This window comes from Caenorhabditis remanei, chromosome IV, assembly GCF_010183535.1.
Source record: "Caenorhabditis remanei strain PX506 chromosome IV, whole genome shotgun sequence".
NCBI lineage: Eukaryota > Metazoa > Nematoda > Chromadorea > Rhabditida > Rhabditidae > Caenorhabditis > Caenorhabditis remanei.
Genome location: NC_071331.1, coordinates 3,636,272 through 3,708,360, shown reverse-complemented (window position 1 = coordinate 3,708,360; position 72,089 = coordinate 3,636,272). Strand labels below are relative to the sequence as shown.

Genomic DNA, 72,089 nt, shown 5'->3' with positions numbered 1-72,089 from the left:
TTAAATTTCTTTATTTTTATAGTGAAACATTTAAAAGTTACAGTTTTGAATAGATTATTTATAGTTCTCAGAATAAAAATTTATGTTGTATCATTTTGAGTTTGGAAACTTATTATTTTTGCTCCAATTGCTCCGATCGTTAATTTCAAGTAACAATTTACTTTGTTGAGAATGCTTTTCAAATAGTTTCACAGAATATTTTCAGATTTTTCCAAAAATTCTGATCCATCGAAATGTTGACCTTCTCCATTTTTTGTCTAACAATAAATTTACAACACGCGAAATTTGTTTCTTGGATATCCCGACGGCGAAATGGCGATTGAAATTTGGATAGCAGGTGTCAGATGCAACGAAACTGGCTATTGGCAGCGGATTTGTTGGCCAAACTATAATTATCTGGATTTTGAGAAGAATGAAAAAAGGATTTTTCGAATTTTTGTGTCAGACTTTTGAAAAGTTGCTCTAGTTTCTGATTGTTAGCAAAATCGGTTACGTAATGTGAAACCCCGATGTACGCTGTATTTATAGAATAAGTAAAACTGCAACAAAAATAAATGGAAAAGAAAGAAAAATAAAACCAGACAATGAAAACATTATCAATAAAAAAGAAACTCCTGTCGCTGTTCAAAGAATGTTGAAAAATTAATCTCACATTATTTTCTTGATTGCCACATAATCTATTACTCTAAACACCTCTTTGCAATTCATTTGCCCAACAACACAGCAATTTCTGACTAGGGAATGGTCAGGACTGACTTTGGAGTTCAGCAACGAGACCTAGCAGAATCGATAGAGAAGCGAACTGAAAACTGAGTGAGAAAAACTAAAGATTTTCAAAAAATAATGCATGTATTATCGATTTAAGCACCAGAAAAAACCTAGTCAACCAAATCTTCAAACATCAACCTCTACTATTACGACAGTACCACCCAAAAACCACTTTTTAAGCCCCAAAAAATGGGTGAACCTTGGAAAAACATCAGTACCTGGTTGGTTGTCCAAAATTTTTGATTAGCTGGAAAAAATGATTAGTAATACTGGCAGTGAGATTTTAAAAGTATTATGACGCACTCTCAGAGTCGATCGAGCATCGATCAACAGACCATGTTCACACGAAAAAAGTTGACCATCTCCGATTTGGCGATCCTTTCGATTAGAGATAGTATCAAGTGTCCTCAGCAAATTGGGGTGCTTTTTGGCCGCGTCCGTCACCTGGGTACCTAGGAATATCAAAAAATCGATATTTTTCGAAAATTTTTCCTGAAGTAGTTAGGTATGAAATCTCAACGGGAAATTGTTGTAGACACTATTTTAAGCATTTTTTGTATTCAGAAGAAAATTCCAGCTCAACAGCTTCATTGTGAAATTTTTCAAAATGTATGAAATTTTCTAGTTTTTTTCATGAAATCGTTTTTATCTCGGCAGTGACCCGACAAGACGGGCTTTTTTATTTAAAAATCGAAATCTACATAAAATTTGGTATTGGATGCATGCTGTCGCTACTTGTATCTCTAGGACCCAAGAACGGTTTTTATGGGAAGTATGGGAAAAAATGCGATTTTAATTTGCGAGCCCTCCAGGTAAATAATTTTTAGGGTTCCGAAACAATGGTTTTTCAAATTTTTCTATTGAATCTTATCATTTTACCTCAGTCCCAACATAGCTTTCGATCATACTACAAAAAAAAATATTTGAGAAAATTGAGTTTTTGAGTTTTTGAAATTTTTCCCTGAATTGAACCATTCGAGCTGAAATATTGAGGATAGCATTATAAAATTAGAAGAATATGATTGGAACACAAGTTCGATTTATGAAACAACTGCTTTCCATTATTTGGCTATCTGCAATTTACGTTTTCAAGATGAAATTAACCGAAATGTTCAAGTAGGAAAGTTGGAGCAACGGTACGTCATACTTGCATCTTCATTTGACAGAGGACTGTGTTGAATATGACAAAAAACGTTAAAAAAACTACAAAAATTAAGTAATATAGCAAGATTTTCAAGAAAAAAGACAAAATTTTTTTTTCTGACTTCCAAAAAAAGGTCAGACCATTGAACATGCATTAGTCTTATTTTTTGTTTTTTTTTCTTGAAAATCTTGCTATATTACTTAATTTTTGTAGTTTTTTAACGTTTTTTGTCATATTCAACACAGTCCTCTGTCAAATAAAGATGCAAGTATGACGTACCGTTGCTCCAACTTTCCTACTTGAACATTTCGGTTAATTTCATCTTGAAAACGTAAATTGCAGATAGCCAAATAATGGAAAGCAGTTGTTTCATAAATCTAACTTGTGTTCCAATCATATTCTTCTAATTTTATAATGCTATCCTCAATATTTCAGCTCGAATGGTTCAATTCAGGGAAAAATTTCAAAAACTCAAAAACTCAATTTTCTCAAATATTTTTTTTTGTAGTATGATCGAAAGCTATGTTGGGACTGAGGTAAAATGATAAGATTCAATAGAAAAATTTGAAAAACCATTGTTTCGGAACCCTAAAAATTATTTACCTGGAGGGCTCGCAAATTAAAATCGCATTTTTTCCCATACTTCCCATAAAAACCGTTCTTGGGTCCTAGAGATACAAGTAGCGACAGCATGCATCCAATACCAAATTTTATGTAGATTTCGATTTTTAAATAAAAAAGCCCGTCTTGTCGGGTCACTGCCGAGATAAAAACGATTTCATGAAAAAAACTAGAAAATTTCATACATTTTGAAAAATTTCACAATGAAGCTGTTGAGCTGGAATTTTCTTCTGAATACAAAAAATGCTTAAAATAGTGTCTACAACAATTTCCCGTTGAGATTTCATACCTAACTACTTCAGGAAAAATTTTCGAAAAATATCGATTTTTTGATATTCCTAGGTACCCAGGTGACGGACGCGGCCAAAAAGCACCCCAATTTGCTGAGGACACTTGATACTATCTCTAATCGAAAGGATCGCCAAATCGGAGATGGTCAACTTTTTTCGTGTGAACATGGGTGATCGAACGAGTCAGAGAGTACGTCTTATACGTTTGGTGAATGTTATCCCACTTGTTCAGAATATTATGTCACGACTGAAAAACAGAAAAAAACTGATAACTCTGACTATAAACTGACCGAAAAATAATTCTCCAAACATTTCTCATTGGATTTAGGCCCGGGTTAAAAGCCAGGTCAATCCACTATCTTAATGTTTTAACCGAACTGCCGCCTTTAAGTTTGCGACGTGTAAGATGCACTCGGGGACATTGAACGGAATAAAATTTAAATTTATAAACAGAATAATTGGACACTTTGAAACAGTAAACATTTTAAATTTGTAAATTCACATTTTGAACATCAAAATTTGCCAGATTTTCATGAAACAAAGCAGCATAGTTGTATAACTTGACATTCACTATAATTTGACACAAATTACTCTAATTACGATTTCAGAATTGGCATTTCTGAATGTTTGCAAAGAAATCAAATTTCTTGTTTCAAACTACTGTTATAAAAACTATTGCCCAAATCATACTTGTCAACGGGCCGAAACGGGCCGACACGGGCCGGCTCGTAACTCGCTTCAAACTGAGTTTTATGAGCTGAAAAATATACCAAAATGTAGATCTCAACGAGTTCTATGTCCGTGACCTACTACGGGCCGGATGACTATTCGTTAATATGCCGCGGGCCGGGCTAGAATGGCTTTTTTGGCCATTTTCGCGTTTTTTGGCACTTTTTCCCGGCCCGCGGCACATTAACAAATAGCCATCCGGCCCGTAGTAGGTCACGGACATAGAACTCGTCGAGATCTACATTTTGGTATATTTTTCAGCTCATAATATTTATTTTGACGCGAGTTACGAGCCGGCCCGTGTCGGCCCGTTTCGGCCCGTTGACAATTATGGCCCAAATGAACCATTATTCACCTTTTTGATAATAATTCATAAATTTTCAAAAAATACGTCACCAGTCCCCCTATGACGTCAATCCTGAAAACATTTCAGAAAATAAAATCAATGTCTATTTTCTAATACTGGTGAATTTCTTACCACAAAATAAAAAACTGGTGGTGTAAAAGAAAGGCGATAAGACACTTAGAAATCTGAAAAACTTTTGAACACCCACTGTTTCGTGTTTAAATTATTACTTGCAACAATTTAAATAGATGATACACTGAATTCTTTCGGTTTTTATATTTTGTTGGTTTCCGTGAAATTCGCATAAATTCCGTTTGTCCACAGTTTTTGAAAATAAATGAACACCAACTAAACATGATGTTTCATGAGATCGTAAAGAATAACATGAGATCTTAGAGAAACAGTAAAAAAATGTTGAATTTGCAATTCACAAACACAAATCCAACACGAAAACTTGGATTAAATGATAAAATCATATTTTTCAAAAATAACTCGTAATTTTTCTTTTTGTGGGTTAAAACTTACTGTGTGCCGCCATGATACTGGGTATACCATATACTGAAATTCAGAAATCTAGTTGCGACTAAAATGATCATTTTTACGGATTCCCATAATCAATAAAGTGGGCTGCTAAAACGAATGGGATTAGGCACAACGATTCAGTCCAACAACAAAGCACTAGTTAATTAAATGTTTTGCAGTAACCGTAAAAACACGATACTTAGAAAATCAGACAGCTTTAAACTTTGGATTATTCTGTTTCTTAAACTAGATAAAACTAGAAGTTCTCGCATTTATTTAATTCGAAAAGGAAAGTTTTCAAAACAAATTCCGTTTCAGAATTTTTAGATACTGTCTGTAGATACCTCCGACATATTTTGATCGTTTCATTGTTTTTGATTTAACTGCTTGCTGTTCCAAATAAATAATAAACTTTTTTGTTTTTTTTTTTTAAATAAACATTGCGTAGTACGCATTTCTTCCAGTAAATATTTAGGTCACAGTTTAGAGTTATATGTGACAGCAATAGCCAGCAACTTTCATATTTTCTTCATATTTTTGGAAATTTTTTGTCATAATACATTTTTATTCGTTTTCCATGCCAAACAGATTGCAATAATTTCGAAATGGCTCGTAATTAACTGTCAAAATATAGTACGGCTCGTTATCAAAGTTTCAACAATTCACTCATGTTTCAAAAACGACAAACAAATTGTTGATTGGTGTTTAATCACATAAAAATCATTGATGTGAAACGGGAGAAAAATAATCTGATCCATAAAATTCAAATAATTTGAAGCAAGTTTTTACTCATCGGTTACAAGTCTGATTGCTTAGAAATTGATCATTCCTTCAGGGCGAGTCAACCAAAAAATTAAGTCGAATTTTCAAGCAACATCTCGAAAAATGGCTTCATATTTTTACGGGTTCGAACACCACATAAGAGAAAACTAAAATTATAGAAAACAATGTTCCGCAACTAAATAGAACTGGTTAATCTCCTACCAAGTTTAAGGAAAACTTCAACATATCTTCGTGACACTTTTATTCACAGCTTCCCAGTTAAAATCTCTTCCAAAATTCTGAAGTAGTTGACGGTACTAACTAATTTTAATAATAAGTAACTGTCTTTCAAACTCGACATCTAGTACTACAAGGAATTTCCAAACAAGATATTAATGTCTTAAAACAGAGAAAAGAAGTTAAAAGTAGCGGGTAGTAGTTATGATAAATAACAACCGCAAAATACTAGAAACATCAACTTGAGAAGAAAAAAACTGCCTGCAACAGTTGAAAATTTTGAAAATATGCACAACCTACATTTTCAGTTTCTGCATGAGCATTTCTTCTACAAGTTCATTCTTCTTGATTGCATTGGAAATCGACGTTTTCTACTAATCTTATTTCGTTCAAAAACCCAAATGCAATGGAAATGAGGAATGCAACTATTTCTAGTTAGAAAATGAATGTGCTATTTTGACTTCATACTTTTCCGAAGAAGATACATATTTTTTACAGACTTGAGTTTCACCGGATTTTGGGGGTTAAACAATTATATCAGAAGTAAAGTTGTGATTATTTCTCCATGAAACTGAACTTTTATTTCTGTCAGTTGCAAATAATTTTGAAATGAGAGCTCACAAGAATAACTTTTTTTTCGACTATGGTAGATTATTGTTCGCACCTTATTTGATTCGTTTTGTTTAACCTACATATGTTCACTAGTTAGTTCCAAAATATTGACTGTTCCAAAGAAAGCATTAGGTTGGTTTTAATTTTTAAAAGAAAACCTACAGAAACTGAAAAAAAAACATATTCAGAGAAAAAGAATGTTCAAGAAGACCCACCAAAATCCGTCGACTTTGTTAATTAATCAGAAATTAAGTTTTTAGAAATAATTAGCTGCTGAAACAGTTCAAAAGTTCGATATCAGAGTTTTTTCGGCTATTTCTTCTGTTTCGACATGAGCTTTTTTTCTATTAATACATTTTTTCTTTAATTGTTTCTTTGATTCGGATGAATTATTATAAGAAAGTTTATTTAATATTAGCACGACACGCTTCTCACAACCACTCTACCGAAACCGAAGAAATTTGTGTTCAAAATTGAGAGACTCAGAGAAAAAGTGATATTTTTCAAGAAGATTTCGGTGGAGCGTAGTTGTAAGAGCTGTGCCGAGCTAATATAAGAACTTACTAAGATCTCGATCTTGTTAGAAACTAATATTCTCAAATGTGAGTCCTATCACGTTGAAATTATTATTTTTCCTCAATTTTTTTAAAAACATTTTCAACTCATTACTCCATTTTTGTATAATTGATTTTTCCTGTTGCAAGAACTTTAGTTCATAAAACTCAATCCAAATCACCAATGAGTTTTTCACTGCAGAGAATTGCACGAATAACACTAACATGTTTAATGTTTCAGTAAAATATATTTCCGCCTTCGTCATAGAATTCAGCCCCTCGATATATTTTTCAGATATTTTAACGTTTTGTAATACTGTCAGATTGCTTTTCTCGGCTACAGTTTCACACGTGTTACCTTAGTTCAAAATTAAACATCTACCCACTCAATCAAAATTATTCTTATTTATTTTAATATCATATGGAATAATAAATTCAAAAGAGAACCAATTAAATGTTCAGTTTTTTACTACACAAAAGTGAAAATCTCGGTCGCGTCAAAGACACGCCAGACAGCTTTAACAGCAAACTTATCTGTTTGTCACGATGTTCACCAAAACCCACCGGTTGCATTACATACTACATTCCAGGTGTCAAAAAACACCAGGCTTTTGCAAAAACATATCTTCAAAAATTCCATTTTCAAAAATATATCAAGACTCAAAGAAAAATCACTGTCCACTTTACATCCGAAACAATAATAATTCAGAATAAATCCCTCTCACACACCACGCTCCCTAAAGGAATACACACCAAACAAACATCACTCTGCCCCCCCTGTCTGTGTATCCTGATGTCCCCCCCTTTCTGGCCGCGCGTCCAAGGCGCACCAGCACCTTAGATTGACACCCCTCCCCCCGCTCTAAAAATAAATAAACTAGTTGTTTGGTCAGTGACGAAATGTTGCACCCTTGTGTTATTCTGTTCCCCCCTTGCAACCTCGCATGCAAAATTTCGCAATATTTCATATGTGTTATCGTGTAGGGAAAACATATTTATTGAGAGAAATTTTTTGATGATAGGAGTAGTTTTTTTACTGTCTCAGAAAAATTGTTTAGTTTTTAATTGTCCCACCGACCTATTTCCCGTGTGTAGCTGAAAATAGAAAGCTGCAAGAGAAGGGAACATGGTGAGTGTCTAATTATGCCATTGGAGACGTAATGGGCATTGCAAACATTTTTTTGAAGATAACCCTTGTTTCAAACAGTAAATTTATAATTTTTCTGGGTTTTCGTTTTTTGAGAATCTTGACATAACTCTTCGTATAATTTAAATTATATTACGACAACAAGAATAAAGCAATAGTTTTTTTTCTAGTTGACATTTTTCTGTTTTCAGCCTAAACAATGAGTTATAGGAAATAAGAGTGTAACAGCTTGCAAATTCAAAAGTTTTCTGCAAAAGTGATATTTAATATACATACCAACCCTACTAAAAATAACAGCGTGAGGAAATTAGTAAAATCGCGACAGGCTTTCAAAACTAGCAAACTTCCCTAAAACTTTTCAAACTTTTTTCAGGTTTCACATTTTCTACTTATGGGTAAAAGCTCGTTTTGTACGGTAGACTTTGATTTTCCTATATTCTGCATTCTTATTAATTTTGGACCGGTGGATAGGAAATTCTATGATGCTCGTCTACACTTTTTGTCGCAAAAGTTTTTAGCCACTAGGATTGAAAAACGTGGTGTTCGAGCAATTTGATGTTTTTTTTTCAAATTTCCTAAATAGGATAACAGTTTGACGGGAAAATTTTCCAGTTTCAAATAATTTTTAAACTCGGGAGCAATTACCTTCTTTCGCTATGTCCCACGGTGTAACAAAAAAAAATTGAAAAAATTAACGAATTTAGAAAAAAAAAATTTTTTAATGTAGATACAGAAACATAATGTTTCTCAGCTTTTCAATAGCACTGCCGCAAAAAATGGGCGAGGTTTTCGGCAATTTCCAAAAAAAAGAATATGGTCTACTTTTCCGTTTTTTGAAAAATCATAATCGTCAATATGCTACAACACTTTGTGCAAAATATTTTTTATGATAACCACCGTTAAAAACGGAAAAAAATGATTGAAGAAAAAAAAATCCAGTAGTTTTCTCACTTTCATTTATTCCATTTATAGACGCGCTTACCTAGCATATTACTTCCGCAGTATTAATGGAACACAATTTTTTGGATCACATATTAGCACGAGACACGTCTTACAATCGCGCTCTATCGAAGCGAGCTAATATCTACCCCATCTTTTCATTTCCCATTCCCAGGTCAACTTCACCGCCGATGAGATACGCTCCCTGATGGACCGGAGACGGAATATCCGTAACATGTCCGTCATCGCACATGTGGATCATGGCAAGTCTACTTTGACGGATTCCCTGGTGTCCAAGGCGGGTATTATTGCGCAGTCGAAAGCTGGCGAAGCAAGATTTACGGATACAAGGAAAGATGAGCAGGAGAGGTGTATTACGATCAAGTCGACGTGAGTTGGGGCATTCAGTTTAAAGAATACAGTAATTATTTTGTTAATTTCAATGCAAATTTATACTGTAGCACAATTATTATATAAGATTACGTGATGGAACTTTCAATAATAACTTGTGCGTTTTGGTTCACCCATATTCTTATATTTCCATAAACTTCCAGCGCCATCTCCCTATTCTTCGAGCTTGACAAGAAGGACCTAGACTTTGTCCAAGGGGAAAACCAATGTGAAACCATTGAAGTTAACGGAAAACCCGAGAAATTCAACGGCTTCCTGATCAACCTTATCGACTCTCCAGGTCACGTCGACTTCTCATCTGAAGTCACAGCGGCGCTTCGAGTCACCGACGGAGCTATGGTAGTTGTGGACTGTGTATCCGGAGTTTGTGTTCAGACGGAGACGGTTCTACGGCAGGCGATTGCAGAGAGGATTAAGCCGATACTGTTCATGAACAAGATGGATCGAGCGCTTTTGGAATTGCAGCTGGGAGCCGAGGAGATGTATCAAACGTTCCGACGGATTGTGGAGAATGTCAATGTGATCATCGCCACGTATCTGGATGATGATGGTCCGATGGGCCCAGTTATGGTAGATCCATCGATTGGAAATGTTGGGTTTGGATCCGGCCTCCATGGATGGGCGTTCACGTTGAAGCAGTTCTCGGAGATGTACGCTGACAAGTTTGGAGTTCAGGTAGGGTTCTGGGATGAGTGGAATTTCGCCTTTCGCCTTCCGCAATTTAGATTCAACTCTGGTATCAGTGATGCCCAAAATGCGCCAAAATCTAACCGACATACTTTTAGCTGTAAAAGACTCGAAAAATGTGGTGCTCCTTCGACGCGTTTTCTACACTGTGATCTAAACGCGCTAAATTAGCGCCAGATTTCAATTTTTCAAATTTTCGCAGTTTTCTATCAATTTGAAAAGGTCTAATTCATAATCCTATATAAAATGCTGATTTTCAGTAAAACGCGCCCAAGGTGCGCCAGCCAAGAAAGATTAGATTTTTTTTTGGCTAAATATTGACAGATTTTCTCGAATTTTAAAATAATATGTTCAAAATTGATGAAAACATCATAAATTCTTCAATTTTGCGACAGAAATGTGAAAATTTTGACTCAAATCCCAAAACAAAATCTATGGTAAAGTCAAAACCAAATCGTCTGGCGCGCCTTTGACGCGTTTTTTCAAAAACTCGGATTTTAGCTGTAAGACAGTCGGACGTTGTTAAAAACTTGCCAGAAAATTCCAATCAAAAAACTAAATTTTCAGGTCGACAAACTGATGAAAAACCTGTGGGGAGACCGATTCTTCAACCCTACCACGAAAAAGTGGAGCTCTACCAAAACCGATGATAGCAAACGAGGATTCAATCAATTTGTGCTTGAACCAATACTCATGGTTTTTGATGCAATCATGAATGTAAAGAAAGAAAAGATCCAGGAGCTCGTGAAAAAACTTTGCATCAAGCTGGACTACGATGAAGAGGATCTGGAAGGCAAACCACTATTGAAAGCCTTCATGCGACGGTGGCTACCAGCAGGTGACACTATGCTCCAGATGATAGCGTTCCATCTTCCATCGCCCGTCGCCGCGCAAAAGTACCGAATGGAAATGTTATATGAAGGACCACACGATGACGATGCAGCCTTGGCAATCAAGAACTGCGACCCTAATGGTCCCCTTATGATGTACATCTCAAAAATGGTGCCGACTTCTGACAAGGGAAGATTCTATGCGTTTGGAAGAGTGTTCTCTGGAAAAGTGGCGACTGGAATGAAGGCAAGGATACAGGGACCAAACTACGTGCCAGGGAAGAAAGACGACTTGTATGAAAAGACTATCCAACGAACGATTATCATGATGGGAAAGTATGTGGAGTGTATTGAGGATATCCCGTGTGGAAATATTGCTGGATTAGTTGGAGTTGATCAGTACCTTGTGAAAGGTGGTACCATCACAACATTCAAGGACGCTCATAACTTACGAGTCATGAAATTCTCAGTGTCTCCGGTGGTCCGTGTCGCTGTGGAGGCGAAGAACCCCGCTGATCTACCAAAACTTGTGGAGGGACTTAAGCGGCTGGCCAAGTCGGATCCAATGGTTCAATGCACCTTCGAATCTTCCGGTGAACACATTATCGCTGGAGCCGGGGAGCTCCATTTGGAGATATGTTTGAAAGACTTGGAGGATGACCATGCTTGCATCCCATTGAAGATTTCGGATCCAGTGGTTTCGTATCGGGAAACAGTTCAAGCGGAATCTAGTCAGATTTGTCTTGCGAAGTCTGCAAATAAGCTGAATCGACTTCATTGCTCCGCCCAACCAATGCCAGATGGGCTCGCAGATGATATCGAGGGAGGAGTCATCAACGCACGGGATGAATTCAAATCTCGCGCCAAAATTCTATCCGAGAAGTACAACTATGACGTCACGGAAGCCCGGAGGATATGGTGCTTCGGTCCAGATGGCACTGGCCCCAATCTTCTGTTTGATGTGACCAAAGGAGTACAATATTTGAATGATATCAAGGATCCAATGATGGCAGGATTCAGTTGGGCGACTAGAGAAGGTGTCCTTTGTGAGGAGACTTTGAGAGGTGTGAGGTTCAACATCCATGACGTCACGGTTCACTCGGATTCTATGCATCGCGGAGGGGCTCAGATTATCCCGGCGGCAAGGAGAGTGTTCTATGCATCACAGTTGACTGCAGAGCCACGTATCCTTGAGCCGGTGTACCTGGTGGAGATTCAGTGTCCCGAGCCGGTGATAGGAGGTATTTCTTTATGGTAACTCTAGAAAAATTATTTTGTATGATTTCTTTTCAGGAATCTACGGCGTAATCAACAAGCGTCGTGGCCTTGTCATCGAAGAATCTCAGGTTATCGGGACTCCGATGTTCATTGTCAAAGCATATCTACCTGTCAACGAATCCTTCGGATTCACAGCAGATCTCCGGTCCAACACCGGTGGACAAGCATTCCCGCAATGTGTGTTCGATCATTGGCAGGTGCTACCCGGTGACCCTTTGGAAATTGGTAGCAAGCCATATCAAATTGTGACGGATATAAGAAAACGAAAAGGTCTCAAAGAGGGAATTCCAGCCCTTGATAATTATCTTGATAAAATGTAATTTGTAGATTTAGAATCGGTTTTTTTGAAAAATGAAACTTTTTTCCGATTAATATTTTTTAATTGCTTTAAGACAGCCATTTACCAATTATTGTGACTGGAGTGAATGTGCACAGAAATTTAACTACTGAAACATATAATGTTATTTTTTGCAATTTTATGAGTCGGTCTCCCATTTTTAACTCTGCTTCGGAGTACCGCCCAAATTTGAGCAGCTGAAACCTTGTGTTTAAGATTATTTTCTGTTTTTTCAGTTATTTATAACAGGATCTTGAATCTCTGTTTTCAATTCCATTTTTGATTAATGAGTTTTTCTTTTAATTCGGGTTATTATGGATATATCTGAAAATATTTGCAAACGCTTTTTTGAGGATATTCCACTGGTCACAGCGAAAAAATCAAGATGTTTTTTTTTATGAATTGAATCTGAAACGTGTATATTTTTTCTTAATGTTGCTCTTTCATGAATTGAGATTCTTGTTAATACACTAGGAAATATTAGAACACTGTATGAATTTGGTCATGAAAATGAAAAGCCAGTTCTTACTAATTATTCTGACAAAATATAATTATTAGAAGGTTTAGAAACGGAGGTTTTTTTTGAACACTTAGTTTTCCAGTTTAACACTCTTCAGTGATATCAAGAATTTAATACTTTTTTAAAGCAAAACTGCCATAAAACGTGCACACAATGAAAATGAAGTTCACTCGCTGTAAGATGTTTTTTGCCCTGTTTCTGAGAACATGTACATAAAAACACTTACATGGGAATGACCCAGGGTGTAACGCTGGGATTTCTTAGATATTTTGGGAAATGATAGCTCTTACCCCAACTAGAACAAAACAAAAATATTACGTGCCCCTTTTAAGTTTCCAAAGAATGACAGACACAATTCCATTTTTTCAACTTTTTTGAGTTGAACCACTTCGAGACATCGTAACTCGGTCAATTCAAGAGCAATCTTCTCAAACTAAAACGTAATCGCAAGATATAGACCAAGACTACATAAAAGCTAACAGACTCATATTTCCAGCTGTGACTCCCGAATTACTATAAATGAAAATGTGAAAATTTGCACTTCTCATGAAATCAGAAAGTGGCCATTTTCGAAAAAACGTATTTGGGAGACTATGTCTATCCGATTGCCAGTGACAAATAAGGTATATATACGTATTCAAATATATGGCTCGCCTTTCATTCCAGAGACTTATTTTCATTTTTTCAGTTTTTCAGTTCAACTTCATGAATAGGGATACGTGTGATTTTTCAACTGTTGAGTTGATCAATTGTTTTGAGCAAAAGGTATACTGACATTTAAGCGTAATATAGTTTTTAAAACATTGTGATTGCCATCTAACTAAAAAAAGGAGTATTCACTGAAAAACGCGGAAGTTATTTTTAACGAATTGATACATGAAGTTGAACTGAAAAACTGAAAAAATGAAAATAAGTCTCTGGAATGAAAGGTGAGCCATATATTTGAATACGTATATATACCTTATTTGTCACTGGCAATCGGATAGACATAGTCTCCCAAATACGTTTTTTCGAAAATGGCCACTTTCTGATTTCATGAGAAGTGCAAATTTTCACATTTTCATTTATAGTAATTCGGGAGTCACAGCTGGAAATATGAGTCTGTTAGCTTTTATGTAGTCTTGGTCTATATCTTGCGGTTACACTTTAGTTTGAGAAGATTGCTCTTGAATTGACCGAGTTACGATGGCTCAAAGTGGTTCAACTCGAAAAATTAAAAAAAATGGAATTGTCTCTGCCATTCTCTGGAAACTCAAAAGGGGCACGTAATATTTTTGTTTTGTTTTAGTTGGGGGAAGAGCTATCATTTCCCAAAATATCTAAGAAATCCCAGCGTTACACCCTGGGTCATTCCCATGTTAATTTAGAAATTAGTGTTTGCAATAGATGATCATTTTCGTTTTCACTGTATTCAACAACCAATGTATAGTTCTACCACTTTAATTGAAAATCTGTCAGTTCAACAATATATGTAACTTGACCAGACATAAATTTGTTTTTTTTACGATTTCATCAACAGCAAAAAAGAATGACAGATATTGTGCTAACTGTATGTAAATTGAGAGATCATTTATATGAAAACACTTACTTACTCACAGAGTAGGTGAAACCAGTTTTTTTGACATTCAGTTTTTATTGATGATTTTGCGATTTTTTCATTACCATCCTTTCAATAAGAAGTTCAATAAAGGTGAAATTTATTTTTTTAAAACTTCGAAAATGTTTATTGAAATTCAAAAAATACTGTTTCTCTATTCTGTTAATTCGCTCTCTTCGATTGAAATAATCATTCATTGGATGTGTGCTTGTCATACTTGCAAAATATCGGCCCGGCCCGGGCCGGTAGAGAAAGTTGCCGGCCCGGAGTCAAAAAATGAGCACAATTTTTTCACAAAATTTTTCGAAATTTTTAAAAATTTTCATGAAAAATAGTCAAAAATCCTATGTACACTTGAGTTTTATCGATATGTAAAAACATAGTCAAAAATTCGACTTTTTTGCGAAAAATCAAAAAAAAATTCAAAAAATTCAAATTTTCAAATTTTTGTACTGTGACCCGGGCCGACCGGGCCGGGCCGGGCCGAGCCGGTGAAAATTCTCAAATCGGCCCGGCCCGGACCGGCCCGTTGCAAGTATGGTGCTTGTTGTTTTGCGCTCCCTAGCAAGCTACGTATCGACAAAGTAATTTCTCCTTCAAATCGACCAGTTTGAGTACAAATTAGTAAAATTTAGCTATCGTTTTAAAATGACTATAACTTGCTAGGGAACGTCCGTACAAAGAAGTTGTCAACTACAAAACTGAAGCTCTACGTTCTGTATAATTCATTAAAAATTTACTTGATGGAGCAATCAGAATTACCATGACACACTCTCAAAGTTGGACAATTTCAACTGAAAATTGGAGAGATGGTGAGAAGCCGAAAAGAAAAATAATTTTAATTGAAAAACGAATATGACGGTTCAATAGAGATCTACTGATACACACATATGTATATGATACATTGAAGAAACCGAGTTTTTATTCATAATTAAAATGGTTTACTTCAATGTTTCAACTAGTATATTTTTGTTTAGGAAAATAGTAATAAATAATCATCCAGTTCACTTTTCATTTTAACAATTTAACTTTGAAACTGATGTGAAAAAATATCCGTTTTCAGGTTCTGAGTTTAATAGATTCACATCCAGTAAAACTAATGAAAAAGAGGGAAGCTAAGATCTCAACTGGTGATACAAAATATTTCTGTCCCAAAAGTTTCAGATATCTTTTAGTCTTCCAGATAGTTCTATTTTGCTATTCCGGAAACGTTTTTCTGCTCAAATTTAATAATTGCTAATGTTGCACAAGGATGAAGTATACTGTCCACGTTATAAAAAATCAGGTATTCTTTTACTTGGGAAGTTAGGTATACATACTGTTATGACTTGTGAGATACAATAAATGAATATAACTTGTAAAATCAGTCTCTGACGTTCCTAGTGAAACACAAAGAAATTAATTGAAACAGGCATGGGACCGAAAAGTTGTTAAGAATAGAGCACTGTAAGCATTTCACACTGAAAATCGAAGAACGGTATGGTTGACTATAACATAACCTAAGAAAAGTTTTTGAAACTGCATCATTGTTCCAGTTGTATAAAGCTAGCTTCAAATCAGTTCCGCTACTATTGTTTTCTTTTTTTCCGACGAAAATAAGTTATTGTCTCTACTAATTCTAACAGAAGGAATAGTTTATTTGAAAAATTGAAAAATTTGATTCACTTTCAGGATTTTCGGACTAATTTACCTCAAAATAAATAAACGATGGCAATGAAACTGAAACTGTAATGATAAACCATACTTGTCAAAAATCGGGCCGGCCCGGGCCTAAATTTCTCTTGGCCCGGCCCGGCCCGGCGGCCCGGATTCAAAAATGGGTACCCATTTTTACCAATTTTTTTTTGAAATTTTTCGAAAAAAAACAGTAAAAATGCTTAAATTATCATACATATTCACATTTTGATTCAATTTTAAATGTTTATTCGAAAACTATACTTTTTTCAAAAAATATCAAAAAATTTCCAAAAATTTCAAAAAATTTCAAAAAATTTCCAAAAATTTCCAAAAAAATTCAAAAACTCAAATTGTTTTGGAAAAATGTTTCAAAACGGGCCGGGCCGAGATTTTTCCTGATTTCGGCCCGGCCCGGCCCGGCCCGTGACAAGTATGTGATAAACAACAAAACTTTGGTAAGCGTGTGTAGAAGATTGGTTAAATGTAAAACTTGCTCACAAAATATTGAATTTGAAACAGAAAAAAATCCGCCGAAGCTCGAAAATTTGAATCCCTGCTAACAATTTGAAATATAAGAAAGGCAAAATTTGGAAATTTTTATTTTCGTTTTAACTTCTTTGAAGTTTTGTAATTTTTATGTTGAAGCCCAGAAAATTCCTCAAAATGAAAATTTTAAACAAAACTGAGAAAATTCTCGTATGCAAGCGTTAAAAATCAGGAAATAATTAGAAAACGAGAAAAATGCGCCAATCATGAGATGCTCTCTCAGTTTTGAAGTACAGTATTATGCATACGGTATTATAGCCTATCACCATTGACAAAATAAATACGTGAACTTTATTCGAATATCAGAAACAGAATCGGCAACGTCGCCAACTCTGTGAAAAACAATTGAACTGGAGGAAAAATATAAAAACACGTGAACTACACAGGAAAGAAAAGAATTTTCAGAATCGGCAAAGTTGCCGATCCTGTTAATAAAAGATATTCCAAAACATTTAGAAACGTGAACTTGGTGACAGTAGAGAGAGTACTTCGTGGATAGAATCGTTCTCCGAAATCGTGAAAACTGTCGATAAAATAAAGTAGATGCCGACGATATATATTAGATGGGTGTCATACACTTTTATGCCGCAAAAGAAAACGAAAAATATCTCCTAACACTACCGCAGAATGAGAAATGAATTTTCTTCGCATTCAAATAAATATCATGGAATAAAAACCGTTTAAAAAATATTAACGTGCCCTAGATTTGTAGAAACGCGGTTCTAGAGCAATGTTTTTCATTCTCGCACTAATGCAAAACTATTTGAAAGCGATTTTCTCGCGGACAGGTAAGTCGTATACAACATTATACAAATTCATATTGCAGGACCCAAATTATCAGTTTGTCAGTCTATTTTTGAATCAATAACTAGAAGTGTTGGTTTATCACTCACTTAATTTTGATACAATTGGAATAAAACTTCACAAAGGTTAGTAACAGAAAAGAAAGTTTTCTATAAACCATTATTATTTCAGACAACTTAGACGTGTATGACACCCATCTAATATATATCGTCGGCATCTACTTTATTTTATCGACAGTTTTCACGATTTCGGAGAACGATTCTATCCACGAAGTACTCTCTCTACTGTCACCAAGTTCACGTTTCTAAATGTTTTGGAATATCTTTTATTAACAGGATCGGCAACTTTGCCGATTCTGAAAATTCTTTTCTTCCCTGTGTAGTTCACGTGTTTTTATATTTTTCCTCCAGTTCAATTGTTTTTCACAGAGTTGGCGACGTTGCCGATTCTGTTTCTGATATTCGAATAAAGTTCACGTATTTATCAATGATGTGAAGTTTCAGAAAACGTAGGCTTTATATGAGGTGGAACTGGAAACAACCCATAGTGGTTATTTTACTGGAACTCCCCAACAGAATTATCTTAATTTGCTCTGATCGCAACTTTTTCTGTGAAAAAACATTGAATTTTCAGGAAAAATGCAATTTTTTGCAAAAAAGAAATTATCCTGTGAGCAGCCACAGAAATTTTTAGCTTTTTCGTATTTTGTTAATCAAAATTAAAACTTTCCAAATTCTGCCTTTCTTATATCGCCAAAATCATTTCTCGAAATTTCTGGAATTTTCTGGTTGTTATCACCCGAGTCTTTCCTGTCTTTCAGTTTGAAGTTATTTCCCATTTATTCCATTACGGTAGCTACAGTAATCCCACAGTAATCTGGTACCCACGGTCCAAAAAATTCAAGCGCACGGAGGTTCATGTGTGTACACCCAAATATGTTTTCAAACGGTTCAGAGAGAAAACAGTTATTTGGAGAGAAGCACCGGGCGGGCCGACAGAACTATTTAGTAAGACATAAAAAGAAAACTCTTCATTACTCATTTGAGTCATAATGAGTTAGATCTCCTGCAATGCCAAGAATAACGGAACAGTACGCAAAAAAAAACTTTAATTTAAGTTTTTGAAACATAGAAAAACAACTTTCTGTAGTCTCTACCACGAGTGTTTTTCTACTGTTTCCTGAAAATAGTTTTAACTGAATGTTATTTTTTTCAGAGTTTATTTCAAAATCGAGCTTCACGGCCATGTTATGATTATATTTTGCACAGATACTGATAGAAATTATTTTTTTACATAAATAAGATTTTATTGAAAATACTAGAACAACACCCCCACTGAATACATTTTCAGTTCAAAAAAAAATTATCATATTGAAACAGTTATTTTTTCTCTGATGTGAGAATTCAAGACATTTTATCGCAGGTTGAGCAAAATAACGTGAATTACTTTGGGGTTGCTTGTGAAATATGAGTTCGAAAGCCACCTTTGAAAAAGTGTACTTTTTATTCCGATAGTACTAAAATTGAAGGGAATTTCTGGTAAAACAAACAGACCAGGTACAACAAAACAAATGAAATGGTGATGAAGATAGTGGATTAAAGATTTCTTGAAACAGGTTTGTATTTTTTATTGTGTTGTTCTAATTAAGAAGACTTAGGATTTCACTACTTCCCAGATGATTTCAAGATGTCTAAAAATTTTTAACGAAAAAAATGAAGTGAGAAGAAAGTCAAGAACTCAAACCATTTGTAGGAAGTAACTTATCGATAAATCAAACAATTGAAACATAATTTCTTCAAATTTAAAGCGTACATTTTATTCACTGAGTTTTACGGTGTTGTGCATTTTTGAAAAACTCAGCTAGGCATCAGATAAAATATGAATAATGGGAAACAAAGGTGTTAATAGCAGATTGATCAGCAAAGAAGCGAGAAAAAGTTTTGACTATTCAAACCCTGTGAATCAATATTATGTTCATTGCGAGGTAATCGAGAGTTTCCTGAAACAGAAAAAAAATGTATCTGCTGGCACTCCATTATCTCAAAAAGTAACTAATTCTGCTACACTCTTTTCATGGAAAACATTTATTTTTAATGTTCTTACACTGTTTTCTATCATTTAGCAACACACTTTTATTTTGCCTGTTTCTGTTTCCGAAGTTCCAGATATCTCACAGCAATTTTTGAAAAAACAATTCGTAGATTTCTATTATTCGTATTTAGGATACTTATAAATTTTATGATCTATAACATATAAATACGAGGATACAGTATACTTCCCAGTGAACCTAATTTTCACCACTTGTCATTTACTAAGGTATCGGGTATACACTTGGGTATACTGTTAGCAGAATAGTTAAGGTATACGTAATATCCCTAATTCATTGCTATCTTACAGTATCCATCTCGTCTTAAATATTGTGGGCGTGTCAGATGTAGGTGGGCTCCTCCCACAATATATCGTAGTCATGTTGGTCAGACGGTTTTCTTGTCATTTGCTCATTTTTTGTTGTAGTGGACGATGAGTTGTTTTTTCTAGATCCCCTTCCATTTTATTAGTTTGTGCTTAAATTCCACTCACATATTATCTCTGTTTCATTTTCATTTCTTTATGTTTCTATTGATACCGATTTTAGTGAATAAATTTTTTAGCGATTCTTAGTTTTCAGAAATGTATTCCAATCATCTTCCCCAGTACTCATCAGCAGGGTCGACGGATCCAATGTGGCTGAATCAACAAGTGATGTGGAATAACGGCCAATACCTAAGGTTCTGAACGATCCCAACAATATCAGAGTAGCATTGCAAGATGAAAAAGAGTGGAAGGAGCTGCATGAGTTGGGCAACGAGATGCTAGTTTTATCAGTCGAAGGTAATTTTTCTATAATTATCATTTTTCTTAATTATCCTTTTACAGAATGCTATTCCCACAACTCAACTACCTGGTCTCTGGTCTCAATATACACGAAAACTACACATTGGCCTAAAACTCAAGCGACTTAACAACAATATCTTGAAACGCGTTGAGGGGGGTTGGGAAGAAAGAAAAATTAAAGTGAAGGCGTCTTGGGAGAGCAATGAGATATTTTCGGATACTTGTAAAGGGCGCTTATGGATGGAGGGTGGAGTATTTTTCAAGACAGCTAAAATCTATTCTGAAAAGAAAAGAACCAGAATAGTGACAGAGACTGAGGAGAAAAGACAGGAAGGACTTCTTATCAACACCCGCTGCCGCTATATTCCAGTCCTCAGTATCTATTCCGAGAAATCTGAAATTGCCTCTAGGCAGCTCCTCAAATCATTCGAAATCGATGAAACACAGTTTGTTGCAGTCACTTTTGTGAAGGTATCATTTTCTTGTTCTCTTGCTAAATCGCATAGCATTTTTTTCAGAACTCCGCTGTGGTAAACTGGAAAACTGCAAAAAACAAATTCGCTAGAGTTGACTTTAAGGAGAATTTGATGAAGAATAGGAAGCGTGATTCTAAGGAATCGGAGGACGATTCTGGAATCTTATCGGCGAACACCGCATCGCCATTGGACTCCCAGTCACCAATAGTTGCAAAGATAAGACATGCTACCGTATCCACAATGGGCGTTCCTCAAAGTAATGGGAACTCTAATCTGGAATTATTGTTGACTCATGGACCCTCAACCTCCACAGTCGCACATTATGCTCCCAATTTTTCGAATTACAATGTGGCTCCCGGAGTTTCAGCAACAGTAAGCAACGGAGTACCTCAGTACTCGATGAATGTCTATAGACCACTCGAACAAGCGGCCATGGCTACCAATAGTTTGCTCATTCCATGTCAAAGGCAACCAATTTCATACAGAGCCGTACATCACAATATGGAACAAGCGGGACACCAAGAAAACACTCGGCCTACTGGACCATCCAATAAGTCATCGTAGGATAATAATAATGTGACTCTCGATTTCACTCAAAACTCCAACTATCAATTTTGAATATAAATAGGACCTGATCTTTATTAATTGTATTTTAACTGTTCCACATAATATAGGATTACATAAATAAGTAAATTTAGTGATTCCAAATATCTACCAGAAAACATGTCTTTGAGACCAACTTCTGAGTTTCATCTGTCTGTTGTTTTTTTTCTAGATTCCAGTATAAGGAGACCACTTTCTAAGATTTGAGAAAATGGAGCTTTGATGCTGACGTTCTCAGTTAGTTTCTTTGATTTTCAAAACAAAATTCACAGTTTCATCCTGCTCATTTCCCTGACATCTCATGGGTTATCAGTTTCCAGTAACAGATGAGTTTTCATTGCTGCAGTAGGTAATACATAAATTTTTTCAGTGGATGAGAAATGTGGAGGTAAACACAACAATATAAGAACATGTCTCCAAAAATTAAAAAGACAACCTGAAACTGAAAAATTCATGTGAAAAATTGAACACTATTACCAACACTACCACTATCTGGACTCCTTGGATTTCTTTATTATTTCATGTTCAATGTTTCACTGTTCCTTAGTTCCTTCATTTCTCAACTCTTTCCAGCTTTTTCGTTTTCATTTGGCCCTCAATCCACTAGTTTTATACAATTTCATTCAACTTCATAGAACTTTTTTCAGAAATGTTACATTTCAGATGACATGAAGTTACTTGATTGTTTATCGTGTTACCATAGAAGAATTCTGAAAATCTTTAATTTTTTAATTTTTTATTGTTTCTAGCAGTTTATCAATTTTCACAGTTTCAGGGTAATGTTGTTTGACCACACTTCGGAGCAGGGGTCGATTATGTAGAAGTTCACAACACGCACTCACTTTTTATGATGTTCCAATTTGTTTGAAGTTTCAGAGAGAGCTAATTCTGATTGAGGGGCCGGATTCCTTACAATTTCATTATTTCAAAAAAGAATGTCGACACTATAAGAGTGATTCAGACACAACCGTTTTACATGTAACAGTGAGGAAAATCAGTGGTAATGAAATCATAATTAAGTCAATGACCAGATTTTATTAGTTTACCGTAACAGTAACTACTCTTGTTTGAAAGTTTGAATTACATAAGTTTCGATGTAGATGTACTCTTCCCATCTTTATTGGTTTTCATTCGGACCCAACCCGTTAGTTTTATACAATTTCACTCAACTATAACGTGTTTCAGAAATGAATGAAGTAGACATGAAGTTACTTGATTGTGATCATTGTTTCTCAGGAAGTTCTAGCACAGTGTACACAGGAAAATGTATTTTAGGCTACGCATTTTGTGTATCATAATCGATTTTATGAAGTACCTGCCCGATTAGCTGATGTGTTATGATAATTGAATCAACAGAAGCATTTTCATTTTTATTATTTGTCTGCTAAGTCAATAACCAGGTTACATTAGTTTACCGTAACAGTGACTACTTTTGTTTGAAAGTTAGAATTACATGTGATATATGCTCTCAGGCTGACATTTTATATGACATGAATTTACTTGATTGTGAATTTTTTTGCCATCATAAGGAATCTGAAAATCTTTAATTGTTTCACTTCTTTTGTTTCAATCCCATTTTTAGTTTTTACAGTTTCATGGTAAAGTTGTTTGACCCCATTTCGGGGCAAGCAACCAATTTGTTTGAACTACCGTTAAGCTTCATGGAGAATGTATTTCGAGCGCATTTTGCGGCAACGCATTTTGTGTTTCATAATCGATTTCATGAAGTACTAACCTGTTGGCTTCTGATCCGTTTGGTGATAATATAGTTAAATCAATAACCAGATTTCATTAGTTTACCGTAACAGTGACTACTATTATTAGACAGTTCGAATACGTTTCGATTCTCTCAGACCAGAGGTACGAATTACTAGAAACGGTGACTACTAGGTTCGATTCTGCTCAAACCTGTCTGAGAATTTTTCGTTTTTTTTCCAAGTAAGGGTATTTTCAATTGAAATTGTAGTACCAATCCCCACATTTGCAATCACTCGTGAAAACAGAACTAATGGAACAGTGAAGTTTTTAAATCAAAGAACAGCATTTCAAGTGTTACAGCTATTATTCTCTGTTACTATGAAAACAAAAATATAGTGAAACTATAAGTTCATTGAAACGGTTACAATTTCCAAGATTGAATATGATAGCTTTCAATGTAGTGTAACAATTGCGTGCATTGTATTTCATGGCAATGGGAATGGAGGAAAAATGAATGATCAACACCATAAACTGATCATGAATCATCTGAAGATCAAGAAATCAAATCCATGATTTGACAATTTTCCAAGAAAGGTCGAAGTGAACAGTATTCTAGAAGTAAAAGTGTTAAAACAGTGAAATGTAGAAAAACACATAAAATAATCAAAATTGTTTCAGAATTTCGATATATTTGAGGTGCAGCATTAGCTAAACAGTGGGCATTCTGGATAATTCATCTCAATGAACACTACAAACTATACAAATAAATTCCGCCTTGTCTTAAGGATTCATTTCAATAACATCTTGAACTTATTAATAGATTTGAACAGAATCGAACCTAGCAGTCACCATTATGGAAACAAAAGTATAGTAAGAAATATAAATTAACTGGAACAGTCACGGTTTCAGTGTTCGAGTAGGACAGTGTTCGATGTAGAGAAACTATTGCGTCAAGAGTCAATAAGTAAAAATGTTAAAAACAGAGAAAAAACGTAGAAAAACATGAAGTAATCAAATTTGTTTCAGAATTTCGATAAATTTGAAGCACAGCACTAGTTCATCAGTACGCAGAAGAATTTATCGTAATGGACTCTACAAGCTATAAAAACCAGGGTTGGGAAATTCCGGGCTGGCCCGGCCCGGCCCGTCAGCCCGGATTCAAAAAATTTGCACCATTTTTTCACAAATTTCTGCAAAATTTTCATTTTAAAAAAGTCAGAATTCTCAAAATTTCTCATACGCTAATGTTTTTACCGATATTCTAAAACACAGCCGAAAAATCCACTTTTTTGCAAAAAAAATCAAAAAAAACTCAAAATTTTTTCAAAAAATTTCAAATTTCTACAGGAGCCGGGCCGGGCCGGGCCGGGCCGAGAAAAATTTCTCAGTCGGCCCGGCCCGGCCCGGAATTTCCAACCCTGATAAAAACAATTTCAGCACTGTCATGAGGATTTATTTCAGTATCATTTTGAACTTATTCAAACCATATCCCAATTAAAATTTGATAACTTATGGCAAAATCATGTTCTGATAAATTTGCAACTCATCAGTTTTCAAAAAAGTGCAGTGTCTTACAAAGCGGAATTATCGATTACAATTACTACTGTGGTTATGATACTTTTCTATGTTATCAATGGAGGCTGTCTAGTGAGTTTGTTACTTGATAATAGAAGTTTTTTGTTTAAATTTTTATTTCCAGATAATTTATGTCCTGTACTATGGTACAAGTTCATATTTCTCATTTTTGGTTATCGTGAAAGCGTTTGCAAACGACGCGGAGACTTGTGTTGTTCCGTGGATATTCTATTTGACTCATCCGGTATTCAAGAAGAAAGCAATCAGTGGTGACTTGGTATTTTCTACGAGTTCTTTCAAGAGACGGATTAATAATAGTTGATTATTTTGAATAACAACGTATCTTAATTAATGGATTTTCTTCCCTTTATTAAACAGAAATTTTTTAAAGCATTTTTCGCTTCTACAGCTCGATAATGCGATCATTCGTTGCCTAATTTCAAAAGGTGATGGATAAAATGGTTTCTTCACATCGAACACTCTCATATTCAATATCTGATATTGTAACCGTTTCAATAAACTATTAGTTTCACTACAATGACTTTATTGCTTTGATTGTGAGATAATTTGCACTTTGTGAAGTAATGAAATTCATGAAATAAAACTGGGCTAAGGTGTTAAAAAGCGTAAAATGCTATTGAAATAAATCCTCATGACAGTGCTGAAATTGTTTTTATAGTTTGTAGTGCACATTGAGATGAATTCTCGCGTTTGATCACTGTTGAGCTAATGCTGTGTCTCCAATTTATCGAAAGTCTGAAACAAATTTGAAGAGATTACGTTTTTTCAACTTTTTTCTCTGTTTTAACACGTTTACTTCTAGAATACTGTTCTCGTTTTAACCAATAAGTTTATCTTTTTTTTGCAGATTCACTCAATTTTTACCATGTCAGTCTGTCATTGTCAGTCTACATCTAAACTGTGGGAACGATGCAAATCATTTCGAAAAGAAGTGTAAATTTATAGTTCTACTATATTTTTGTTTTATAGTAACGTTTCAACAAAAACACTGTGAATTGCTGTAAGTTGATTTAAAAACACCACTGTTTCATAAGTTATGTTTCCACGAGTAATTGCAAATGTGGGGATTTGTGAAAAAATTCTGACTTATTTAAAAATTCCCTTTTCTTGGAAAATTGTCAAACCATGGATTTGATTTCTTGATCTTTAGATGATTCAATTGTAGAAGCGCGGGATAGTTCGCAATTGTGTGAATTTATCAGAACATGATTTTGCCATAAGTTATCAAATTTTAATTGGGATATGGTTTGAATAAGTTCAAAATGATACTGAAATAAATCCTCATGACAGTGCTGAAATTGTTTTTATCAGGGTTGGAAATTCCGGGCCGGGCCGGGCCGACTGAGAAATTTTTCTCGGCCCGGCCCGGCCCGGCCCGGCTCCTGTAGAAATTTGAAATTTTTTGAAAAAATTTTGAGTTTTTTTTGATTTTTTTTGCAAAAAAGTGGATTTTTCGGCTGTGTTTTAGAATATCGGTAAAAACATTAGCGTATGAGAAATTTTGAGAATTCTGACTTTTTTAAAATGAAAATTTTGCAGAAATTTGTGAAAAAATGGTGCAAATTTTTTGAATCCGGGCTGACGGGCCGGGCCGGGCCAGCCCGGAATTTCCCAACCCTGGTTTTTATAGCTTGTAGAGTCCATTACGATAAATTCTTCTGCGTACTGATGAACTAGTGCTGTGCTTCAAATTTATCGAAATTCTGAAACAAATTTGATTACTTCATGTTTTTCTACGTTTTTTCTCTGTTTTTAACATTTTTACTTATTGACTCTTGACGCAATAGTTTCTCTACATCGAACACTGTCCTACTCGAACACTGAAACCGTGACTGTTCCAGTTAATTTATATTTCTTACTATACTTTTGTTTCCATAATGGTGACTGCTAGGTTCGATTCTGTTCAAATCTATTAATAAGTTCAAGATGTTATTGAAATGAATCCTTAAGACAAGGCGGAATTTATTTGTATAGTTTGTAGTGTTCATTGAGATGAATTATCCAGAATGCCCACTGTTTAGCTAATGCTGCACCTCAAATATATCGAAATTCTGAAACAGTTTTGATTATTTTATGTGTTTTTCTACATTTCACTGTTTTAACACTTTTACTTCTTGAATACTGTTCACTTCGACCTTTCTTGGAAAATTGTCAAATCATGGATTTGATTTCTTGATCTTCAGATGATTCATGATCAGTTTATGGTGTTGATCATTCATTTTTCCTCCATTCCCATTGCCATGAAATACAATGCACGCAATTGTTACACTACATTGAAAGCTATCATATTCAATCTTGGAAATTGTAACCGTTTCAATGAACTTATAGTTTCACTATATTTTTGTTTTCATAGTGATGTGTATATTTAGCGATTCACGTTCTCGAGCACAATATTTTTTCTGTTTTGGGAAAATGATGAAGAGACATATTTTTATAGTTGTGTTATTTGTTTTAGGTAGTCCACGTGAATAATACTAAAAACTATGTATTCCAAGCTAGCTCTCCAAAAATACATCTGTGGCTTCAACATAAATTTATGAAAACTAGTTAAAGCATATTTTTCTCGTTGTTAGTTAAAACTTTTTCAGTTTCACTAAGGATGTATATCACTAAATTCTGCGTCTTCGAGAATTCTAGTAACATTGGGTTTTCAGTTTACAAGTACATAGATCGAATCTGCAAAAAATTGTAGTAACGGAATGTTATGATCAGTTGTGCGGAATTCCGACTTTCGGATAAGGAAGTTTATTTCCGACTTCCGTCATTCCATAATTGTAGAATTTCCGAAAAGCATATTTTGCAGAAATACAAGGAAAAATGGTCTAAAAGGACAGAAAGCTTTTCTTCGGTGAAAACTAATTTCTTACTTATTTTGCCGAATTTTATGAACTTTTTCTTGAAGTTTTAAAATTTTTGCAAAAAAATCTACTTCCGACTTCCGTTTTAGAAAAAAATCACTTCCGCACAACTCTGGTCTTGATATTTCTATAAGAACACCTAATTTATACTGTTTCTCATTGGTTTCTAACTATTTTCTTTAATTCATTGGACAATAAACTGAGTATAGAACTTGGCTGAAAAAATTTGATAAAACATTATTGAGTTTCAAGTGGCAGTTACTGATGTCAGTAGACATTATGAATAATTGCATTTCTTGTCCCCTTAATTCATATCTCCTTGTAACCGAAATATTTAAACTTTGCTCCAATCATAATACACTTATTTTTAGGCTAACCGTGTTATGAAACAATTCTCCTTATTTTATTCCCCTTGGTTTTTGTGTTGTCATGCACCTGCCCTCCCCGTGGCACAACATCGTCAACATTTCAGTTTTAAACTGAATCATTCCAGCTGCAAAATTGGTCAATTTTTGAGCATAGAAGTGAGAAGACTAACCAGTTATTAAGGGTTGCACCTGTCTTCGAGTTAGAAAATTCGTGATTTATTCTGTTCATTTCATCCAATTTCAAACTTCAGTTACATGTCTTCCAACTCAACTTTATGGCCGAATACTATCCATTTCAATGAGACTTATATAAACTACCGTATCCAATGGAACGGTTGGCCTCAAATATGTGCAGTCCTTCCCTGGATTTACATACTTCCAAGTTTCCACGTCATCTGTAAGATATTTTCAGTCTACCTATCTGCTAACTGGACCCGACCGTAGCCAGGATTGAATCAACATGTATTTCTAGTAATTTCCTTATCACAACTCACTGTTTTCATATTTTTCTTATTCGATTGGTTTATGGTTCGACTTCCGTCTACCGGGTTGTTCACTTCATGGTGTGCTTCAATTGAGCCAAATCATTTTTTGAAGTTTATATTCATGATGGCGTATTACACAAATTATTGCGCAATGATTTTTCCGTTTCTGATGCCTGTGGTGAGGTTGGTGGTGGTCTCGTTTCCAAGGAATCATTTTAAGGTGAGGATGACCCAGGGGGGAAGACCTGGAATAGTTGGAAATCATAAATCTGTTCATATATAGAATTTCGTACCGACAGAAATTAACAGTAAGTATCTTGGCATTGTTGAACCAACATTGTTTCTGTAACATAACTTTTCGGTTTCATTGAAATAACTTATGTGCTGGAAGTTTTCCAAAAGCGCTTCGTTGACAATTAAAGCGATTCGTTGACAACTAAACACTAAAAAAATTGCACAATGACCGAAAATTTGTTTAAATGTAGAAAGTATTAATTCTGTTTAAATAATTCGCAAATTATTTCATTTTTGGCATTCGGGTTCGAACTTTCCGAAGTATTAACATTCAAAACATTAACTAGAAGTAAGCTTTTTTTGAAACAGAAAATTTATGGCTTGATGGCATTCCGAAAAAAGAACGCGGTGCTTCCGATTGTATGCGTGATAGTTTAGACCAGCACTGTTTTTGGAACAAGAATTTCCGGTTCCATTTCAAAAATTTATGTTCATAAAATTTCCTAAAACCGATTAGGTAGTCGACTTTAGAACTCGGAAGAATAAAACTCTGATAAATAAAAACTGTGACAATACAGAACAGACAATGATAGAACTGAACAGAGTGGAGCTACAAAAAAATGATACAGCTACCAAATAGAACCCATAAGCATTTTCAAAACAAGAACTAGAGTTCTATTCTGTAAAAGTTCCATTGTGTTCGGTTCTATTTTGTTGGGGCTCTAACTTTCACTGTTCCAGTTTGTAACAGTTCTATTGTTGTTTGTTCTATATTGTCACAGTTCTATTTTTTCCGAGTTCTAAAGTCAAATACCGACCAAAGGCAAAATAATTGTATTCAAAACATTAACTAGAATTATAAGTCTTTTCTGAAACATAACATTTATGACATTTTGGAAAAAATAACCCCGGTGTTTCCGATTCCAGATGTGTGACAGTTTAGGCCAACATTGTTTTTGCAACAAGAATTTTAGGTTTCATTTAATAAGTTTATGTTACTCAAAGTTTCCACAACCAATTTTCTCATCTCATGTTCATAGTCAGTGTTCCAGCAGAGTCAGGTTCGAAGCATTGAGGGTTCCATTTTCTGTCCTGCTGTAATATGGGTGATGCCTCTAACCCGAATCACAACTGGCACTAATTAGAGCACAATATGAATTGACGGTTCAGCTTCCCTTTGATGAGATTAAGGACAGCACCGTGATATAAACTCTTTCAAAATGCAAATTTCGGAAATGAAACTGTGCCCATTGTAACATTTTAGTGACTTGAAATATAATTCCTCTCTGTAACAGAAATCATATGACTTGTCGGCATTACGGACTCAATAAAAATATTGTTTTGAAACAAAGAAAGCTCATCTATTGGCGCAGAAGAGTATCAGTTTATAAATAGACCTCATGAAACAGCTTTCGTTTTCCACTAACTACTTTTCCGCGTTTAACAATTACAGGTATTTCTCATTCCAGTTTTTATAACATACTAAAACAGTATTCTAAATCTTTTCAAATTTCTTTACTTTTTCAAAATACCCATAAACTGATCACAAATCCCGCATAACCTAATTTCTATTTAAATTCAATTTGCAGATAAACTCAATTCTCCTGCGCGTCAGTGTGCCTCTCATCTGGCTCTACCCCCTCTGTTTCACCTTTTTCCTTATTCCAGCAGTTGGTGTTTGCCGTCAAATTAGTAGTCCATATCCGTTGGGTGCTATTCATATTTATTATGCAAATGCTGCGTTTGGGGTAAGTAGAAGTCATAGGCAAAAAAAACATTCAAAAATTTATCCTCAAATATTTTGTGATCTCGTTGAAACCGGTGATGTTTGATAACTGTGATCATAGAAAGTGCTTCAAACCTAGCAATTTTTAAAGTAAAGTTATAATTACCACTTTCAAAAAAATTTGCAAATGAAAACTCAAAGAACAAATTGAGTCACCGCGCGCCAAAGACACCCCAGCCCCCAAATTTTCACTATTTCCAGCTCCGAAACTCATATTTCTACCTCTACAACACTATTGCATGGCTCACACTCGCAATTCTGGCCAATATTCTTCTATTCTTTAAAGTTGCAAAGGCCAGAGCGCAACTCATCAGTTTTCAAAAAAGTGCAGTGTCTTACAAAGCGGAATTATCGATTACAATTACTACTGTAGTTATGATACTTTTCTATGTTATCAATGGAGGTTTTATAGTGAGTTTGTTACTTGATAACAGAAATTATATTATCTACATTTTTATTTCCAGATAATTTATGTCCTGTACTATGGTACAAGTTCCTATTTCTCGTTTTTGGTTATCGTGAAAGCGTTTGCAAACGACGCGGAGACTTGTGTTGTTCCGTGGATATTCTATTTAACTCATCCGGTATTCAAGAAGAAAGCAATCAGTGGTGACTTGGTATTTTCTACGAGTTCTTTCAAGAGACGGATTAATAATAGTTGATGTTTTGTTATTATTTTGTGAATATGTAACAATGAATGTAAAATCAGAGGATATTCTTCACTTTTTTAAACAGAAAAAAATTAATAGCATTTTTTTCTTCTACAACTCGAATGAAAAACGTAATCTTATCAAATTTGTTTCAGAATTTCGATAAATTGGAGACACAGCATTAGCTCAACCGTGATCAAACGCGAGAATTCACCTCAATGTGCACTACAAACTATAAAAACAATTTCAGCACTGTCATGAGGATTTATTTCAATAACATTTTACGCTTTTTAATACCTTAGCCCAGTTTTAATTTCATTACCTCATGGTAAATCATGTTCTGATATATTCACATTATTGCAAACTATCCCGCGCTTCTACAATTGAAGCAATAAAATCATTGTAGTGAAACTAAAAGTTTATTGAAACAGTTACAATTTCAGAGGTTGATTATGACAGTGTTCAATGTAAAGAAACCATTATATTTATCACTTTTTGAAAGTTTGAAATGACTGATCACGTTATCGAGTTGTAGAAGAAAAAAATGCTATTAATTTTTTTCTGTTTAAAAAAGTGAAGAATATCCTCTGATTTTACATTCATTGTTACATATTCACAAAATAATAACAAAACATCAACTATTATTAATCCGTCTCTTGAAAGAACTCGTAGAATATACCAAGTCACCACTGATTGCTTTCTTCTTGAATACCGGATGAGTCAAATAGAATATCCACGGAACAACACAAGTCTCCGCGTCGTTTGCAAACGCTTTCACAATAACCAAAAACGAGAAATAGGAACTTGTACCATAGTACAGGACATAAATTATCTGGAAATAAAAATGTAGATAATATAATTTCTGTTATCAAGTAACCAACTCACTATAAAACCTCCATTGATAACATAGAAAAGTATCATAACTACAGTAGTAATTGTAATCGATAATTCCGCTTTGTAAGACACTGCACTTTTTTGAAAACTGATGAGTTGCGCTCTGGCCTTTGCAACTTTAAAGAATAGAAGAATATTGGCCAGAATTGCGAGTGTGAGCCATGCAATAGTGTTGTAGAGGTAGAAATATGAGTTTCGGAGCTGGAAATAGTGAAAATTTGGGGGCTGGGGTGTCTTTGGCGCGCGGTGACTCAATTTGTTCTTTGAGTTTTCATTTGCAAATTTTTTTGAAAGTGGTAATTATAACTTTACTTTAAAAATTGCTAGGTTTGAAGCACTTTCTATGATCACAGTTATCAAACATCACCGGTTTCAACGAGATCACAAAATATTTGAGGATAAATTTTTGAATGTTTTTTTTGCCTATGACTTCTACTTACCCCAAACGCAGCATTTGCATAATAAATATGAATAGCACCCAACGGATATGGACTACTAATTTGACGGCAAACACCAACTGCTGGAATAAGGAAAAAGGTGAAACAGAGGGGGTAGAGCCAGATGAGAGGCACACTGACGCGCAGGAGAATTGAGTTTATCTGCAAATTAAATATAAAAAGAAATTAGGTTATGCGGGATTTGTGATCAGTTGGGAATTTTGAAAAAGTAAAGAAATTTGAAAAGATTTTGAATACTGTTTTAGTATGTTAATAAACTGGAATGAGAAATACCTGTAATTGTTAAACGCAAAAAAGTAGTTAGTGGAAAAAGAAACCTGTTACACGAGTTCCACTTATAAACTGATACTCTTCTGCGCCGATAACATTTCGTAAACTTTTAGTCAAAAATAATAGCCGTAACGTTGCCAAGCAGTACTTTTTCTGTTACAGAGAGGAATTATATTTCAAGTCACTGAAATTTTTCAATGGGCACAGTATTTGTATTGTACTTTCATTAAAACCTAAAAAGCTTGAACCCGAAGTTTGCATTTTGAAAGAGTTTATATCACGGTGCTGTCCTTAATCTCATCAAAGCGAAGCTGAACCGTCAATTCTTTTTGTGCTCTAATTAGTGCCTGTTGTGATTCGGGTTAGGGACACTAGCCATATTACAGCAGGACAGAAAATGGAACCCTCAATGCTTCCGACCCTGACTCTGCTGGAACATTTACTACATATGCAAATGCCGAGAAGATTGGTTGTGGAAAATTTCATGAACATAAATATATTAAATAAAACCGAAAATTCTTGTTGCAAAAACAATGTTGGCCTAAACTGTCACACATCTGGAATCGGAAACACCGGTGGTTTTTTTTTCCAAAATGACATAATAATCATACATGTTCTGTTTCAGAAAAGGCTTATACTTCTAGTTAATGTTTTGAATGCAATTATTTTGTGTTTGGGCGGTATTTGACATTAGAACTCGGAAAAAATAGAACTGTGACAAAACGAAACTGTGAAAATATAGAACAAACAACAATATAACTGATACCAAGGCTGTCAAAAAGGCCGTGGGGCGATTTTATATCTCAGTTCCCAGCCATGGAAAATTTTCGCTTCATCAGGCGGCCTTGTAGAGGACCAAAAGATTAGTCGATATGCAAAAATTCAGCCCATTTGGTTAATCCGCGGCCGCGACGGCCCTGAAAGCCGAGGGCCGCGGCCGGCCGTGCGACAGCCTTGACTGATACAAACTGGAACAGTGAAAGTTAGAGCCCAGCAAAATGTAACTGAAAACAATGGATTTATGAACATAAATATATTGAATGAAACCGAAAATTCTTGTTGCAAAAGCAGTCTTACAATTAGTCTAATGTATCACTCATCTACATTGGTAACAATCGAAATCCCCGGTTTTTTTGTTGAAAAAAAAATCAAGTCATACATTTTCTGTTTCAAAAACGGCTTATATGTACTTTTAGTTGATTTTTGAATGTTGATAAGTCGCATAACACCAATTGAATTTCGGAAAAGTCTGAAATTTGTGGAAAAAAACTTCCGTCGATAAATAAAAACTTTTCAAGCACAAAATGCGGACCTTGGTCGGCTCGGTCGGTCGGCGGTAAGACCAAACCTGACTGGACCGAATTGAAACTTTAGTTTTCAAAGAATCGCTTTTGGAAAACTTCAAGCACCTAAGTTATTTCAATGAAACCGAAAATTTATGTTACAGAAACAATTTTGGTCCAACAGTGCCAATATAGATCTATGATTACCTATTATTCCAGGTCTTCCCCCCTCCAGGATGGGTCATCCTCACCTTAAAATGATTCCTTGGAAACGATACGACCACCAACCTCACCACAGGCATCAAAAACGGAAAAATCATTGCACAATAATTTGTGTAATATGCCATCATGAAGATAAACTTCAAAAAATGATTCGGCTCAATTGATGCACACCATGAAGTGAACAACCCGGTAGACGGAAGTCGAACCATAAACCAATCGAATAAGAAAAAAATGAAAACAGTGAGTTGTGATAACGAAATCACTAGAAACACATGTTGATTCAATCCTGGCTCCGGTCGGGTCCAGTTAGCAGATAGGTAGACTGAGAATATCTTGCAGATGACGTGGAAACTTGGAAGTATGTAAATCCAGGGAAGGACTGCACATATTTGAGGCCAACCATTCCATTGGATACGGTAGTTCATATAAGTCTCATTGAAATGTATAGTATTCGGCCATAATGTTGAGTTGGAAGACATGAAACTGAAGTTTGAAGTCGGATAGATGAACAGAATAAATCACAAATTCTCTAACTCGAAGACAGGTGCAACCCTTAATAACTGGTTAGTCTCCTCACTTCTATGCTCAAAAATCGACCAATTTTGCAGCTGGAATGATTCAGATTAAAACTGAAATGTTGACGATGTTGTGCCGCGGGAAGGGCAGGTGCATGACAACACAAAAACCAAGGGGAATAAAATAGAGAGAAGTGTTGCATAACACGGTTACGCTAAAAATAAATGTATTATGATTGGAGCAAAGTTGAAATATTTCGGTTACAAGAAGGTATGAATTAAGGGGACAAGAAATGCAATCATTCAAAATGTCTGCTGACATCAGTAACTGCCACTTGAAACTCAATAATGCTTTATCAACTTTTTTGATACTGAGTTCATTGTCCAATGAAATAAAGAAAATAGTTAGAAACCAATGAGCAACAGTATAAATTAAGTGAGTTCTTATAGAAATATCGAGACCAGAGTTGTGCGGAAGTAATTTTTTCTAAAACGGAAGTCGGAAGTAAAATTTTAAAAATGGAAGTCGGAAGTCGAAAGTAGATTTTTTTGCAAAAATGTTAAAACTCCAAGAAAAAGTTCATAAAATTCGCGAAAATCAGTGGGAAATTAGTTTTTGGCTAAAGAAAAGCTTTCTGTCCTTTTAGACCATTTTTTCCATGTGTTTTCGCGGAATTTTTTATTTCCAAACTCCACAGTTATGGAATGGCGAAAGTCGGAAAAAACTTCCTTATCCGAAAGTCGGAATTCCGCACATTTGATCAAAATATTCCGTTACTACAATTTTTTTGCAGATTCAATCTAAACTGAAAACCCAATGTTACTAGAATTCTCGAAGACGCAGAATTTAGTGATCCTTAGTGAAACTGAAAAAGTTTCAACTAACAACGAGAAAAATATGTTTCTTCCAGTTTTCATGAATTTTTGTTAATGTAATTTATTTTAATGTAATTTTATTTGCCCGAAGTTTGCGTCGATGAGGTGTATCTTGGACGCAGCAATTAAATTGGTAGCGTTCAGCTAAAATCATATAAGAATTGGACTTAAAAAAAATTACGTCTTCAACAAATTTTATAGTAGTGTATAAAACATCACGATATTCTAACAGAAATTGTTACTTTTTCTCATCTATTATTATTATCAACCAATACTTTAAAACAATAATTTGTTTTCAAAAACGAATTCTTAAAATTATTGATGAAAACGATATTTGGCACATCGAAACCCGAAATATATAGATTTCTTTCTGATTGAGAATGTTTTTAAAAATTGAGTGATCCCTTTTCGAAAATTATGATTTCTCATAGAAAAATAACTTCTTACATAAAAAGCAAATGCCCAAAACCATAAAAAACTATAAAATAAATGCTCTTCTCTCTCAGTGTGCAACTTTCTCTAGCTCTTGAAACTGTAGAATAATTATCTACTGAATGTGAGTAGCAAAAAAATTAGATTAAACTAATGTGGTCAATTCTCAAAGGTTCCGGACTCTTCAAAACCACACAAGTGGAAACCAATACATTTCCCAACTAAACGTGAAAAATACCTACAAAATAAGGTTTCTTTGCGATTTAAGTGACATTTTTCAGTGATTTTGTTCATGTTTGGTGTCGAAATATCGTGGTTTCCTGTTCTCAAACGCCCCGGAGTCATTCTAAAATGCGGTTCAATGTATTGTTATCAATGAGATAATTACTGTTTAATATATATTTTGAAAGAACATTCATACAGTTTTATTTACTAACGACCTCAAAATCTGACGATCTCAACCAATCCTACAAAAAAAGACGATTGGAGACCCGTTTTCTTCCCAAAAAATGACAGGTAGGTCAAAAATTAGAGCGCGCACACGACACCTAAATAAGAGGACGACTTATTGATTCTCCACTGTCAAGATACCTCATTCTAGGGGTCTGTACATCATTTCCTAGTTTTTTTTCATTTCCCTTTTTTCTTATTTCTGGTGAATATCTGTTGTATTTTTCCAGGAGAACAAAACTCAACTGAAAAATGTACTACCAACTCCAACACTATAAAACCATGGCGTCAAATCTCACGAAGAAATTTCTGAAGGAGGAACGGGAAAACCGTGAGAAGTAAGGGAAATTACCATAATCAACATTTTCCAACAAATGAATTATTTCCAGACAACTCGAACTCCTCTCCATGAAGACCAGATATCACAAAAATCTGGAGAGAGTCGTCAGGAGCCTGCGGGCTGAGAAGCGAGTGAGCGAGCAGTTGAAGAAGAGACTCGACGATGCAAACAAATTGATCAAGTCTCTGAGCGAGCAGAAGGGTTTGACTGGTATCGTGAAACAAGAGATACCTGAGCCAGACACGCCGAGAGTTCTTAGGGAGATCAAAGAGGAGATCGAGGAGCAAGAAGCTGAGGATCAGGATTCCGAGCAGGAAAAGCAGTCTTTTCCAATCAAGAAAAGCCCAGAAACAGTTGCAATTCACTGGTTGAAGAAAGAAAACAAACGATTGGCGCAGGAATTGAAACTTCAGGAGTCGAGATCAAAACCAGAGCCAAAGAAGAATTCCGGGGAATTCAAACCAAAGAAAATCAGATCAAAGAAGAAAAAAGATCAAAAAAGAAAAAGAAATGGAAGAGGTGGAGGGATCGGAAAATCGGATTTTTTGGTTGATATTTAGGATGATTTGGATATATTTATTTTTGATCGTTTTATAATTGTGTTAAATTGTATTTGTCTTGATGTAATAAAATGATAAATCTTCGCATGGAGAAATCGGCGAAAAAGAAAAATCGGCAATTCAACTGATCCACTAAAACTCAGTCACAGATAAGAAGTACGAGAAACGGGATTTATTTATAGAATACAATGTTTGGATACAGATCAATATGGTCGTCCTAAGGAGGAAGACTCAAACAAAACTAGGTGACTTCTACAACGTCCCATATTCGATCCTACAGTCACATACGGGAAGGATCAACTCGCTATCTAACTGCTCGTTACGTATCTACACCAGATATAACTATGTATAATCTGTATCTGAAAATGATAATATTGATCAGACAATCGCCGAAATAACTGTAACACAAGAAAATGAAGTGCAAAAGTGCAGCTAGTGAAACAGGATACAATCATTGGAACAATTCAAGAAGTTTTAATGAAAACTGACGCTAATGGAAAACTATTTTCGGGTTGATATTTTAAAACCAAAAGAAACAGAAATTTTTTAGAAACATTTTTAACAACAATATTTTTCGATTGTTATATCGATTTACTAAGGAACACAGTCTCATCAAGATTATCATGTATCTATTCTGAATGAACCCTTTATAAATTTTAATAAAAACCGTCACGTCGTCTGCTTCCAGTTGTCCAACGCTCCGATATGTTGTTATGTTCCAGAATCTTACGGTGAGTGTAGATAGATGGATTTCGAAGTAATTTTTAATTATTGGAGAGCCGAAACAACTTAATGTAAAAGCATATTCAGTTTCATGAATGTTATGTAACAGAACAAAATGCAATTATTTCTGTTTTGTGATTGTTTCTATAAAACTATTTGGTTTGAGTGTTTATGTTGAGAAAATCTCAACGCGCATTCAACTTCAACATCTTTAAGTTAGTGACAATGCCAAGACTTCGACTTACTAGCAATAGCGTATTACGATGCATTTTATTGAAAACAGTCATGTTTTGAATATTCGCGATAAAATTCATTTTATGAGATTGAATTATTTGAATAGCGTTTTCCTCAATGCTTGCGGCAAACTATATTTTTTGATGTTTCAACAACATCATATAGTTTTCGAACCGAATTCAATAATGTTGGACTATTTGATTTCAATCTCATCTAAACCGTGACGCTGAATTATAACAAACACGGCTCAAACATGTCAGAATCATTGAGCACATATGTAGAATATTTCAAGCGTTCAAGCGTGTGGTCTGATACAGGTAGGAAATTTTTCGGTTTTATAAATCTCAGAAACTTGAAAAATCCCAATGCCAATTATCCAAAATTATCGAAAAATACAGTGCCGTTGAAACCGATTATTTGTATCATTTTATAATCATCCATTAAATTTCTTAGTTCCCATGTTAACAACTTGAAACTGGAAAAAAATAGGTCAGCAAAGATAATTGTTGAGCATACTAAACTGAAAACAAAAAACATGGAACCAGATTACCAAAATGAAAATAAAAACACTTACCACTGTTTTGGTGAGAACGCAAAGTTTCAATCGTTTATATCAGTGACTTCAAGGAGTCTCTCTAATCTTTTTGAATTTTGAAAATAATCGTCTCAAGTCCAAACACAATTTCTGTTCCCGCGATGTCTTTAGAAAGTTGGAAAGTATCAATGCGAGGTATTCGATTGAATAAGTTTAGAAAAAATCAAGATCTCTGTTTCAACTACCTGATAGTATTGGACAGTAGTTTTCAGAGTGTTAGAATTGTTGTCGATAGAACGATTGTGTGTCCTAAAATACGTTTCCTAGCGTTGTCGTTTTCAAATTGCTGAAAACAGTTGTTGAAAACATTCAAGTTCCTGTTCCGAATCTGCCATAAATGGTGTGTTTGATATTTTATAGTTAATGTTTTAATACCACAAAAAATGCAAATTTTTAGAAAATTTTAAAACAATTTCTTTCAAATTGTTTGTTCCAAGCAGTTCTTTTGATTTACTAACAAACACATTCTCATCAAGTTTATCATGCGAATAGCTGTTTTAAATGAACCCTTTCTAAATTTTTATAGAAACTGTCACGTATACTTCCAGTGGTCCTACGTTCCAATATGTTGTTCTGCTTCAGAACCTTATAATGAGTGTAGATAGTTGATTTTCACATTTCCCTATCACTGTTTGATGCTTTCCTTTCCATAAGAGTACGTTTACCAATTTCATAAATACTTTCAAACAATTTGATCAAAATATCAATTGAACAACGAAAAACTAAAAAACATATTCAGTTTCATGAATGTTATGTAACAGAACGAAACATTTTCAATATTGGTTAATTATATGTATGTATGACCAAAAAATCTGATTTGAGTGTTTCTGTTAAAAAACCTTGACGTGCATTCAATTTTAAAACTGTTATGTTGCTGATTGTGAGGATGCCAAGATTTCGTCTTACTATACAATATCGCGTTTTGTACAAATCTCACTATCCTGACAGCACTTGGAAACATTTATGTGCTATTGAAAACACTCCTGTTTCAAGTTTTTGAGATAAAGGTTATTTTGATATAAAGGTTATTAACATTCAATTATGTGAAAAGTGTTTCCGCCATTGTTTGCATCATACAAATCGTTTCAACGCTTTGGCTTTTAATATTATTGCGCGATTTTTGTTATTTTGATCGATGTATGTTTTGTAAAAATGGACATTAGGGAATTAGCTATTGTACAGCTCATTTCAGAAACAAACCAATTCTCAACTTTCAAATATCTAATACAAAGTCATTGAAACCGGAAATCGAAAAATGCACTTAAACTAAAAACAAGAAACTCGGAATCGGATTTCTAAAAGGAAATACTTATAATACTGTTTTGATGAGAACGTAAAGTATCAATCGTTTGTATCCGAGACTAATAGGCGTATCTCTGATTTTTTAACAAAAGTGATCGTTTTATTCATATTTATCTCTGGAAATAATCATCCAAATTTTAAACACATTTTCTGTAACCGCGATTTCTTTAGGAAGTTGGAAAGTATTATTACAATTTATTGCATAAGTAATTTAAAACCAAGATCTCTGTTTCAACTACCTGATATAATTGGACAGTGGTTTGCAGACTGTTATGCGCGGCAAATTGTGAACTTTTGTGTGTGAACCGATAGTTCATCATTACAGATATTGACCGAAATCTCTGTTTCCCACGTTTTCTAAAATATTAATGAATATTTATCTGTAATGGCTCTTCTGTTATCCATCTAGATGTAATTTTTTGAAAGCAAAAATAAGTTTCCTAGCGTTGTCGTTTTCAAATTATTGAAAACAATTGTAGAAAATGTTCAACATACTGTTTCGAACCTGCCATAATTCATGCGTTTACATCATTTTCTGTTTTTGCTCGAGAGGTACATTATAGAATACACGTTTCCTTACTCTCTTCATTTGTACATTGAAATTCTAGTTTAACTTTGTGTGCTGGAAATCGAAAAACGTATGCTACTGTTTCAAAAATAACAGAAAGCCTGAAACCTTGAAACATAGTGCTAGGAAGATTCACTCGGTTTTTAGGCTACTTTTACTTTTTTTCCTTATTTCTGGAAGGTGTAACAATGAGTAAATCTCTGTAGATCCTTTAGAAAGTTTTGAATAAACATCTAGAAACAGAAAAAATAGTTCAATTTTTGATAGAGTTGCAAAATTTCGGATAACCGTGAGGATCTATGTATGTACTTATAAATGTGTTATTTTATAGTTGATTCTAGTTTCAAAAAATCAAAATTCCAAGCATTCAAAATAGTTTACCTATTTTTATTTACAATTAGAGATGTGTTCCAGAAATATTATAGTATATTAATAAAATTTTAACAAAATGAGCGTTTTCAAACCAAAACTATTGGGACTTTTGTTACCTAATTTCTCAACTTACATTAGCTGATTTTAGACTACCAAATGTTCAACTCGACACCCGAACATTAAATAGAGCATCGTTTGAAAAAACGTATTTTGTCAGTTTCTTGGACTTGTTTTATGAAAATAAACTGGAGATGCAACTAGTACTGCGAGAGAAATAAAACCGAAAATAATACGGAAGAGAGGTTGCTCTGACTGGCTAGTAATTTTTTTCTCAAGACTTCAGTTTTTGATGTGAACTGATCATTAACAAACTGCTTGGTCAACACGAAAAAACACGGTCCTCTACTGTTTCAAAAATAACAGAAAGTCTGAAATCTTGAAACAGAGTGATTTCAAGATTGTTGATCTTTTATGAATCAGAATGTCGTAAAACCACAAATCACTGTTCCAAAAGTAGCACAAATCTTTGACTATTCACTTTGATTGTTGTGAAACTGATGATCTGACATGAAAATTCCATTGTTTGATACGCTCAAAATTAACCGCATACTTGCAACCGGGCCGAGTCCGGGCCGTGAGCGGGCCTTAGAATAACGCTTTAAAATGAAAATTGTGAGTCGATCAACCTGTAAAATTGTAGATATCGGTAAGGTCTTCTTAAACCTATTTCATTTTCACTGTGAGTTTAGTGAGAGCCGCAGTACAATCCATTTAGTGGCCGGGCCATGATTCAAAGCCGGGCTCTTCATGGCCCGGTCACTAAATGGATTGTACTGCGGCTCTCACTAAACTCACAGTGAAAATGAAATAGGTTTAAGAAGACCTTACCGATATCTACAATTTTACAGGTTGATCGACTCACAATTTTCATTTTAAAGCTAGTTATCTCAAGGCCCGCTCATGGCCCGGTTGCAAGTATGCTGAACCGTAAAATTCAATATAATTACCGCGACAGCTGTCCTAGTAGCCAAATCTTTTAAAAAATACAAAATGCATTCTTAATGAAACAGTAAATTTTCAAAGTCTGTCCAATGGGGTCTTTATTTCCTACCCGTACCTAGGATGTGCGCTTAAATAATAAATAATGAAGTTACTGTTTCAGGAAAATAGTAAAAATGACACATGTAATGTTGAGATAATATGATAATCCTATCATTCTTTCACAATAAGCCACACTTTTCCTTAACTCGTATTGATTAAATTTGCATGATTAATTTGAATTATTTATTTTTTCAAACTGTAGCAATTAACAGTTGGAACATAGAAAAGTTAATGCATCTTTAGAAACCCAGGGTAAAAACTTGAAACTCTTCTATGTACAGAAAGAAGGGATTCAGATATGATAAGATTACCTCGTGTACAATTGAAATTCTCATCTGATATTGGAGTTTCCCAGTTAGCTTTTCAGGAGAATGTGAATCAAAACGATATTCTTACAAAAATTTTACTATTTCTCATGATTATTATTATCAACCAATACTTGAAAACAATTCATATTTGGAATGAATATACTTTTTCTTGATCATTTGTGTATAGGGAAATTTGAAGTATTAGAAAACAGACGAATTTAATTCATTATAATAATTAATGCAGTGGGTCATTGGCATATGTATAGGAAGTTCCAGAAAAACTATTTTACCAAAATGACACTATTTCGAAATAGTTAGAATCCAAAAGTGCAGGTTGTGTAACAGTATGAATATTTTTGACTAGTGGAACTTGTAAAAAGATGAATCCATTTACATCAATAAGATAAAGAAAACAAGTAATGAAATCCTTTGAGACCCCGGATGTCATCGAGAATAACTCGCCTAGTAATGTTTCAAAACCTAGAGAAACAGAAATTTTTAACACGAATTTTTAATACACCTTCTTTAAGTTTATTGACAAAGAGAATTTCCCAAATAGTACCACGCTACTATCTGTACCAGTCTCATAAAGCTGGCCTGTTTGCCGAAAGTTTCAAAAACATTTCTAAAACTACATATATATACAGTTTCAAAAAGATGAAGAAGATTTGTTTGCGGTAAACTGTTATTCATTTTTTAAGTTTCAACTGCATCACATAGTTTTCAAAATGTATGCAACAGAGTTGCTGTTGATTTTAACCGATTTCAACAACCAAAGAAAATTGAGTAAAAATTTTTTAAAGTTGTTGAGAAGGCCATTCACATTACATGTCATCTGAACATATTAGGAAATATTTCGGTTTCATAAACTGCAGAAACTTGTGAATGCGCTCTTGAATCTGATGTTTTCCATATTTTCATTTTCTGCAAATCGTGATAACTTAAAAAAAATTCCCAATCATCAAAAATCATTATTACTGTTCTCTTCAGTTCAGTTCCAATGGGTTCCAATTCACTACATAGGTTAGTCTTTCACACTAATCGAACTATTCTTCAGCACCACGTGAACATAGAAACGTAAAATAGAGTAAAGAGTAATGCGTTGGATAGACGCCGCTTATTGATTTTTGAAATAAAAAATGTATTTGTCCTTTCGTAGATACAGTTTAAATTTTCTGCTCGCACTGCTTAACTATTCGAGCCCACTAAAACTAAATTTGACTTCCATTTGGGGTTGTTGGATTTGAGCAATTAATGGAATCTAAAGTTGTTGTCACCTATCGTACATACATGCTGCTAATGCTATCCAACTATTGAAAATCCGAAACACAATTAGTTTTGAACAAACAGGCACGAAATCGCCGATTTTGGGAATCAAAGATTGAGATATTTGTGAAAATAAATGGTTACAAGTCGAAACAGAAGTTTGTGTGTCGTCTAATAAATACAAATGAAATTACAATTGTCTTTTTAAATTTCTTTTTCAAGGGTTATGATTGTCATTTGATCCAACATCCACTCCCAGTATATTATTTCTGTTTCAGAATATTTTTGAAACTGATGTTTTTTTGACTCATAGTTTCTGCAAAGATTACTAATTTTAATACATCAAAAAAAAACATTTTGAAACTGAGACTAGTGAAAACTTTATTTATTTAAAACAATAACAAAGGAAATTAGAGCATTTCTATAAAAATAGGTCAAAAAAACAATCAATTGAGCTTGAAAACCGAGATAAATAAAAATAATATGTAACACGAATTATTTATAAGTTAATGAGCACAATATTATTATTTTACGATTACTATTTAAATTATAAAACGGTTTATTGATTTATCAAAACATTAAATTGTGCATACACTGTTACAATCAGTTCCTAAATACTGAAAACAAGAATAAAAGAACATTCTAGAAAATCCCCATATAGATCCTAATTTTTTTCTCTATTCTATTCTTATTCCCATCCCAATCTGACTGTACATATGTACATATATTTACTTATTTATTAAAAAAATAATGCTAAATATTTCCGTTTCATGGAACAGGGAAAAGCTCAAAACATCTCAAACTAATGATATTGTAGCTAGTGTAATTTCTCAGCATTTTTTTTCCTATTTTTTAGTATCATAATTTTATTATTAAGCTACTTTTGCTTCAATAAATATATAAATTGGTCCAGAATTTAGTACTTTGTTGAAACACCATTTTCAAAAGTATCAACAGAATTTTGGTGTAGAGTTTTTATTGTTCATCTTTTCTCCAAGTTATTGTCATCAGAAATAGTCTCTGTAGATGTATTTCGTAAAATCTTTGAATAAACAAAAACGTTGCAACTTTTCAAGTGAAATTTGGCAACTGAAATACTTTCAAAAACTGATTTTGTCTTAATTTTAAGTTTGTGGTTCAAGTTGACACGGTTATTGAGCCCTTTCATGACGATTCAAATCAAGTTTGTTTCTGGAAATAAAAGATAATCGTGCAACATCGGAACATCACTATCGATTATTTTAACTCATTGATGCAACACAATTCTTTTCGATGCTTGTTGTTAATTTTTAGTTAGGTACATACATGTTCGCTCATCAGTAATCATATAAGACGGTCGAAATTTCAAAATTTCTTGCTCACGAACTTGTTTTCTTAAAAATTGAGAAATTTTGTACTAGTACATATCAACTTCACATTTTCTTACTATAAAAGGAAACACTTTAAAACCTTTTTTGCAATGTTCATTAACACAAACTTTTTTGTGTTGTTGAATAAGAAAATGTGAAGTTGATCAAAATCGAATAACAAAATCTAGGTGATTATCCATCGAAAATTGTCATTTTTGTCAGTTTATCCACTCGATGAACATCAGATTTGAATCCACGTAAACGAAAATATCATAAATAAAATTTGACAATACGAAACCGTGGATTTTCAATATTTCACGTGACCTTTTATACAGAATTGTTGTTTGGTACAGAAGTACATAATCGGTATCGATACCGATTCTGTACTTTTGAATAAACTTGGATAAATCCTTTTTTTCACGTGACCTTTTATGCAGAGTACAGAATCGGTATGCATACCGAATCTGGAGGAATTTCACAGAATCGGTATTGAAACCGATTCTGTACTTGTACTTTTGAACAAACTTTGAAAAAAGAACAGAAAATGACGTGAACAGATCAAAGTTGGAAAACTCTGTGCTTCACGTGCAACTTTTTCTAGCAATTGCCAGTTTATTGCATAATTGTTCAAATTCACGGAAATATTGTACTTTCAGTACAGATTATTTATAGAAATCTATTTTTTAATTCGCTAGCAAAAAATTTTGAAATTTCAACCGTCTTATATGTATTCTGTTGTCAGTTTGACACCTCTAGAATTCAACCTGCAAACTTAACGGCCCCATAATTCCGGGTCACACCAATTTTCCAGCAAAATCCCGCGAAGTTATAGTTCCAACACTTCTAGCCATTTATCTCTGCTCCTCTACTTCATATTCCCTTTTTTTCTACTTAAAAACGGTTACTTCTACCAAATTCTATTAATTTATTGCCGCGCCTCACTATTTAAACGGCGCGCGCATTTGTCTACAGTACCCTGTTCGTCGCGGGACTTAGATGTGCAGGCGGCGCGCGGCCTTCTAAGGCCAACGCTCGCCGCCGCTCGCCTCTTCTCGCAACGGTACTTCCCTACGTTTTACGCCTTGTTGCGGTCCGTTGATTACGGATTTTCCCCCTTTTTTACCTTATTTTATTCCCCTTTATCTGTTCTCCTTCCCCTCTTTTTTCCCTCTTAAAAATAAACATAAATCATGTTGCACCGAGACCATATGTACTTACCTGCACCTAATTTCTTCGTTTCATAAAGAATGCCATAAAAACAACATCGTATAGAATTTTTTGAGCAACTGTCTTAAAAGTATACCCAAAATCTCAGTTTCAGGATTGCTATAGTTCTTTTTGGCGGCTGTTTATTATTATGCGAAAAATCCAAAACTCAAATCACAACCTTCCGAAAAACTGACTTCATTCAATCGTTAAACTCACTAGGGAAGGTCCTCGACTCGGTCTGGAGTTATGGGACGTGACCTATATCATTGGAAAGCTGAGAAAACGCTGATTCCAAATATATATTCAGTTTTTGCCCTCGAGGGCTGGTATTCGAGAAAAACAAGTTCAAAGTTCGTAAAAATGACAAATTATTGCCTTTTTAACGCGCAAAAATCGCAAAAACATTTCAAAACATTTTTCGCGTGTCAGAAAGGCAATTACTTGTCATTTTTCAGAACTTTGACCTTGTTTTTCTTGAATATTAGGCCCCGAGGGCACAAACTGAATATATATTTGGAATCAGCATTTTCTCAGCTTTCCAATGATATAGGTCATGTCCCATAACTCCAGACCGAGCCATAACTCCAGACCGAGAAAACAGATTATGTGAGTTTCGAGCTGCTGAGGACCGGGCTGCCGACTCTATCCGATTTTACTGTGCCGTTCAAAAAAACCTGTTTTATATCTACAACAAGAAATCTATGTTGTTCTCAGGAAACATAATCGGCGTATTGAATACATATACACAAACTTTGCTACAGTAAAATGCCTGTTTTAATTTTGACTATTCCAAAATGAGTGACGAATTGCAATTACAATAAATAAACTTACGGTTTCAGGAAATTCATTTTTAATAACTTTTGAATTTTTCTCATTCATCTTGCTCTTACGAAATTTTTTTTCTGTGCATGAGAAGCAGAGATGTTGGGAAGTGAAAATTTTCTTATCCGGAAGTAGGAAGTCGGAAGTTGGAAGTGAAAAAAACCCGGAAGTCGGAAGTCGGAAGTCGGAAGTCGGAATTCCCAACAACACTGATGAGAAGTTCGCGCTGCACTCACGCGGCGGGCACGCCCATTTGTTGCGGCAGTGTTCAAAAATTGAACGCAGCGTTAAATGGGGGTGGGCGTGGCCGCCGCGTGAGTGCGGCGCGGACTTCTCATGCACGGAAAAAAAAGAATTCATAATAGTAATGCATTCATTCGGTCCATTCGGCTTCGATCCGACCGCCGACCCACCGACTGCCGACTGACCGTGCCGACCGAGGTCCGTATTTGTGCGTGAAGTGTTTGCGTATTTATCGGCGGGAGTTTAAATTAAATTTATTTTTCACAAATTTCAGAATTTTCGAAATTCAATTTGTGAAAAGTGCGCTGACAATTACAGGGTGGCGCAGAATTACCCGCACAAGCTATAAGTGCTATATCTAAAAAAGTAAAAGTCAGAGAACCATGGGAATCAACAAAAAGTTTGTTTATTATCATTACAACAATTATCAGCTAAAATTGTTCCATCCGGCCTCCTCTCTTTTCGATGGCAGCACGAAGACGTCTAGGGTAGGCATCGATGCTTGCACGCAGGTACTCTGGCGACAAAGCGTCCCATTCCTTGAGCAGGGTTTTCTTCAGAGCCTCGATACTTGAGTGGGGTTTAGCGTTGACCTTGTTTTACAAAACCCTCAGATGAAGTAGTCCAAAGGATTGAGGTCTGGCGAGGACGGGGGCCATTTGTCCTTGGGAATGAACGGAGGCAAATGAGTCTTGCACCACTGTTGCGACAACTTGGCTGTGTGTGCGGGAGCACCGTCTTGTTAGAACACCCAGTGACGTCCATTGAAGTACTTCTGAACCCAGGGAAGAAATATCTTTTCTATTTAAAATCTGCGAAATGTAGACTTCTTTGATGATTTTGACCCCTTGATCGACAAAAAGCAATGGTGACTTGCCATCAGCACACACTGCTCCAAAAACCATCACACTAGCGGGATGAGAGGCTTGATGAATCCTCTTTCCGCTGGCAAAAGCTTCCTCAGATGTCTCAGCAAGTACTCGATGATTTTGAGGGTTGAATTCAGCCTGCACCGTGAACAGCTGCTCGTCAGAGAACACCGTAACCAAGTGTTCACCATTGCGCGTGCGCTGAAGGAGCTTTTTCGATCTTTCGAGTCGTTTCTTGGTTGTAGCTTCCGAGAGAATGACCGCTTTTCTTACACGATTACAAGTAAGCTTCAGCTTGTCTTTGACAATCCTTCCCAACAAACGCCGACTAATTTTCATACCTTCCGCCATTTTTCTGATGCTCCGATGTGCATTTCTTCTGATTCTCTCTTTCACAGCTTTGATCCGATCTGGAGTAACGACTGTTGCTTTTCTTCCTCTCCCACCTTTATATAAGAACGTTCCGAGCTTTTTAAAACGAGAAATCGAGTCATACACGGTTCTACTTGGGACTCCGAGCCGTTTAATGATGTCAAGAGGATCGACTCCTGCTTTGAAAAGGTCCAAAATGGAAGAGCGATGTGGACTCGGCGATGCCATTTACCTAAAACAAAACCGACCGATCTGAATTTTGGCAGAATGATAAAACATAATATGATTAACAAAAATTTAAATAATACGCGCACCAGAATTGCGTCAATCTCCTTGCTTTATGGCGTCAAAGTTTTGTGCGGGTAATTCTGCGCCACCCTGTATGTAAAAACATGATTCATCATGAAAAATTTGACGAATTTCAAGTGATTTTTGAAAATCGAAACAAAAGGTCTGTGCTCATTGAAGACAACACTATGACCGAAAATTGGTCTCAAAAATTGTTGGAAGCGCTTATTTTGTTCAAATTATTCCAAATTTATTCAATTTTTGTCGTTTTTGCCCGGAAAAATGTCAGGTTTCAGCCGATTTCTTTTTCAAAAATTGTCGTCGAATATATTAAAAAATCGTAAAAAAGAAAATCGCATACAGCCAAAAATAATTCGGAATGCTTAGGATAACTACAGTTTCATGGTAATGAGTTGACACTAGAGGAATGCTGGTAATATGAAATTCTAGCTTATAAAAATGAGATGTATGGTTCCTACATGTAGTATAATGTAAGGAGGAATGGACCGGGATAGTAAATCAATTAGAAACAACTTTTGTGCGTTATTTGTGAAAAAAGCATCCTCATTCTTCTGGTTTTACACTTCGTCCAGATGAATTTTGCTTCGTTTTAAGTCTTATTGTTTCATAAAGATTTATCAAATTAGCAACTTCCATAATTTTTGAAGACGAGCAAGTTATGAAACTGTATTTTTTCTGTTTCTAACAGTGAACATTGATTTTGTGATCTTCTTTCTGAATTTTGATTAGAAGAATCTTAACTAAAATAATTCAAACAAAAGTTTATTCTCTTCTCAAAAATTTCAGCACAAATTCATGAAAATAATTTCAAATATTTCGGGTCACAGAATATTCAATAACCCACGAGATTTCAAATATTCTTGTGATTCTTTAATTCGTCTTACGTGCTCGGCTACTTCTTCATCCAATACGGTCCGTGGGACACCGAAGATTTCAGAGAATAGGCGAGGAACAGAAAAGCAGATGAGGTTTTTTCTTATCAAATCAAGGGTTTGATTGTGGAGATTATCTGAACAAAAAATTAATTTTTTTTTTGGAATATGGTAATAGAACTCACTAATAGTGTTAACCTGCTCGAGGAGTCCCTGAATCTTGTCGAACAATCGTTCTTTTTGATCTCGAGTTGACAATTTGTAATACAAGGTTCTGGAGATCAGAGCGTAATTTTCAATCAGCATAAACACATTATCGAATCCCGTCTTCACGACGTCTTTCATTAAAATCGGTTGGAGCATGATAAGCATCAAGAACACTCCGAGTTCCGCCTCGCTAAAATGCATCAACTCTATCGCAGTCGCAAATGACTTCATTTTTATGCCCAACCCCCCGTAGAAGAGTTTGTGGAACTTCTCCCAGGCAATAATGCCACCATTCTTGAGAAGGAATCCGCAGTCAGTGAAAGCTGGTGCGGATCGAACAAGATAAATGGAGAATGCGTGTCTCTTCAGGAGAATAATTTTGTCTTCGGAGGACAAGTCGTTGAGAAGTGGAACGTTTCTGGCGAAGGGGATGAAGGATTTGATGTCGGAGTCGATTTCGTTGATAAAGTGCTGGAGAGTTTCCGTGTTGGTCTTCTGAAAAAAAGAGTACATTGTCAGATAACACTTCCACATGTTGTTTAGTAAATCCTAAGTTCCACAGTTATGGAATGGCGGAAGTCGGAAGTTATTTTCCTTATCCGGAAGCCGGAATTCCATGCAACTCTGGTTGACAAGCTCAACCATGTCAAGACACTCAAGTCCATGGTGACGAGGATTTCAATTACACAATAAATCAAAAGGCTGCTGAACCACTAGACATGTACAAAAGTTGAAACTATGATTCTATGAAAATCTAAGGTATACTGTTTCGCTGCTTTAACAAGTTGTAGAGTTCAAGATTTAAATAATAAATCTTCTCATTACGCTGTTTAACGAATAAGGTAAACCAAGTAGTCAAATCCAAGACCACTGTTACGTAGATCGGGGATATCCTGAATCCCGAGAACCAGAAGGCAACTATACCGCTAAAATAAGCCTGTGGAAGCTCTGGTTATGGTTCAGTGAGTTACTGTATCAGTACTACCATTTCAACAATTTCTTATTTCAATTAAGGCTGAATAGGGAATGTTTGATATTTTATTGCTAAACACCGAAACTTCATTGAATGCGGTAGAAAACGGCTGATTGAGTATTTTTTGTATACCGTATGAAAACTTTTTGCTGCGCTTTTATAATACCGTAAGAATTTACACTGCTAATGCGTCAATAAGTTTCTTATTTTGTTTCATTTTTGTCATTTTAGTCTAAAATAGTCAGTTTCCAGCGGATTTCATTTTGAAAAATTGTCGTCGAACATAGTGCATACAGACAAGAAAAATTGCGTGGGACGGCGGTCGCTCCCTCTGTGGGTGACCGTTTCAACACTGCTGTATAATACAATTTCTTAACAAAAGATTATTATCTTATGGTATTTTTTCAGACCTAGATCACGCTGGTTAAAGATCGAACTAAACATGCTAACGTAGACAAATTTGAGGCCACTGCCTCCCCTTACGGGTTTCAAAAATCCAGTGAGCCAGAAGGCAGCTAGTCCGCTAAACCTGTGACAGCTCTGGGTATAGTTTTGTGAGTTACCGTATCAGCACTATTATTTTTCGATTTCTTATTTCAATGAAATTCTGCATCAATTGTTTGCACTATGACACTCCCAACATTTTGCCCATAAGACTAACCCCTCACGGCCTATTCCCTAATCTTCCCAGATCCCCGTCCTGCCGAAAATCAATAACTCACCAGTTCAACATCCTTGATCGTCATCATCATCATTCTCTCATTCGAGTAGCCATATGTCGGCAAATGGAATTGATGAATATGTTGGGTGATCTGAAATTGCATTCTTATTTTTTAAAGCCATATCTAGTCAACATACCCATGCGAATTCAAACTTTTCCTTTTGAGTGGGATTGAATGGTTGTTGGCTGTTGTTTGCTGGTTCCAGAGATTCTGAAATTTATTTTTTTGTGGAAACTTTTTTTGAAGGTTTACCCAGAGCACTCACGTTGAATGGTGTCGATTGGTTGTGGGCGGTTGTTGGTCGGTTGCAGAGATACGTTGTTGATGGCTGGCAGCAGAGATTCTAAAATTTATTTTTTTAAATAAACTTTTTTTGAAGACTTGTCCAGAATACTCACGTTGAATGGTGTCGATTGGTTGTGGGCGGTTGCTGGCTAGTTTCGGAGGCTCTGAAATATATTTTTTTAAAGAAACTTTTTTTTTGAAGATTTGTTCAGAATACTCACGAGACTGTTTATGCATTCCCACTTCTCTGCACTTTTTCAGTCGACAAGCTTTACAGTCGTTTCGAGTTTTCGGGGTGATCGCACATGGTGTCTTGTATCTGCATTGATACTCCTTGTCGTACGCACGGCAGAAGAATTTCTGAAATTTTATGTGTTTGATTTTCAGAATCAGAGAAAAATCAATACCTTGCATCCTTCACAGGTCAGAACTCCATAGTGACATCCAGACGATTTGTCGCCGCAAATTAGACAATACCGTACTGGTTTTTCTACGGGTGGTTTCGGGGATACCACGGAATCGATAACGTTATCCAAAAGTTGTGCCGGGGATACCACGGAGTTGATAACTTTATCCGACAGTAGTGTCGGGGATACCACGGCGTTGATAACGTTAACCGACAGTTGTGCCGGGGATGCTACGGCGTTGATAACGCTGTCGAGCGGATCCATGGGGAGAAAAGTGCACAAGAAGAGAAATGAATGGGTGACTGACTGACCTGGGCCAAAGAGTGAAGGAGGACGGACAGATGGACGGTGAGAGAGCGCGCGTTAGATAGAGACGACGGGCGGTCGTGGTGTAGAGAGGCCATGATGACGTCATTCGTAAGTGAGAATTGCCCATGAGACTGTGCGCCTTTGGTTCTGTTGGAAACAATTTACCTTATAGCAAGGCTGTCAGAAATCGTGGCCGGCCGAGGCCGCGGCTTTTTAGAATATCAACTGAAAACATGACTTGATATACTTTTGACTTTTTGGTACCAATCTGACAACCAGAGTTCGACTCCACCGAAAAACATTTTAAATTTGTTCCAGATTAAAAGTGTCTCTTCTCACAACTGTCCCTTTCCGAAAAGGATCTAAATCGAAGAAAACAAAAAGTGTGAGCACCAGTGGGGGTCGAAACATGGTTGTCATATTGGTACCAAAAATAAAAATCGAACAAAATTTTGTTCAAAAGTGGCAAAGTTTTGCAACATTGAAAAAAAGCCGCGGCCGACCGCGCATTAGCACAGCAATGGAAGGCCTATGTCCTCGCTCCGTCTCACTATGGTTGGCACGGTGCCAAATTCAAATTTGACGTTTATTTGTCGCATCTTTCAATATTAACCCGCGAACGCGGCTTGGAAAAAGTTTAAATATTTTTTGTTGCAAAGCTTACTTGCACCACTGTCTGGTATTCAAAGAACACTGAAACAATGCGCAGAAGAGAAATTGTTCCTGTTTCAAGTTTATGATTACTGTCAACGTGTTCGATAGTTTTTATTCAGAAGGACGTCCCTCTCTCCATCCATATCATGTTTCCCTATTTTGAATTTGTGTCACATCTCCGGTGATTTCACTAATACTGGTGTAGAATTAGTGGCATGTCCCTTCTACAATAAAAAAGTAAAATGAGAAAAAACTGATCAACAAAAAAATTTCACCCAAAAATTACAATTTGAAACACTGAATTTATATGGACAAGACGGGCGGTCATGGTGTAGAGATGAAAGTCTCGGGGGAATGCAGTTTTTGTTGAAAAATGAATCATATTCCATTTCAACCCTGTAGATTCCTTTTCTTCCATTAAAATCGCTACACTTTGAACAGCAAAGAGTTGTCGCCTCAAGAACAATGTAAAAAAATGACCCGTTTCAAGTTGATGATTATTGTCGGCGTGTTCGTAAAGTTGTAATAACACTCCTTTAAGTATAGTTAGAATTTCATCTGCGACTAACATCTGTAGGTTCACACTCTTGTCATAAGCTTTCAACAGAATATTCTTCAGAATCTATGCATTCATGTTCAGAAAACGTGAAAGGAACACAAAATAGTTGTCAGTTTCAATTAAAGACAATAAAAGGGATTAATTAATAACTGGTGAGCCTAAATTCGATTCAGCTGTTTGGAAGTTTGCTAATCAATCTATTTTGACAACGTGGAGTTTGTTTCTGGAATAAAATGAGGAAAATTCCAATTCACAGGGAAAAAACTATTTCCCTGTTTCAAATTGATAATATGCAGCACGGTCAGCTTCGTCTGAATTCTTATGACCAATTGCTAATAGAGGATATCAGAGAACCGAGTGTAATTATCGATCAGCTTTGGTAAGTTCTGTAAATTCATGTGCTTCTCTGGAACTGGTTGGAAAATTATGAGCAATGCTAGCACCCCAATTTCCACCTCATTGAATTTTAGAAGACGTATGTTATTCGAGAAATCAATCATTTTGATGCACACATTCTTATAGACCTCCAAAAACTTATTCCAAGCGACACAGCGGTCATCTAGACAGAGGAACCCTTCTTCGGTGTAGGCCGTTATGGATCGAATGAAATAAATCGAGAAGGCGTGTTTCTGAAGGAGAATCTTTTTACCGTCTGGGGTTAGGCTATAGAATTAAGGAACGTTTTTTTGAGAAAGGGGAGGAGTGAGGTGATGTCGGGTTGATTTCAAATTTTACCGTCTTTTTTTCGCTGCATTATTCCCCCACCCCTATGAAACTTACGACTGCAAAATCCCTGACAACCATTCATTTTATCGATTTCCGTCTATCACTTAATAACGAAAATGTTTCCAGTAGTCGAAATATAGCTTTTGTGAAACATGAAGTGGTTATTGATTATAGTTAAAAATTGTATCAGCCTCCTGAATATCCATAAACTACTTAAATTTTTTAAATATAACATGAAATTACTATTGATTTTTTGACTAACGGTTTTCGTTTCAGAAAAATAATTTTTGCGCAACTCTGTTGTGCATATATTACAGCGATCTGATCCTTTGTTTCAAGTTTCATTCTGAAAACCAATGTTTTATGGTATTTTAAAAATTCTTTGGATCCAGTCTGGTCTATAATGAGTTTGACTTAGTTTGTTCAGAAAACCTATTCTACTATTAATTAAAATTTTGCTCTACTGATAGTGAGTCTAAATAAATTGCCACTAAATATTTCGTTTGAAGAACTGGATATATGTACATCTTACAACAGTTAAATAATTTAATTTGTTCGGTGACATAGTTTCAAAAACATGAGAAAAATGAATACTTAAATGTGAACAGAGCAGATTGAAAAGACAAAAATGAAACAGTTGATTGAAAAAAGTCCATCGAAGGTTGATTTCAACAACTATTTATTGTGTTTGTTTCCCGACTATTACTAGTTTTACTGTTTCGTTAATAAGAAGATATCGTTGAAAAGAATCTTCTGGGGGTTTTTTTTTGAAATACGGTTTCTATGGTGGCATTTAATGTCTGCAGCCTTAAACTTTTCAGTTTGAAATCAATCTTATGTATAATAATTAACAAAATTTACGTTTTCATGACGCCACAATTTTTTAATGAAGTAAAAATGAATCAGTGCACAAATCGAACTATTTTTCATGGATATTAAAAAATATCTTGTGTTCTACTCTTCAATGATCTGTACTTCTTCGTACAACAACAATTTTTCCAGCACTTACTCCGATAAGTACTTTTCTGAATTCTTTTGCAAAATTAAATTGCTTTAACACGTCACGTCACTTTCTGAGCAAAAGGATAATTGATTGTTATTATGACATATTTATGTTTTACAGGAACTCGAAATTTTGGCACATCCGAGTGACACAAACGTTAGACTTAACAATTTTCTAAACTCAGCAAACCGTTTCTGAAACATTTTGAAACTGAAAAACAATTCATAAATATAGGCTGTTTCATAAGTTTGACAAAAGTGACGACTATTCACAGTTACAGTTTCCTGTTCGTTTGGTGATGGCATCATAGTCAACCAACACCATTTTTCCAAATCATCAACAAGCGTTCTGAAACTGAAAAATGTTCATTGAATGCCTTTATACAGAAATTTCGGTTCCCGAGTAAATGAAAAATGAGCGTAATTAAAAAATGAAATGAATAGTGTAAAATAAAATTTTTCAGAATCGAGACTTATTGCACAATTATTTTACTACTACTCTCCATTTTTTTCTTGTTTCAAAAATCTAAGTTAATTGACTCTGGGTTTCTTTCCATTAATTTGTCAATGTTACTGATTAGACAGACATGGTGTCATTTTTATTTCAAAACTGAAATTTGTGTGTTTGACAACACATGTGCCCGTTTCAAACTTTTGTTGAATATTTATTTGCAAAAGTTGGTCGATAACACTGACGGTAAGAGATTCTCTTTAAAAAAAAAATTTAATACCAATTTCATTCCGATTTAGAAAACAAGTACGCTAGCCTTTTTTCTACTCTCAATAACGTTTTTTTTGTTGTTTCAGAAGTCCAAGATTATTCACTACGGTTGAAAAAATATTGGTAAGCTATTTTATCTATCATTAAATTGTTTCCTGCTTCGGTTCAATCTGAAGTTGCTGCTTGCTTTTTTCATTCAATGCGTCCACTCACTGTTCTTCGAGTATATATGTAGTTCAGCACATAAAGATGTATGAAATACGGTGGCTACGACTAGGCTTTCCATCCGGGCGGCGAAATGCCCGCCCGACCCGCCCTAGGGCGGGCGGCGACCCGCCCTAAGGCGGCCCCACCGCCTCTCTTTTCTTTGCGTGACACCCTCCTTTCTTCACCCCACTTTCCCCTATCTCTCTTCAAGCGAAGGCTTGGCCTAGTGGTTAACAATCTTGTTTTTGAATCTGCTCCTCCCGAGTTCGAACTTTTTTGCTGCAAATTTTTTTGTTTTCTTTTTTTTTAATTAGGAAGACATTGCTATAGGTTTTTTGACAAAATACTATTGAAACTGTGCAAAAAATAAATTAAAGAGACAAATTTTGTCACGCCAGTCTCCCATAGGGCGGGCTAGGGCGGGCACGGGCGGGTCGCCGCCCGGGCGGGCGAGGGCCGCCCGCAGAAACGCCCGTCCGGATGGAAAGCCTAGCTACGACTGATCAATAATCAAACTTCAATTACCTGTTTCTCAATATTTTCGAAAGATTAAAAAGTGTCTGTTGAATTTACTAATAAACGAATGTCTGGTAACTCGAAAGAAGATTTTTCAAATTATGTCAGGACTTCGCAAGTTATAATACAAGTTTACATATTTTGACCATTTCAGCTTGGAACACAAGAACAGTATTAATTCAAAGTCTGTAATAAAGAAAATCAAGGAGACGAAATTTTTAAAGTCTCTAAGGTGAAACATTATATTTTTAATCAAGATATAGGCAACCGTTAGACGCTGGACTGTTTTAAAGCTTTTGAAGAAGTAAAATCAGTGTTTCTAACAAAATGAACCCGATTCGGGTCTCTTTTTTAGTATAATTCCTTTATTTGCTTATTGTACTTTGTCCCTTCCAAACGATCAAATAACGAAACTCAGTTTCCTCATCGTCATCGATGAGGAATTTAATAACGAAGAAACACCATTGTATCTATCGAATCTATATAGCGAATCCCTCTATCGAAACCAACTCAAAGTATGTTGACAATGCCTGTAGGTCCAGTCGAAGACCAGGACACAGTCATAACCCAGGGAGACCCCTGTATGCGCCGTATGAGACCCGGTTCCGCAGAACCTTCGGATAAACTATGCAGATGACAAAACAGTACACAGTTTCTCAATGACCCGTTTATTAGAATGAAGATTTGGGACAAGAGAAGGGGGAAAATCCATCGACAGGAAATGTGGAGCAAAATGTGTAGGAGTAAAACCCCGCTCCCTTGTGGGATGCGAGGAAACCTTTCGGTTCTCCTTCCTCTCAGGCAAAACCTGTTTTGTAGAGTTTTCGTAGAGTTTGTAGAGGTTTGTAGATGATTGTAGAGCGGTTTAAAAGGGGAAAAGAGGGGAAGGAGAACAGATAAAAGAGAATAAATAAAAGGGAAAAATAGGGGAAAAATCCGTCACCAACGGACCGCAACGTGGCGTAAAAAGTAGTCGAAGTGCGGTGGCGAAGAGAGCGAGTGGCGGCGGGCGTTGGCCTAAAAAGGCGGTGCGCCGCCTGCACATCTAACTCCCGCGACGAACGGGATACTGTAGACAAAAGCGCGCGCCGTTTAAATAATGAGGCGCGGCAATAATTTAGTAGAAATTGGTAGAATTGACCGATTTCGATGGAATAAATCGGGGAAAGGCGATCATAAATAAAGAGGAATAACTGTGTGAGAGTTCGGCTCATAATTTCGGGGGATTTTGCGGGGAAAATCAATGTGACCCGGAATTATCGAGTCGTAAAGTTGGCAGTTTTATCCAGAGGCGTTAAACTGACAACACTCCCCGGGGGAGGAGCAAGAGAACGAATCATGACTGTGATAAGGACTTGTAGAACTACATCCGCGTTGCGACGAATTATTACTGTCGTTTGACGTAGTTGACGGTGGAATCATAGTCAGTTCATGTCATTGTGGGATACTGTACTCTTGGCTCTCTCAGAGTAGATATTTATAACTCTTTTATTTATTTGATCGTTCATTAGGGATAATATAAGTCCAATTGGGATCTTGCTTAAAGCATATGATAGAGAGATAGTAGAGAATATTAGGAGTAGAAAACTGAACAGTTTACAAAAACTTATGATTTCTGGACAGAACGTTGATATTGAATTGTTAGTAGAAACAATTCCTGGTGGCAAGGCAGAGGGTGGCACGCGGAACAGTTACTTAGCTCCCGTGCCTGCCTTCGAAAGGCGGCTATTGAGAGTAGTTGCGGAACACGTTGTTGTGCGCTTTGTTCGTGGGGTGCGATTGTTGAGCATCCATTGCGTGGATGGCGGCTGGGATTTCGTTTTGAACTCGCTGCCGAGTCGATATCTCGAAGAAATACTCTTCAGTTTGTAGTTCTGAGATTGCTCTCTGTACTGAGTCATGAACCATATCGAAAGTCAGCCTGTCTTTACATTCATTGATCATTGAGACTATTTGCTTTCTGATATCTCTGGGAAGTTTCACACAGAAATGCTTGATGATCATTTCATCGTTTACATTCATTCCTCGGCCTTTCATTTGGCTGAGGATTTTTCTGTGTTCTCGCAAGTCGTCTTCCATTCGTTGATGGTCGGTGGGATGGAATGGGAGGTTCGCAAGTTTGTTGTGCAAATCCATTCTGTCACTCTTCTTCCCATATTTGGTTTCGAGTTCTTTGAATGTGAGGCGGACTGCTTCTTCCGGGTTATCTAAGCTGTAGAGAAACTTCGCAGCCTTTCCTTTCAATTGACCCTTTAATAGGACCCATTTGTGGTCTTTGGAGATGTTGGGGTTCTGAGTGACGTAATCGTTGAAAGTGTTGCGAAAGATTTGGAAATCGTCTGAGCCATCAAAAGTGACCAAATTTGACTTGACACTGTCGAATGTGACGTTTTTCAGATGAGCTAGTGCCTTTTTAGGTGTAGAATGTGGGATGCGGTGGTTCTTATCACGTGATTTGTCATCGCGTGGGTTGCACCCTTCCATGTATTTCCTGGCGTAGTCATCCTCGTCTTCTGATGATGTGATATTATCATCAGAGTGCAGGCGAGTGTTCTTAGCTCTGTTATTGTCTTTCTTCAAAGTATTGAAGATTTTTTCAAAGTTGGCGCTCACTGAGTTCATGAATTTGCTTTGATTTGACTTTTCTTTTTCGACGTGTTGCTCAAGTCGTGAGATATGTTGTAGTAGTTGTGATTGAATCGGCTCGGAGAGAAACGATTCTTGGGAAGGAGTTGCTATGACTCTCATGTTGTTGACTTGAGATTGCTCTGACGAGTGCTGTGTCTCGTGCATTGTGGGATGCTGGTGATCGTTTTTGGGAAGAGTTTGCCCTGTCGATTTGTTCTCTTCGATGGAGATAGTAGGCGAAGGTGTTGCGACGCCCCTGTTCGCAATCGTAGCCTTCTTCGTAGCTAACTCATCTCGGAGCCTTTTTCCTTCGGCAAGTTTTCCTTGGCGCTCTAATATGGCTTTCTCCATATCGGTTTCCAAATCTTCCAGTCTATCATTCATATTAGAGTCCGCCGAGTGGGATGCCGCTTCTTCCACTGATGAATGCTGTTGCTCAATCTCGATTTTTGCGAGTGGCGTTAGATCTTTAGCATCACCATCATTATTTTCACTAGCATCTTTCAATGACTCAGCGAGTAGATTCGTCTCTGCTAGCTCCTCAGTGAGCTGGTCAATGATGTCTTCAATGGGATCCCCCTCCTCTTCGATCAGGTCTCCCGTTTGTGGGTCGATAACGAGCAAACCCAATTGTTCGACTGCCGTGTTGGCGTCGTGGATACTTTCGTCAAATGGGCTGGCTGGTTGACCATGTTCGGACAACTCGGCCTCGATCTGTTTGATCAGTTCGGTGCAGGTGGAGATGGCTGTCAAGTACTGGGTCTTGGCAAGGTAATTGTCCATTTCCTCCAAATATTTGTCTTTATTGACCGATTCGAGGACGAGTGGGTGCACCTTACTCGAGTTGACCTGATCTGGGAGGGCTCTCAAGTTCGTGATCTGCTTACGGGTCTCCGTAAGCGTCTCGTCGAGTTTCTTGAGCTGTCCCGTATTGGGAGCTGTTGTAGAGTTTTTGATATTGGTAAGGAATCTTTTGGTCGAGCTTGCATGTCTGCTAGCAGAGTAGATGGTGTTGTCGATGATTCGTTTCAACGGGCCAGTAACCGTTCTGCCGACGGATTTACCGGTGTTGGACGACTGTGGGATGCCAGCAGTTTTCTCGGCCATGGTTGAAGTTGTTGTTCGTTCGAACGTTGAAAAGCAGTACCCTGGAAATAGATGTATTATGGATATGTTATAGGGGATACAGTGATAATTATATGGGATTGGTATAATGGTGTGGATGTTGCCCAATCGAACTGGAGAAACAGTAGAATTGAGATTACTCTCTGGTATTTTGTGTTGTTGGTTGTTGACGTAGAGGGGTTTGTAAGAAGACTGTTGTCAGTGAGTAGCCCTCTTGCTATAACACCAATTCCTGTAAAATCCCGGCGTGAACAGACCTTTAGTGGGTAGCTGTTGCTAGTGGATAGTTGTATTGCTATACCACTAGTTTCCGTTAGATTCCAGTGTGAACAGACTTTTGTGGGTTGCTGTTGTTAGTGGATAGTTCTCTTGCTGTTCCACCAATTTCTGTAAAATCCCGGCGTGAACAGACCCGTTGTGGGTAGCTGTTGCTGGTGGATAGTTGTCTTACTATACCACTAGTTTCCGTGAGATTCCAGTGTGAACAGACTTTTGCATGTATAGGATCGAATACTTTTAGGTCCATTGTCCTCTCACATCTATCACACGTGCTGCATTTGCGCTATGTCAGAACCTTGTGATCCTTATAGGACTGCCGCTTCGCCTAATAACATGTTGACTTTCCCGGAAAACCTTTAGATCCTTAGACCTGTTATGCGACGCCCAACAGTGACCAGGGTGAATTTATTCATTAGGTAGCAAGCCGGTGGGACTGAAGGGGCCTTATAGGTCTGTGTCGCTCCGAGTTGTCAGTGTAGAAATTAGTGGATGGACATTATAACCACTAGCTCTTTGAGACTGTGGGATGCGAGTTGATGGTTTTAGTCGATGAGCATCAGTTGAATTTGCTAGTTTCCTCTGAACCTTTCTTCGACGTCATGAAGAGAGGTTTGCTCCTACCGTAGAGAACTCGCTTTTCTGGTCCGAATAGTCGTCCGGCTCTTTTAGTCCGGTTCTCAGACTCCAACATCTTTCTACACCAAGATGTGGATGAATCAAATATCTCATGGACAATGCCACGTAATTGGATATATTGAGTCACAGAAAGAAGGACTAGTGATCGTGCTAAAAACGCTCACATCTTCATTTTCTCGCAGAGGAGTGTCGAAAACTAATTCGTTCGGAGAGACTTTGAAGAGAAATCTGTAACGATGTGTAAAAGTTTATATAAAGTTATGTCTCTTGTTATGTAGATTTTGTTCATTTCAACGTGATTTAAAATAAATCAATTGTATCTTTGTGGGATGCCATCCAATTACTACTGTATTGAGGCTACTGTGTCATTTTTGATACATCTGGGCTAGAATGCCGAAAGTGAGATTCATGTCAACACTTTTTTTTTTTTGAAATGAATTGTAGTTGTAGACGTTGTTTACACATCGAAACGTCTCTCAACGATCAAATTGTCAAACTAAATAAACGTAGAAACTTTTCAGTATTATTATTTCCGATTGTAGATAGCACTTCCTTCAGCTCTTTACTTCGCGGGTTGCACTATTTATTGTAGTACGATTAAATCAACTAAACTCTAGATTTTTCAGTGATTCAGATGTACTTAGGTGTCATAATAGTGCCGAGGAATTACACGTGTAGATGTTTGTGGGCTGCCAGACATACTGCCACTATAATGGATCAGCTTTGTGTAATCCTCTTTTAGTATCTGTAACTGGCCGGAAACAGATACCCTCCGGTCCTTAGCAAGATGCTGGAAGTCGTAGGATCTAGTCTCGTTGATAGAATACGTCAAGTATCGCGGTCTTTCTAATTTTCATACTGGGATTGTATGATTCAACACTATTATGTGATCTTAAATTGAGGGCTTCCCTGTCCATTGGGGTCACCCGACTCTTCTACCGAGTCGCAGTTGGTGGATTTAATCCTCCCTTTATCTGTAGATGTTATATAGGTTTCTCCAATATATGTAGAAATTTGTGCTCGCAGATTTTTTGTTACTTTCCAGTCATTTCAGCAACATTCCAGGGGCAAGTTCATACAAAGTAGCAGTATCAAATAACAGTCGAGTATAAAACTCGTGCAACTAGGTGATGAAGTTATATGATAATAGAATGTTGGGCAAGAATTTTATTTTCAGATGACAGTAGTGGTTACAATGAATCAATGAGGTTAAGGGTCTTCCCGTTCTATCATTTCGTCGCTCTCTGATACAGTTGGACCCTCGTTAACACGTTGGTGTTTCCTCTTTTTCAAGATTATCGTTCCCTTTTTGTGGGAATCAATAGTTTTGGAAATTGCTTTTTACTGACTCTCTTAAAAAGTGGGCTGCTCGATGGATATTTACTTTTTATGCTTGTATCTTATCTGCTTTCTGACTTCTTAACTTTCTTTATCGTCGTCAACTTCCTTAAGTTTTCAACAATGGAGGACTCAGATTCTATATCATCTGGTCTGGTAGCTGGAAAGAGAAGAGTGCGTATTGAGTACCGTTTTTCAGATGCTCTCAATAGTATTTGTTTAGCAGATGTAGATTGTGGAAGCATAGTAGCTAGCAGAGCGAGCAGATATTCGGATCTTTTAAGATTGATAGAGCAATGTGTACCTTTGTTTTAGTTACACAACAGTTTATTAACGTGGGTTGCCAGAGGTACAATGTCAACAATATAACGGATTTAACAATGAATTAATAAGTTAGACAGTGTTGTGGGCTGCCAATGTGAATGCTTCAGAAGTAATAGATGACGTCCACGCTTCATGCCAACGAACTTCGTTCGGAATCGATGGGTGGGCGCACAAGACATCTTCTCTTGGGTGGGTTCCTTGGAGGTTCCAGTCTTTTTCTATAAGAAGCATCATGTTAATTCCGTTAACTAGTCAATTGTTAACTGTACTCACTGGTTCTCTTGTAGGCTTCCTCTTTCTTCTTCTCTTTAATCTCTCTTCTTCAGTGAATCGGTGCTCCGATGTGGGATGCATCATCTGACTCTTTGTCCCTCTGTTTGGCTCGGCAATTCATGGTGGGTTGCTCGATCACTGTATGTGGGGATGACATTCTGAAATAAAAACAGATGTGTTGTAGAACTTTCAGAGAGATACGAGTTTAGTCGAGAGAGCGAGAAGAAGATGAGTACAGGAATTATCATTATCAGTATCAGAACGAGAAAGAATATTTGAAAGGGGACAGTGTAAGCTTGATTCGTAGTTTTCCGTGCTTTCATACATATGTATAAGCTTTCGGAATTCTATTGCCATTGTAGTCTGGTAGATGTTATATTTCATACAAAATCCTTTTTTAGAATTAACTAGAATAGCGGTCTTTGTCTGAAATTCGTTTCGAAGTCTTATCGATTTTTGCCGTTTTCGAAATTAATCGGAAACGATCTTTGTGGGATTCTGACCAGATTCTTCAGCTATGAGAAGTCTTGTGGACTGATTTCCCTATGAGATTCATGAAGAATCAGTGTTAAGTCATTCGAGCCGAATCAGAATCTTATTCGAATGCACTGAAAAATATCGAAAGTTCAGATAAAAGTGGGCTGCGAGGTGCCTCTCGAAGGCTCACCCACTTCCTTGAGTGGGAAAGTATGATCCAGATCAAAGGCTCCAAAAAAAAATGTTCATCCGATTTTTTTTTTTCGGATTGGGAATTTTTTCTATCTTTTCAGAAAAATTGAAAATTTGGGCAGCACTCCCCCTAGCAAAAATGCTTTTTTGTCAAGCCTTTTTTGGCTATGAATGGTGTGTGTGGGGTGCTTTGAAAATATTTAAAATCGAATATCATCGATTTTTTGGACAATTTCCAGTATTCTCAACCAAATTTTCAGCCAATCACTTTTTTTTCCAGTTTGGAAAAAAATTAAGTTTTTTGAAAAAATGAAAATTTGGGCAGCACCTCCCCTAGCAAAAATGCTGTTTGGCATGCCTTTTCAGCTATGCTTAATGTTTGAGGGGTGCTATGAGAATGTGCAAATCGACTTTTATCGATTTTTTGGAAATTTTCCATTATTTTCAGCCGAATTCTTCTGAATTTCTGATATGTGGGCTGCAAATATTACCAAATTTGCTAAGCCGGCCTTGATATTCCCTTTGCGGTGATTGATAGGCTTTTGGAGCTTCGGGATTACACGAGCCGAAGATTTTTATTGATTTTTCGAAATTTCCAACTGATTTCTCAGTGAAATTTGGCATATCTGTCAGAGAATCGATCAGAATCTTTGCCAAAATAGGACGAATTGCTTTGTATAGTTATTTTATCAATGAATTAGAATCATTCGAGTCTCAAAAACATTCGGAAATATTTTTTAAAGACTTTCGAAAATTTTCGAAATAAATTTCCATTGGAAATTTTCAGATTCTAGTAAAAATCGGGCATAGGTTCCCCCCTAAAAGTTGGTTGCGCCAATTCAATTCATTGTAATAATGAGTTAGAATCATTATTGAATCGATTTTTCATCGATTTGGATTTTTCTGGATTTTCGAAATTTTTCGAAATCACGTTCCCACGGAAATTTTTCTGATTATTGTCGCAATTCGGGCATAATTTCCCTCGAAAGGATGGGTTGCTCCGATTGTAGTCATTATTGACTGAATTGGAATCAGATTTGAATCGATTTGACTCGATTTTCAGATTTTATTGATTTTCGAAATTTTTTCGAAAATATAAATTTCTGTGGGAATTCCATGATTCTTCAAAATTTGGGCAGCAATTCGCCTAGTAAATCGATAATTTACTATTCTAGATATTCTATGATCAAGAATTATCCAAATTTTTGGCTTTTTAGCTCAAGAAACATCAGAATTTATAAAATTCTAGCCGTTTTCGGCGAATTTTCGGTCATTTCTCTTAGTGGGGTGCTCCTCAGCTTTTCGGAAGATTTTCCGGCCACGCGTTCGCTGTTGGAGACTTGTGGGTGCCGATCGTAACTGATTTTTCAGTTTGCGATGGAATTTTCCGAAAAATGCCAATTTTGGTCATTTTTCAACGAGTTGGTCGTATTTTCGTAGAAATTTCCGTATAAATGAGTTAACGGCAGGTTCAGTGGATTTTTTGTTGTAGACGGGTGAATTTTCACTCCGATTGTGTACCTCTCGCTTATTTTTCGCGATTTTTCGTAGATTTTTGACGATTTTGCCGAAATTTCGCCACTTAGTGGGCTACTTGTGTACTTACTTACCTTCCCAGCTGTAGAATGACTGGGATTTAGTAGAATGCGCCTCTTTGGCGACTTTTTGTAGAAAATCCGTCGATTTGGTGGGCTGCGCTTCGATTTGTCGATTTTTTCGTGTAGAAAACGCATTTTATGCGATTTTCGTAGAATTTCGAGTATTTTTCAACTCAAATCTTACCTTTTCGATATGGGATGCAACATTTTATTCGATTTTCATCGAATTTTGTGGGGAAAAGGGGGAAAATCGATAAAAATCGTGACTTTTTCGTTAAAAAATCGGAAAAAATTTTTGAGTGAGCAAGAGAGTGTGCGGAGTGTATGGTATACACTTCGCGCGCCACACGCTCATTTTTTAGCGTCGGCGCCCACTTCTCGGGGTGAGTACTGTCGACGACCGAGTGCGCATTGTACGCAATCGGTGTTTGCGTACAATGACTCGCGCATTGTCGACCGTATACCTCCGAAAAATAATTTGAATTAAATTCAAATAATTTCGATGTTTTTACATCGATTCTCGGGTAAATTGGACCGAATTTTTCGGAAAAAATGACAACCGAAGGCCGAAAGAGCCTGGGAACACCTGATTTCGGATTTTTTCAGGATTTTTTGTAGATTTCGACCGGACTTGGTACTGATTTCGTCGCGAGGACGATTTATCTCGATTTTCCGGATTTTCTCGATGGATTGTGGCAGTTTCTGGCAAAAATAGTAGAATTTCAGCGGGAATCAAAACTTTTCGTGTGTATTAAATTATTTTATCACGATTTGAAGCTGATTTATGTAGAATTATCGATATTTATGTCAGATTTATCGATTTTTGTTGATTTTTTTGCAATTTTCGCGAGGGATTTGTAGAGTATCGCCTCTGTGGGCTGCCAGATGTTGTCGATCGAGTATCTTTTCGTGGAAATCGTAGAATTTCGTCGTTTTTCGTCGAGTTCGCGGTAGTGGGGTGCTCAGACGCCAGGAATGCTAGCGGGTTCGACTTGGGTTCGAATTGTAACTTGTAGAGGGGAGAACTCGAAGTTCTACTACCTTAAACAGACCGTCCGTCGATGCACCATGTTGACAATGCCTGTAGGTCCAGTCGAAGACCAGGACACAGTCATAACCCAGGGAGACCCCTGTATGCGCCGTATGAGACCCGGTTCCGCAGAACCTTCGGATAAACTATGCAGATGACAAAACAGTACACAGTTTCTCAATGACCCGTTTATTAGAATGAAGATTTGGGACAAGAGAAGGGGGAAAATCCATCGACAGGAAATGTGGAGCAAAATGTGTAGGAGTAAAACCCCGCTCCCTTGTGGGATGCGAGGAAACCTTTCGGTTCTCCTTCCTCTCAGGCAAAACCTGTTTTGTAGAGTTTTCGTAGAGTTTGTAGAGGTTTGTAGATGATTGTAGAGCGGTTTAAAAGGGGAAAAGAGGGGAAGGAGAACAGATAAAAGAGAATAAATAAAAGGGAAAAATAGGGGAAAAATCCGTCACCAACGGACCGCAACGTGGCGTAAAAAGTAGTCGAAGTGCGGTGGCGAAGAGAGCGAGTGGCGGCGGGCGTTGGCCTAAAAAGGCGGTGCGCCGCCTGCACATCTAACTCCCGCGACGAACGGGATACTGTAGACAAAAGCGCGCGCCGTTTAAATAATGAGGCGCGGCAATAATTTAGTAGAAATTGGTAGAATTGACCGATTTCGATGGAATAAATCGGGGAAAGGCGATCATAAATAAAGAGGAATAACTGTGTGAGAGTTCGGCTCATAATTTCGGGGGATTTTGCGGGGAAAATCAATGTGACCCGGAATTATCGAGTCGTAAAGTTGGCAGTTTTATCCAGAGGCGTTAAACTGACAACAAAGTATATTAAATTCCTATCTTCCCCCGCTGTCTGACGGTTAGCTCCACCCCCGACAGACAGCAGCCCCTTTTTCCTTCCATTCCCCTTTTATTATTACATTGTTACCAGAGACCGTCGTGTGCCGACGCGCTCTCCTTTTCTCCACATTTTTCATATTATGTTTCAATCATTCACATTTCTCACCATAACTTTGTCCTACTAAACAAGACTAGTAGAATCAGTGAAGTTTTCAGAACTGACATTGAACAGAACATAAAATATCTTCTATCAAAACTATAAATTGCGGTTTCTTTGGTTTCATATGAAATGAAGTTTTTGATTCATTATACTTGTTTCAGAATTTGAGTAAAATATATGAGCGCTTATCTATCGTGTTGTAGTGCTCTGTTCAGTTAAGTTACGCTTATGCTAATATTTAGAAAGATTTATTGGGTACGAACTGTTTTATTGTCATTTTTCTGGTTGATAAAAAATATTTCCTCAGAATAACATCACCGACTTTACAAAAAATTCACAAACAAAATTTCGAAAAGAACTCGCTGGAAATTCTGTTTCGCTGAGACCATGTAAGTGGTTCGGGCAACATAAAATAATCCGAAGTTAATTTCAATATTAAAATAAGGAAATAAGGAAATAAGTTTTTTAAAATTAATGTTTTGATGAGACTATGACTTGGTAGCGGATAAGATGAATCCATTGAAACTCTCCTGCTTTTTGACAACCAAAACTTTGATAGAAACAAGTTTATTTATTTATAAGAGACAGTAAATTGTTTTTGAATAGTTACTATTTTTGTTGTTTTCAACTGTTGCAAAGTAGTTTTATATCTGAAATAAACAGTGAAAAACATTAAATCTAAACACAACCTTGAAAAAGAAGACGGTATGTCATGTGAGTTTTATTGTCGCTGAAAATTTTTTTCCAGAAATTCTGTCAGTTTCAATTTTGGCTTTTTATATCTTATGATGATTTCAGCATAAAGCTTTAATAGATTTTATGCTTTAATTCCTTTTATTCAAAAACCTACAGTAATTTAATGAAAAAAAACAGAACAGAAATAAATAAAATGCTTGAAATTCTGTACGTCCCCAAGTTATGAAGGAAATTTTAAAAAAATCATAGTATATAATCCATTTTCCAGTAACACCAGGACTGCATTCAAGATGCATGTATGTAGCAGAGCTGCATGGAAGTGAAATTTTCTTATACGGAAGTCGGAAGTCGGAAGTCGGAATTCCATGCAACTCTGGTATATAGGAACTGAAATGTAGAAACTGGGTCAAGTGCCTGCTTATGTTAAATACAGCTTCATAGAGTAACTTTGAAAAATCTGAACGTAATAATCTTTTTTTGAAACATGAATTCATAAAAATTGGAATCTCTGAATTATTTTGAAGATATTGTATTGCTGATAAATTGGTTATACAATTAGTTTTGATTTTCACAAAATCTCGTTTACCAGAATTGCGTCTATGTTTCAAAGTATGCTGTTTCGTTGATATAAATTTGGATTTACATTCTGTCAGACAAACCGAAAAATTGCTCAGTGATTATTAGGACACACTAACTTGTTTCATATTTGTGTTCTGTTTGAAACGGATAGACGTCATTAAAATAAAATAGTACAAAACTGAATGGAATACAGTTTTTCAAATCTATTTTCAAAAAAATTCTGATTCAATTTTTTGTTTTCAATGAAACGATTTTATGATACAATAGTTCCCGACGTGTTCCACCTAATCTGCTAGTGAATATTTATTTTCTTCAAATTTCATTTTTCAATTTTTTTTCATTTTTTTTTCACCTCCGACTCATATAACGTCGTATAAAAAGAATGAAAAACGTATTGACCTCTAATGAAATCGCGTCTGAAAATATTAAAAAAGTGTATCATTGTTGTTCTAAACGTACAAAACAAACTAATCATCCCCTCAAATCAATAAAACAAAATTCCGTTTCTCTAATGTGGCTTTTTTGTAGTATTGTGAGTTTTTTGCTTGTATCGAGTTTTTTTTCGCCTTCAATCAAGTTATATTGTAAACCGGTTGAAATAATTCGCCAACCCTTGATAAAAACCATTAAGCAAAAAAGTTGTTTCATCATTTGGAAACTGAAATTCTTGTTGAAGGCTTCTCGAGACAACATAGGCAGATTGAAACTGAAAAAGTTATGTTTTATAGAAATTCTTATTCTTTAGCTAATTTTTTAAAGACTGATCCAAACCAGAATAAAGTTAGAATTCCATCAAGACGACACTTTCTGAAATTCGACTTGGAATCAAAACAAATCAACAAATATGCGGAAAATTTGACAATTTTCAGTGAAATCAAATGTTGGGACCAACTTATTTGGCTGTGCCAGGAAGGTTTATTTAACCTGAATCATTATCAGATTGAGAACCTTCATAAATTTAGATGTACCGTAAACATACGCACGGTCATTCCAATTTCCTCTGATAAGTTTTTCATACTGATTACTTGAAACCGAACAATTCATGTTCCATTCTAACATTGTCCAGAACTTGTTTCGGTAAATATCGTTTCGAGAAACATACTTCCATTCTTAGAAATCACAATTTATTAATTGTTTGATCCAATTAACATTGATTATATTTGATAAACATTCTGTCAGATTGTTTCTTTTTTGCAAGACTGTTTCTCACCTATCTCAAATATTCTGATTTTCTCAATAAACAGTTCAGATACTGTCGAAAAATTAAAGTTTCGAGGATTTTCAAAAAAAAATTCGCGGGCTGGAACACGCAAGCGCATGAAGTTGTGGGGGGAGGGAGCTTAAACTGCAAGCTTAAATAAGCGGCGCGGTTCTAATTCCAGTTGTTTTTTTTTTCAAATTAAGAACCGCGCCGCTTGCAGTTTTAGCTCCGCCCACAACTTCATGCGCTTGCGTGTTTCAGCTCGCGAATTTTTTTTGAAAATCCTTGTCGAAACTTTATTTTTTCGACAGTAATGATCCATTCAAAAAGTTATTGCAGAAATTAATATTTGATTATTCAAACTGTGAAAAGAATGAACGGATTGAGAAACAGGCTCTACTATTCTTCGTATTGTGGTGTTGGATGTAATTGATATTCACGGTATCATGATCATTTTAAATGAGCACGATGTTTTAAATGATCGGTACATGAAGGTAACTCTAATAACTGTTTTGACGATAATATAACTTTGACAGAGAAACTGTCATGATTCGTTTATACAAAAATGAAAAATATGAAACAAAAATATCAAAAATAACTTCCCGTTCCACTAGTTTTTTAATTTCAACGCGTCTCAGGAATATTTACTATGCGACATCATATTCGACAATTTTGGCGAAGCTCCGCCTACCGAAATCGGTATCTGTTTCGATGTCTGTGTTAGAGAAATATTTTTCCCAATTCATCGGTATTCACTTGCAAATGTGAGGCGACGAGAACCGACTGCTTATATTACATTTGCATAGTTGCAATTAATGGAATGACGTTAAATGATCTAGTTTCATGAAACTTATGAAATAGTAATCAATTTCATGGTTATAAGATTGGAACATCAAACATATCTGAGAAATGCAGAACTTCTACCGATATTAATACAGTTTCAGAATTGCGTTACGAATGCCCACTGTCAACAATGAATCAATCTGTTTTGGAATAAACGGTCAGAAAACTTCTAGGACTATGATACTCGTAACAACTATAACACAAGATTACTACTTTCAAAGTTTCTGATTGCAGATATATGTAGAATCCTGGTGGACAAAGTACTACTTTGTCCACCAGGATTCTACATATATCTGCAGTCAGAAACAGTCACTTCCCGTTGTGGACAGGCATTTCATTTCAAAAATAGGACAGGTGCAAAATGAAAATCTACAAATAATGGAGAACGTGAGACAGTTTTGAATAAATGACAATAAAGAACTGTTTTTCGGGGATGCATTCACAAACGTGGTTTCACATATCGTCCTACTAACATGTGTTCTGGAAAAATTGTTTACTGACACCGTGAAACTATAGAACATATATTTTTGGCTTCAAATGCTATTTTTTCTTTTTAATTTCATTTATGACTTCTTCAATTATCTTTCAATTTCTCTTTTAGTACCTTTGAAGTTATTCACTCCCAATTTCAATGTTTTTATGCGTTCTGAATTGGTTCTGCTCTATTTCATCTTGGGTAATACTTGGAAATTTTTTTTCACAATGTCATGAACTTGATTTTCCCAACTTCAAGACAGTCATGCAAAAATTGGGGTTAAATTGAATAAAAATTGC

The 72,089-nt window shown here is 35.9% G+C and overlaps 7 protein-coding genes across 7 annotated transcripts; 5 read left to right on the top strand and 2 right to left on the bottom strand.

The window, feature by feature from the left end:
- Positions 1 to 8,879: 8,879 nt before the first annotated feature.
- Positions 8,880 to 12,197, top strand: GCK72_012366 (uncharacterized protein; the record flags this gene model as incomplete). Its single annotated transcript, XM_053729051.1, has 4 exons — positions 8,880 to 9,061; positions 9,226 to 9,757; positions 10,337 to 11,840; positions 11,893 to 12,197. The coding sequence occupies 4 exons, from the start codon at positions 8,880 to 8,882 to the stop codon at positions 12,195 to 12,197; spliced, it is 2,523 nt and encodes an 840-aa protein (XP_053583823.1).
- An 8,275-nt stretch (positions 12,198 to 20,472) lies between these two features.
- Positions 20,473 to 21,272, top strand: GCK72_012365 (uncharacterized protein; the record flags this gene model as incomplete). The annotated part of the gene is made up of 2 exons (XM_053729050.1): positions 20,473 to 20,703; positions 20,751 to 21,272. The coding sequence occupies 2 exons, from the start codon at positions 20,473 to 20,475 to the stop codon at positions 21,270 to 21,272; spliced, it is 753 nt and encodes a 250-aa protein (XP_053583822.1).
- A 3,348-nt stretch (positions 21,273 to 24,620) lies between these two features.
- Positions 24,621 to 24,906, top strand: GCK72_012364 (uncharacterized protein; the record flags this gene model as incomplete). The annotated part of the gene is made up of 2 exons (XM_003087193.2): positions 24,621 to 24,656; positions 24,709 to 24,906. The coding sequence occupies 2 exons, from the start codon at positions 24,621 to 24,623 to the stop codon at positions 24,904 to 24,906; spliced, it is 234 nt and encodes a 77-aa protein (XP_003087241.2).
- A 4,674-nt stretch (positions 24,907 to 29,580) lies between these two features.
- Positions 29,581 to 30,998, top strand: GCK72_012363 (uncharacterized protein; the record flags this gene model as incomplete). The annotated part of the gene is made up of 4 exons (XM_053729049.1): positions 29,581 to 29,611; positions 30,219 to 30,298; positions 30,538 to 30,747; positions 30,801 to 30,998. The coding sequence occupies 4 exons, from the start codon at positions 29,581 to 29,583 to the stop codon at positions 30,996 to 30,998; spliced, it is 519 nt and encodes a 172-aa protein (XP_053583821.1).
- Positions 30,999 to 31,620: 622 nt separating this feature from the next.
- GCK72_012362 (uncharacterized protein) lies at positions 31,621 to 34,592 on the bottom strand (the record flags this gene model as incomplete). Its single annotated transcript, XM_003091190.2, has 4 exons — positions 31,621 to 31,818; positions 31,872 to 32,081; positions 32,321 to 32,479; positions 34,143 to 34,592. The coding sequence occupies 4 exons, from the start codon at positions 34,590 to 34,592 to the stop codon at positions 31,621 to 31,623; spliced, it is 1,017 nt and encodes a 338-aa protein (XP_003091238.2).
- A 2,076-nt stretch (positions 34,593 to 36,668) lies between these two features.
- Positions 36,669 to 37,286, top strand: GCK72_012361 (uncharacterized protein; the record flags this gene model as incomplete). The annotated part of the gene is made up of 2 exons (XM_003087547.2): positions 36,669 to 36,724; positions 36,776 to 37,286. The coding sequence occupies 2 exons, from the start codon at positions 36,669 to 36,671 to the stop codon at positions 37,284 to 37,286; spliced, it is 567 nt and encodes a 188-aa protein (XP_003087595.2).
- A 12,463-nt stretch (positions 37,287 to 49,749) lies between these two features.
- GCK72_012360 (uncharacterized protein) lies at positions 49,750 to 52,658 on the bottom strand (the record flags this gene model as incomplete). The annotated part of the gene is made up of 8 exons (XM_053729048.1): positions 49,750 to 49,937; positions 49,986 to 50,502; positions 51,703 to 51,792; positions 51,839 to 51,912; positions 51,968 to 52,045; positions 52,101 to 52,151; positions 52,209 to 52,347; positions 52,395 to 52,658. 8 exons carry the CDS (start codon positions 52,656 to 52,658, stop codon positions 49,750 to 49,752), a joined length of 1,401 nt encoding a protein of 466 aa, XP_053583820.1.
- Between the last annotated feature and the right edge of the window lie 19,431 nt (positions 52,659 to 72,089).